The sequence below is a fragment of the Raphanus sativus genome, chromosome 8 (genome assembly GCF_000801105.2).
Source record: "Raphanus sativus cultivar WK10039 chromosome 8, ASM80110v3, whole genome shotgun sequence".
NCBI classification, from domain to species: Eukaryota; Viridiplantae; Streptophyta; class Magnoliopsida; order Brassicales; family Brassicaceae; genus Raphanus; species Raphanus sativus.
Genome location: NC_079518.1, coordinates 12,517,231 through 12,578,178, shown reverse-complemented (window position 1 = coordinate 12,578,178; position 60,948 = coordinate 12,517,231). Strand labels below are relative to the sequence as shown.

General features: G+C 33.2%; 5 protein-coding genes, 1 long non-coding RNA gene and 2 pseudogenes across 7 annotated transcripts; 3 read left to right on the top strand and 5 right to left on the bottom strand.

Moving 5' to 3' along the window:
* Positions 1 to 477: 477 nt before the first annotated feature.
* LOC108820013 (uncharacterized) lies at positions 478 to 1,733 on the bottom strand. Its single transcript, XM_018593009.2, has one exon. It carries the CDS (start codon positions 1,645 to 1,647, stop codon positions 478 to 480), a length of 1,170 nt encoding a protein of 389 aa, XP_018448511.1. The 5' UTR covers positions 1,648 to 1,733.
* Positions 1,734 to 4,135: 2,402 nt separating this feature from the next.
* LOC108821601 (uncharacterized) lies at positions 4,136 to 5,968 on the bottom strand. Of its 2 annotated transcripts, XR_008937427.1 has the most exons (5): positions 5,506 to 5,968; positions 5,203 to 5,287; positions 4,726 to 4,870; positions 4,628 to 4,645; positions 4,136 to 4,538 (listed from the first exon to the last, which is right to left on the bottom strand). It is a non-coding gene; the product is annotated as an uncharacterized LOC108821601 (long non-coding RNA). The 2 variants fall into 2 exon arrangements; XR_001944605.2 differs by lacking the exon at positions 4,628 to 4,645 and having other exon boundaries at positions 5,506 to 5,966.
* A 5,506-nt stretch (positions 5,969 to 11,474) lies between these two features.
* On the bottom strand, positions 11,475 to 14,437 carry LOC108820619 (cytochrome P450 71A27-like; annotated as a pseudogene).
* A 9,626-nt stretch (positions 14,438 to 24,063) lies between these two features.
* LOC108820011 (putative F-box/LRR-repeat protein At3g18150) lies at positions 24,064 to 26,018 on the top strand. Its single transcript, XM_056992273.1, has 3 exons — positions 24,064 to 25,260; positions 25,414 to 25,587; positions 25,689 to 26,018. The coding sequence occupies exons 1-3, from the start codon at positions 24,331 to 24,333 to the stop codon at positions 25,926 to 25,928; spliced, it is 1,344 nt and encodes a 447-aa protein (XP_056848253.1). The 5' UTR covers positions 24,064 to 24,330; the 3' UTR covers positions 25,929 to 26,018.
* A 594-nt stretch (positions 26,019 to 26,612) lies between these two features.
* On the bottom strand, positions 26,613 to 29,494 carry LOC108820009 (terpenoid synthase 26-like). The gene is made up of 7 exons (XM_056992427.1): positions 29,194 to 29,494; positions 28,823 to 29,099; positions 28,340 to 28,718; positions 28,017 to 28,238; positions 27,818 to 27,959; positions 27,178 to 27,426; positions 26,613 to 27,092 (listed from the first exon to the last, which is right to left on the bottom strand). Exons 1-7 carry the CDS (start codon positions 29,443 to 29,445, stop codon positions 26,799 to 26,801), a joined length of 1,815 nt encoding a protein of 604 aa, XP_056848407.1. The 5' UTR covers positions 29,446 to 29,494; the 3' UTR covers positions 26,613 to 26,798.
* A 4,334-nt stretch (positions 29,495 to 33,828) lies between these two features.
* Positions 33,829 to 34,824, top strand: LOC130498455 (replication protein A 70 kDa DNA-binding subunit E-like). The gene is made up of 2 exons (XM_056991828.1): positions 33,829 to 34,331; positions 34,563 to 34,824. Exons 1-2 carry the CDS (start codon positions 34,075 to 34,077, stop codon positions 34,684 to 34,686), a joined length of 381 nt encoding a protein of 126 aa, XP_056847808.1. The 5' UTR covers positions 33,829 to 34,074; the 3' UTR covers positions 34,687 to 34,824.
* An 11,288-nt stretch (positions 34,825 to 46,112) lies between these two features.
* Positions 46,113 to 50,017, bottom strand: LOC108819999 (terpenoid synthase 9-like; annotated as a pseudogene).
* A 6,754-nt stretch (positions 50,018 to 56,771) lies between these two features.
* On the top strand, positions 56,772 to 59,057 carry LOC108819998 (uncharacterized). The gene is made up of 4 exons (XM_056992850.1): positions 56,772 to 57,343; positions 57,389 to 57,611; positions 57,830 to 58,426; positions 58,665 to 59,057. The coding sequence occupies exons 1-4, from the start codon at positions 56,772 to 56,774 to the stop codon at positions 59,055 to 59,057; spliced, it is 1,785 nt and encodes a 594-aa protein (XP_056848830.1).
* Positions 59,058 to 60,948: the final 1,891 nt, after the last annotated feature.

Sequence of the window (60,948 nt, the reverse complement as noted above, 5' to 3'; positions counted from 1 at the left end):
AAACATGGTTTCCATTTTGATGAGATTGGAGTTGTTTTAGCCCTGATTCTTGTTTTAGCATAACTTTTGGCCTAAGTTACATACATTATACAAACTGAGTTTTTTACTTGAATAAATTTAACATTCATTCAAAAAAAAATCATTTATTTAAAATGTATGGAATATAGTTTACCAGTCTTAATTTTCAGTTCTAAAAATTCAGCAGATTATCATCATTAACCACATTGTTCATAGCTCAAATAATCACAAAACTATACTATAGAAATCTGAGTAAATAGTATTGGGAGTTACCCAATATATTATTGCATATGTCAAATTATCAATCCCACAGATTAAAAAGTAAAATACTAACAAATGATTCAATTTTATGGTTTATTCGTTTCTTTACAATAAAAATGTATAACATTAACTCGAAATGTTAATAATTTCAGTGATTTGTTAATATAAATAAATAAATTGTAAAAAAAAAACCTCCATTTACACGGTTTGAACTTCCATGAAACCACTAAAACCCCCGGTGGCTTGTAGCAACCGCGGCGTGATTGAATGTGTCGGTGACGTCGGATAAGAAACCGGCGACGAGGTCGAGAACCGAACGTGACGTGGCGACTCCATAGATCTTCTTGATTTCGATCCAGAAGTCTTCAACACCCCTTTGATCTCTTTCTCTAAGTTAGGTTCCTTGTCGAACACGAAAGCCGCGGAAACAGGATCATCTTGATCGTTGCCACCCGGACCACCTTTAATCAGTTCAGAAGGCAAGTCGAAAAAATGTCCACCGAGATCAGCATTGTCCTCGTATATCATAGCTGAAGACGTCCATGAACCGCACTCGAACCGCTCTAGTGAGGCTCGAGCGGACAGCACCGCAGTGTCTCTCATGGAAGCGGTTCTTGCCATTGATCGAGTAGAAGTCATCGTGGTGGTTCTAGTGTACGAGGAGTCACCTTTACGAGATGATCTGATGGGTTTTCCTTTGCTAAAACCTGGTAGGTAGAGACACAAAGCGCTGCATTTGAACCTGTCTTCCAACGTGTTGATGCTTTTCGCATTAGCGGTATTGATGTTGCTTTTGTTAGAGTCTGTTTTTGAGTAGAAAGAGTTGTTTGTACTGCTCGTCTGAGAGAGACTCTTGGCGTTAGAGGAAGAGAAGTCATGGTGATGATGATGATGATGTCTACTTCTTGATTTGTGCACCGTCATGTCGACATCGAGTGGTGGCTGGCAAGCACATCCTTCACCGCAAGATTTGCTTCTTCGAAACGCAGCGGCCGCGTCTTGAACAAGCATTAGGTCAAGAACTTGCTCTGTGGTTCTGTCCTTCCAGTTATGACTCGTGCTATGTCTAGGTGACATGGCTACTGAGTTTGGGAGGCTGCAGCTCATGAACTTAGTCTTATCTTGATGATCCAACGGCTGAGACAATGCCACGTCGTCGATGTCTTTAGGCCTTGAGGATATCATGTCCAAGCTCCCGTTTCTTGACAATAGAGATTTAGGATCAACAGAGATTCGTCTCTCGGAGTCAGAATGCATACTTGACTTCTTGATCAGAATCTTGGGCTCGTCTCCACGACCAAGAACCTCAAAGTCATGCCAATCCTCCTGACTACTATCGTCCCTGAAGCTGAGAACATCTGACGCCATTTTTTTAATTTTTCTTAACTTGGTCTGAAAATGAATGAGCACTGATTTGAAATAGACAACGAAAAGAGATTGATTGATACTTATATGCGGAGAAGGATGGATTGCACGTCTGGTGACTACTGTAGTTTGTAGTCGTGACTCGCACTTATAATAATATAATGTAACCTAAAAGCATCTCCAACCCATAGCTATTTTTACCTCTATATGCTATAATAAAGGAAAAAGTGTTTCATCTCATCTCTATTTCCACCTCTATAATAGATGAAGAGAAATTGCCAAAAATAGCACTTTCATGATACCACTTTTCAATTATACACTAACCAACTATACCACCAAAAATTTAATAGGCAAAATACTATTATATCCTTGAATAATTATACATATGCTACTTCCTTTATCCCCCAATTTGAAATCGATCATTCCATCTATACATGAACGATATCAACTCCGGTGTGATTTGACGGTGCTAACGAGTTCTCCGGCGGATTTGACAACTGCCTAGTTCTCCGACGAAGGTGACAATACGATCTTTCACACAAACTCACATGAACGCGTAATTTCTCTTCGGCATGAAACCAATCCCAGACACCGAGAAGATCTAGAGAAGGATGAAAAGCTCTGACGAAGAATGAAAAGCTTCGGTGATGAACGAAGAGATCCAGTGAAGAGATTTGTGGACCAAATTTGATGAAATCAACAACACTTTGGTGATCGAATCTGACAAAACCAACGACGCTCCGGTGACCATATTCAATTGCTCAGACCAAATCCGACACGGCCAACGATGCTCTGGTGAACACCGGCAAGCTCCAGTCATCATGACCGACGAACTCCGAGATAGTTTGAGTCACTGGATTTGAATCCCAAGTTCAATTGAGTAAATTAGTTCGATTGAATCAATGTAAAGCTTCAAATCTAATTGACGTGATTGAACTTTGAAATGCAATTTTTCTGAGTTAAATTACAGTGAATCGTGTTTTGGAAGTGAGTGCTTATGCATATGAATAACTAGGGGTGCCCCGCCCTACGGGCGGGATTTTATTTGAAAATATATTTAAATTTTATAAATCATTTTAGAAATATTTTAAAAATTGAATGACTATAAAATAAACAAATAAAAAGTATAGATCATATTGATTTTTAATAGAGATTTTCTGTCTGAGTTTAAAAGTGAGGTAACATTCACTATCTTCTATTTTATAGAGAATACAAAATTAGCAAAGAAAAATTCAGGAAAAAGTAATGATTTCTATTTCTTTTTATTGCTGTTTTTCATTTTAACATAAAAATTCAATAGAATCAGTTAAATTTTATAAAACTGATTTTTTAGAAATTTTTAGTAAGAATATTTGATATACTTTGTGTGTGTTGAATCCATATGATAAAATACAAAATATTATAAGTAATTCGATAAAATAACATAAAATATTGAAATGTAAAATAAAATTAGAAATTGAAAAGCATTTTATATTAAAATAAAAAATAAATTGCTTTGTTTCTGATTATATAAAATTTATATAGCCTTTTTAATTTATAATTTAATGAAACTATTTATTTACATGAATTTTGTTGAAATATTATTTTATTACTTATGAATTTTTATTATATTTTACACATACCTAACTTAGACCCATCTAATTTATTAATTTACCATGTTTCTTCGTATCGATTGAAGTAGTATGCTAATTATTTATTTTTCATTAATTTTCGTTGACATTTTTAATATCTATATTACGGTTGAATTGTTTGTAACCAAACATTATCGGCGAAGTTAATAACTTGATTGACGGTACCATCGAATTTGTTTAAGAAAAACACCTATCAAACTGAACCGATGTTATAATCGACTCTGAATCAATGCCAAATTGGTTTGGGTTAAGCTGGTTCGATTTGCGCATTGATCTCAAAGTTATGTGTGTGAATGAGACTCTGTTAAATGAATGAGCCCATCAGTTGTATGCTTTACGATTATTGTAGTAAATAAGAGGAAAATTGATGTATTTGTCTAAAGGAGGTTGGCCCTTAACTTGCAAAGATTTGTATTTGTCTTAGGGCTGAAATTGATTCAGACAGGCTCAATGAGAAAATAGTTGCATAAGTTGTCGAAGGTTATAACTTAAAAAAAGAAGCTATAGTTGAGGTAAAAACTGATGCAATTGTCTCATTTGCTTTCTTGATTTCCATCTAGATTCATTCTTACTGATTTATTGTGTTATTATTTCTTTGGACAAAAGAACTTCATAAAAAAAGTAAAGCAAAGCGATACCTGAGTTATTTTGACAATATATGTTTATACTTTATAGTAATAGCTTGCTTATAGATTGTCCATATCATTGATGTGGCACCTTCTATGTTAGATTTAAGATACCAATATATGTTCTGATATTTAGTATATGAATAAAATATTAGGATTTATAGTGCTGCTATAAACTATTTTAGACTTTTAGTGCTGCTGTATAAAGTCTCTTCAGTAGATCTATCTCAAAAATTTGTCGTGTAATATGTTTCATACAATGAAAATTAAATATACATTAAAGTATAACAGAGCATCAACATGATATTTTCACCGACTTAAACACCACAAGAATTTCACATACGCAGTTAAGAAAATACTGTGATGATTGGAAAACTCAATCAGCACACATATGGAGAGAATCTCAAGAGAGGAAGTTGAAACGGAAGCACAACTAATCGTAGGAGAAGAAGAGCGAGTGAGACTGGAAAGGATTTGGAAGCTGAGGCACTAAGAGTTAGAAGAAACCTCTGATCTAAGTCTGTATTCTCACATGAGTTGGTTGGTCAAGATGCCCTCAATACCTTTCACTGGAGACCTAAATATAGGTGGGTGAGTTTCCCCTGAACACGGAGTCAAGTAGCCGTTCGTTACATCACTGCAAGTAGTCCCAAGAACATCATGAAACAATTAGGAAAATATTAAAAGTTGCAAAAATCAAACTTATCATTGTCCTGTAGAGCTTACCTCCCTCTCTCTCTCTCTCTGATAATACACAGAGACAACAAAGTAAGGCTCAGAAGGACAAAAGTAATCAAACAGTACTGTCTGAGGCAAATGCAGACCTTATTAGTCTCAATTTGAGAAGGATTGTGCCAAAATTTAATAGCGAAGCTTCCAAACAAATTGATGAAATCTCCGATGACATACTCTCTCATCCCATGTTTAAAGACCACCCGCTTCATCCTCCACTATACTCCATCCCAAGACCTGAAACGTTTTACATAATAGCCATATAAGATAATTAAGACCTAACCATGTAATTAGCTATATACGATAGAATATACTTTCTTTTGAAGTTCCATGATCATGACAATGATAAATAGGCCTTCGTGTAGACTATATATTACAGATAACTAAGCTTTTAATGAGTGGCAAAGGTTTATGTTTTTTTATTTGAGAAAAGCAAAGGTCATGTTTAGTCATAAATCAATTGAATATTCACAACATATTTGACCAAACGATGAACTTATTAAAAAATCAAAACTACACCAAAGAGAATTACAGTAGTTATGATGTTATATATATATGAGAAAATAAACCTTATGGAGAAAACGATCATCTAAAGCTGCAAACTTGGTGCAATAACAACCCCAGGCTCTCATGTGATCTTAAAGACTTCGGAATCTGCAAGAGAAGAATCCATCTAAGCGTATAACTTAAGAGGGGATGCATGATGGTAACTCCAAGAGATACAAACAAAAACAGAAGCTTTCAGGTTTGGGTTTTGTAATAAAAAGAAAACTGTCCATAAAAATTTCATCAGAGGGTTTCTTTAATCGTTAAATCTATCGAAACATAAACGAATCTGAAGATTAGCATATAATGAAGAGACCAAAAAAAACCTGCTAGGTGGAGAGGTTTGAATCTGGATTTATTTTAAACAGCAAGCAGAGTCGATGGTCTCCTCTACCACCAAACAAATCAGCGTTGAGTAAAAATACAAATAAAAAGTCATAAATCTGACAGTTTCAGAGACTGGGAGGAACCTCAGGCGTCACCCCGCCGCCTTAAAACAAAGAGGAGAGCCGAAATCCATGGCTTGCAATGGTAGTCCGTTGGTGACGTTGATGAACAGAGACGTACGCGGCAGCTCTCCAAATCCACGGTTGAAAAACGACGAAAAATAAGAAGAAAGAATGGAACATCAGAAAAGGAGGAGGAGATTAATACTCAAGATGCATAACGATCTGGAAGGCAACGTTAAAGACTTCTTTCACTGCTTCATGTTGACGGCTAGGTTAGATTGAGGAAGAAGATGCATAATGATCTAAGCCCAGCATTTCTTGTTTGTGTAACTATCGAAACCCATGTAACACAAACTTAAATGAAACGTTGAGTTTTGACAAAGCGGGACACGTGTTGGATTCTCATCACCCTATTTGATGAGGTGGCAAGAGGAGAAGAGAGTTGAACTCTTCTTTATAGTATTAGATATGTGATTGGTTTGTGTTCAGATGTTGAAGATTGACAAGGATGTGAGCTGTTTGAAGAAGCAAGAGGGACTGTGAACAAGAACGTGGAGATTAAAGAATTACAGATTTACAAAGCTTTATAAAAGTTTCAGAGTTGGCTTCTTAACACCATCTACTCTTTTATCTTCTTCAGACATCTCTGATACTAAAAAATTGTATATATCTCCTAATACTTGTTTTTTTTTTGATCGAACCTCCTAATACTTGTTTATGTACCCTTATAAATGTTAAACCTTATAAATTGTTTTTTTATAGATCGTTATAAATTATTTACATACCCTAATAAATTATTATACAAACCATTATAAATTGTTTTATTAACCTTTCTAAATGGTTATAGACTCTTTTAATTGATTTTAAACCTATATACGTCTTATAATACCCTTTATAAATTGATTATATACTTTCATAACGGTTTTATAAACAATTATAAATGGTTTATAAATTGAATGTTATTCTTTCTAGCCAGTTTTACTACGCTTCCAAAGTGAGAATTCTCTATTTCACCAAATTCTTCATTCCTAAAATGCAAGCAACATTTTCAACATAATCCAACTTTGAACATTGGATGATCAGTTTTGGCTTGTCTGATGGCTCTGTTAAAGTATCACGATACCTCGCCGGTAACTTCATGGTTGTGCAAAATTTGTTGCTTTGACTGCAGAACACGACAGAATAAATTTCTTAAGCTAACGAATTTATAATAATTTATAAAACACTTATTTGAACATAAAATTATTGACTAGTTAGAGAAATGACATGTTGTAATGCAGTTAAGTAACCAATACCACTTTTTTTTACTACATTTTGTTTCTTGTAATAGATTATGAACATGCATTAAGACTTTTACATAATTTTCTCACATGGGATGATACAAAAGTATATGTTTGCAAAGCCTATTTGTGTTCATAGTCTTTTTGGGCGATTTTAGAAAAATCAGCTTATCAGCCATTATAAATCAATTTATAAACCTTTATAAATCACTTCATAAACACTTATCATTCAGTTAACAAAAAATCCCTAAAAATAATTTATAAACATTTACAAATGACTTCTTAAACTTATGAATAATTTACAAATCCTTATAAACGATTTAATAAGCCTTTATAAAAGGTTATAAGACTTCATAAAATAATTACCTTTTGATATTCTAAAAAAATTTATAAATGATTTTATAAATCCTTATAAATAACTTTAAATATTCTTATAAATCTAAAGAACACGTGCAAGTTTTGAAAAGAGATGATGATATTTGGCAGATCCTGAGGCACATGCGGATATCAAGTAAGGTTCCACCGCTTCAGAAATTTTACGTACCCTTATAAATTGTTTAATAATCCTTTATAAGGGTGTATAAACTTTATAAATTATGTTTATAAATTATTATAAAAAACCATTATAAATTGTTTTATAAGGCTTTCTAAATGGTTATAGACTCTTTTAGTTGATTTATAAATCTATAAAACTCTTAAAATACACCTTACAAATTGAATATAAGCTTTCATAAAGTTTTTATAAATCCCAACTAATAGTATACATACCCCTTATATATTATTTATAAATTTTCATAACTTTTTCATAAAAATTTATAAATGGTTTATATATTTTATAACTTGTTTTATATGCCTTTATTAATGGTTTATATACTCTTACATATAATTTTACATACCCTTATAAAGCTTTATAAAGAGATGATGATACGTGGCAGATTCTGAGGCACATGCGGACAGCAAGTAAGGCTCCACCGCTTCAGAAAATTTACATAGCCTTATAAATTGTTTAATAATATTTTATAATGGTGTATAAACTTTATAAATTGTTTTTATAAATTATTAATAAATAATTATACAAACCATTATAAATTGTTTTATAAGGCTTTCTAAATGGTTATAGATTCTTTCAGTTGATTTATAAACCAAAATACCCCTTATAAATTTAATATAAGGTTTCATAAAGTTTTTATAAACCCCTATTAATAGTATACATACCCCTCATAAATTATTTATAAACTTTCATAACGTTTTTATAAATATTTATAAATGGTTTATAGATTTTATAACTTGTTTTATATGCCTTTATTAAGTGTTATATACTCTTAAAAATAATTTTACATACCCTTATAAGGTTTTGTAAAGAGATGATGATACATTGATGTGTTGGGGTCACAAAATTTTTATATTTATGAGGAAATCAAAACACTGAGTTAATCACAAGATGCAAAGAATAAACAACGTTTTATAAGTTTCTACAAATCTCTAATTTATAAATTTATAAACCCTTATAAAACTACATTTATAATCTTTTATAAAACACATCAACCTGTCTTTCGGGATTTTAGAACTCAGATTTTCTCCCATAATTACCGCTTTGTGATTGTTGCTATTACAAGAGATAATCTTTCTAGTGTTGGCATGCTTTTTGCTTTCTCTTGAAACATATCATACAATGTTCTCACCGTAAACTTATCACCATTGCCCAACATCCAAAGGTATGGTTCTTCCTTATTTTGAATTACGGCTCTGTTTTTGTTTGATCTTCCTCACAACGTAAGCCTGCTATCAGATAAAATTCCATTCGTACAAACCTCATAGGCTGGTCCGAGAAAGTAAACCAGAGATCCTCTCCTTTTTTCAATACTCTTCGCTGCATGAGAAAATAGAACAACTCTTCTGAAAATTGAACCCTACTCCTTCTAACCAGCTTCGCAATGCTTCCAATGAGAGAGTTCTCTATCAAATAAAATTCTTATTTTCCTAATATATCTGATACATTCTCGACATAAACCATCTTTGAGTGATGGATTATCACTTTGGGATTATCTGGTGGTTCTCCAGCTTCATAAACCCTCAAAGACAATTTCAAAGTTCAGCAAAACCCGTTGCTATCTAACTACTATATAAGACAACACAGTTCACGCTTTTTAAAATTACTCAAAACCCACATTCATAAAGGATTATAATTTTTCAAAACTTAATGTTCACTATCTATACTCTTTCTCTTAAATCTAACTGTAATACAAGAAAACACTTCTCGAGTTCACGCATCTTAAATCTACTTGAAACCCACATTTATAAAGGTTTATAATTTTTCAAAAACTCATTGTTCACCATCGATACTCTTTCTCTTAGATTTAACTAGGGAATTGAAAATACTCAACCAATCTTCTTTGATTTTTTTATAACAGAAATAACATGATCAAAAATGACTTGAAACAAACAAAAAGGTATCCAAATTTATAAACATACGTGAAGAAGAGAATCGTGAAGAGGAGACGGCATTATTGAGATGAGATTCGAGTAGTGTGATTGCTCTTGTCATCTGAGAGAAATTGTATCTTGAATTCGTCGTCATCGGATGCTCTTACCAGAGAGGCATCGTGACTCGTGAGAGAGAAGACCTTTTCTCGTTGTCGTCGTGAGAGTGGCCGTCGTGCGAATCCGTCGTGAGAATCGCCGTCGTCGTGAGAATCGCCGTCGTGAGAGTCATTTCGCCGTCTCAATTTTGTCTTGGAAAAGAAAATTGTATCTCTTTCTAATCCCTTGAGATATAGGGATATTTAGGTCATTTACTTATTAACTGAAGTGGTATTTATAAAAATGTTCATAGAGTGGTGGTATAGTTGAATAATGGTATCATGAAAAGTGTATAAGTAAAATTTCCCCATAGATGAATGCTATTTCCACCTCTATAAATAGAGGAAAAACTAGCATTCCTCTATTATAGAGTTATACTTTTTTATTTTCAAAATAGTCCTTTAATTTTTAAATTTTTATATTTATAACAAAAATAATTATTTTATAGAGAAATATAATGTTTATAAAAATAAAATCATGTTTTTTATTTACATAATATTCTTTTAATACAGATTTAGTTTAAACAAATTCATAATTTTATGAAAATCTTTTAAAAATTAAAAGTAAATAAGGTTAATTATCAAATTTTATAAATAGAAGGTGTTTCTTGTAAAATTAAAATAGAATCTTTTGAGAATATTCCTTTACGGAGGCAAAAATAGAGGAATACACTGGAGAGAAACTCATCTCTATTTTAGAGTTCCTCTATTTTAGCGATAAAAATAGAGAAATACATTGGAGATGGTATAAGTGTTGTTGACTTCATTTTGTAAAAGAAATGAAAATGTCCCAATATAGTTACGTGGGGACATATCCAAGATCAAGAAGATAGATCTGCCTGCACGAACTACATAATTATAATATAATCAAAATGTCTGGAGGTGCATCATCAGTTAAAGACCTTAAGTCATTAATTGAGATAAGGAACAAAGACACTGATTATGAAGAAAATCGTCTTCAGCTTTTATGAAAAGTGATTCTATATACACATCCTTTGATGGGTCATTCGAGGGAAACAAGACTGATACGACATATATTTAAACATAAATCTTATTGAACAAACTTTATTGAGTTGTGTTGTTTCTGAAGCAGTGCGTAGCTCATGAATCACTGGTGGGCGTTCAGATACTCGTTCAGCTTCGGATCGGATATTTCAGATTTTTGGGTATTTCGATATATGGATATAGAATTCGTTCGGGTATTTCTATACTTCGAATTGGATTCAGGTATTTTTAGTTCGGGTTTGACTATTTCGGATCGGGTTTAGATATTTAGATTTTGAAAAAAAAAATCAAAATTTTCGTTGTTCAAACTTTTTTGTATTTAAAATACACATTTAACTTAATTATTTTTTAAATTTTTAATAGATTAAATGATTAATTGGATTTGGAGATAAAATTTAAAACTAAAAAAACACTATTTAGTTATTGTTTTGAAATTTTGAATACAATTTTTGCTAAACCACGAAACAAGAAACTTAACATATATGATATGTATATACTATTTAATCTTAAATTATATGTAGTATCAATATAAATATTTTGAATAAAATGAGACAAGTAAACTAGAAATATAAAGTAAATTAGAAATATAAACTTAAGCATACATATTTTTGATTATCTTCGGATATCCGTTCGGATTTGGATATTATCCGTTCGGGTTCGGATAATTAATTTCTCCTAATTTAATATTCATTCGGATATTTTGGTATTTCGATTCAGATTTCGGTTCAAATTTTTTGGGTGGGTTCAGATGCGGCTTCGAATATCGGATAAAATGCGCATGCTGAGACTGATTGCTAAATAAAAACGACCGCAATTTAACATTTTCTAAATATTATAAGATTATGCAATCTATCGCTAAATTTATCCCTAAATTTGCAATATGTTACCAATGTGCAAATCCGGTTTGATCAAATTGCATCACTAACCAGTTGGCTAGATATTTGTTTTTTACGCTCAAAAAAACATTGGACTTTTTTTTTGAAACACACTGGACTTTTTTTATTATTTAGGGTTTATAAAGTTTTACATGAAAAATAAAGGAGGAGATGGAAATGCAAATAGAGGGAACTTGCGACAAACATCCATACCGGATGCTTCAACTAGATTATGCTTATCATCCCCAAGTGGTCCTACTTCGATTCTCCAGTCGAACCGGTTCACAAGGTTGGCCAATGTGACCTGGACCAAGGCTAATGCAAGCCCTATTCCAGGACATTTCCTTCTCCCAGATCCAAAAGGAATGTACTTAAAATCATTTCCTTGAAAATCCAATAGTGAGTCTAAATGCCTCTCTGGCCTAAATTCATCTGCATCTGGGCCCCAAGTTGCAATATTCCGGTGGATTGCCCATACATTTATTAGCACCTGTTTTGATAAAAAAATTCATCTTCAAAATAAAAATCTCTGGTAATTTAGAATCTTAGATTTATCTCTATATGTAAAGATGAAATGACTTACATGTGTTCCTTCAGCTACATCATATTCGTTTAGTTTGACATCTTCGCTTAATTTTCGGGGTACTAATGTACCGGAGGGATGTAACCTAAGCACCTCTTTGATCACAACATTTAAATAATTCATCTTTACAGCTTCTTTCTCCAATACATATGAATCATGAGTCCGTAACAGAACGAATCTCATCTTGGAGTTTCTTCATACACTTTGGATGTCTCATAAGCTCTGTCATTGTCCATTCTAGTAGTGTGAAAGTTGATGCTGATCCCCCGAACAACATATCCTTGATTAACCAGGAAGCAAGTTTTTTAGTTATAACCCTTCTAGTTATCATGAGTTGATGATGACTTATAAGTTATAACTAATTCATATATCTTACAAAATCATTTTTTTCTAGAAATATGTAAAAGAAGGAGAATGACTTTGTTTTACCAAGAGAAGGTTTTTCAAACTGGTTCGGTCAAGCTCGAATGGTGTCGTCTTTTCTCTTTGAGTAGATAACAATAAACCAACAAAATTTGACCTGCCTTCATCTGCATCTACATGCTCTTGGACCACTTTTTCCAGAAACCTATCAATCTCGTTATTAAGTTTGTCGACTTTTCTATCAAAACCTCGTACCTTATCTACCCATGCCAAACTAGGAATGTATTGACCGAAAGGGAAAGCACCCACGATCTCCATGTATCTCCTCACTAGAGTATTGGAATCGTTTCCACCTTCCTCGCTGGTATATTTTCTTCCCAATACAATTCGAGCTATCACATCATTCGTAAGAGCCGTTAGGAGTTTGCTTAGATTTACCCGTGATTGAAGAGGATGAACTGGCTTTCTCAAGTTTATCCATCATCACATTGATCTCCTCTTCTCTTATATTCTCAAAGGACCGAACCGTTTTGTTGCTAAGGAGATTTTGGACGCAGATACTCTGCATGCATCCCAAAAAACATTTGAAGATAAATGGTCTACATGAACACTTTTACCTTGTATCAATTTGATTTCAAGCTAGAAGTCTCGATCATCTATATCATTATAAATAAGGTCAATGAATATAAGTGACAAAAGATACAGGATTAGTCCGAGATTAACGAGGAAAAATATTATTATCTCAAATAGGACATTAGAAACACATATTGACGAATGAATGTACTGTTCTCAGAATGGAAAAAAAAATTGGACATTACAAAGATTAAAGAAAAGACCACATACCAGTAGACTATATACGGCTATTTTGAGATACTTCACACGAAAAAAACTTAGTAGAAACCGCGACTTTTCTAGTTATTCCTCATAATCCAAATCATTTTAGATTCCTGTCAACAATTAACACATCACTATTTTATGAATTCATATATTATGTTGGATATGGCCGGGAATCCTGTCCTAACCCAAGAGACGAACCAGCCCAAAACGGATAAAGATATTAGGAAGAAGAAAGGCCTGAACGAGACCCAACTAGAGAAATTTTTACCATCCCACCTGCTCGTTACAGACCTGACACACCTAACCCGGTGTCAGACGAAGCAGGACCCCAAGCCCTACTACAACGCGGAACTTAGCTGTCAACAACCCGCCGGTCACTGTACTGTTACCGACACATCAATGCAATGACTGAAGAAAGAAGAGCTAAGAGCGAAGGATCTACAAAAGGAACGAAAGAGAGAAGGAGGACGAAAGACTTCAAGTGAGAAAGAGAGAGATAGTTATATACAATGAGTTTATTATCTTTTGTATTTTCTCTTAGGAAAAACACTTCAATAAATGAAACCTTTGACCCTTAAACCTCTTCATGATTGTTTGATTAGATCTTTAAATTAGATTACTGATTTTAGGATTCAACATATTAGGTTATATATATAATGAGATCTAGCCATGTGGTCTGGATATCAACATGTGGACACCGAACTTGAGAGAAACCACACCACACAGAACTCATTGCAGAGGTATATAAGTATATTAACAGAAAAAAACTACAAAAATGTATATTAAGCGAAGATCAAAGACAACACGAAAAATTTCAATAAACGGAGCAAAAAAGATAAATTATATACCTTAACTTGCTTCCAATATTCTCCGTAGGGGGAAACGGCTAAATTTTTCCCACCATTAAGAAATTTTTCGAAAACTTTTGTTATTGGGCGGTTGGCAAACTTAACATCCTGTGTTTTCATGACGTCGTGAGCTGTGTCAGCACTGGAGACGACGAGGACGGGGACACGACCAAAGTGCAGGAGCATGAGTGGCCCATAGCGAAGGCTGAGGGAACCAAGGGAGCGGTGAGGGTTTCGACTTAGCTGGTGGAGGTTTCCGATCACCGGAAGTCGCCATGGAGATGGTGGTAGCTTAAGATTGGTGGTGGTGACTCTTTTCAAGACTCTTTTTAGGAAGAGAAAGGCCAAAAGGCTTGTTAAGCAGAGCGAGATCAATATCATCATATTCATTCCGACCTTGTTGGAATGAAAAACGGGGAATGTGTGTGTTTTAAAGGCAAACAAATTTATGAAAAATAAAGTTTTTTTTTGTAAAAAGGCTTTTGAAAAAGAAAAAGAAAGTTTTTCTTACTTAGATATTTTTTAAAAAAAAGAAAAACATTTTTTACTTAGATTTTTCTAAGAACAACTTGGTTATAAGTTGGTGTTATTCGATTAGTGATTTGCAGTCTATCATATTTTAAAACTTTAAGTTCAAAATTCTAAAATCTATGTAATATCTTTGAATTTTGAGTTCAGTTATTTATTCATGAGACTCCATTAAAAATAATTTGAAATTAATTGAAAATACAAAAAAAAAATTTAAAAGTTGAATAACACTAGTTTTTAAAAACTGATTTTAAATCATTCATTGAATAACACTAGATTTAAAAATAGAATTTAAAATTATCATTCGAATAACGATATATTATGTTTAGATTTAAACTCTATTAAAATACATAAACGAATAATACCTAAGGGAAAGATGTCGAGATTTATAGCCTCTATACTATCTAGAATATTCTAATCTAAAATATATATTATTTTGGTATAAATATCTAAATTTTTATTTTCTAAACATATCTCTTATGTGGTTAGTGGGTTGTGGTTTAGCTTCGGATATTTACATATTTCAATAGTATTCTAAACCTTTCTTGATTTTTATATGATCAATCGCATCAATCTCCAATAACGTATATCTACTATATAAAATTAGAAATAAAACATAAAGCCCCATCTACTCCCATCTGCAATGGATTATGGATTAGTAAATTACAACGTGATTCATCTAAACATGGTACAAATCAACCTTTTGGACGATAATGATAATATATTTTAATGTAAACTGAAAAATGGACATAACGTGTTAGTACTATATTCCTTGATTATTAGATAACCACTACAAACAGAAACAAATGAATATGTTGTTAGTATGGAATACATATTTTGATGAATTCTTCATTTGGATTATGGTTGCATGTGTCAGTGTGGGAATGATCATTTTCATTGGATAACTTTTATTCATCTCTTTAGATGCATATTACTTGTTTGAAATTTATAGATTTGAATTTCTTTTATTTTAATTTGATTATTTGCTATATTATATGTATGTTAGATATGCATGCTAGAATAAAAATGCATTTTATATGTAATTAGATACACCAAAATATTGAAATTAAAAATAAAATTGGAGATGAAATTTCATTTTGAACACAAATAAACAATCAAATGCCTTATGTTTATATAAAATGTGTGTGTATATATATATATATGGTAATTTTGATTTATAATTTTAATAGGACGATAAATTTATTTAAGAGTTTTTATATATTATTATCTTATTATCTGATAGAAATATGTTCTATTTTATTAATTTATAAAAAAATTTACGGTATTAGATAGCTTAAGGTTGGTGGTGACTATTTTCACTGGAAATCGCCATGGGAATTGTAGGAGCTTAAGGTTAGTGATGGTGACTCTTTTCAAGACTCGTTTTAGAAAGAAAAAGGGCAAAGGGCTTGTTAAGCAGAGAGAGATCAATATCACTTTTATTTCAGTTTTATTGAAATGAAAAACTTAGTAGAAATTTAGAAGGTATGGGACTTTACCTAGGATTATCCGAGATTTTTGGAGGATCCAAGATACAAGTGTTTGGGTTTATATATGATCGCTTGAATAAAAGGATAAATGGGTAAATCTTTAAGTTTTTACCAAAGGAAGAAAGAAAATCACCATTAAGTCAGTAGTTACGGTGTTATCAAATCATGTGATGTCTTATTATAGTCTTCCAAAAGTAACGACAAAGAAGTTGACCAGGTCAGTAGCACAGTTCTGTGGAGTTTTGAGGGAAGTACAAAGGACGTGCACTGTAAATCATGGGACAAAATGTGTTTACATAAAGAGAAAAAAAGTCTGAGTTTCAAAGAACTTACTGATTTTAATACGGCAATATTTGGAAATCAATTATAACGTCTAATAGAAAAGCCAAATTTTTATTTTCTCGAATTTTTAAAGGACGGTATTATAGGAATGCATCATCTCTGGAATAGATCCGTTCGTGCTCTCCATCATATGGCTGGAAGATTATTGTATCTGTTAGATCTCTGGTTAGCAAAAGACTAATCAAAAGGATGGGAAGAGGTTCATCTATATTTGTATGCAATGATCAATGGCTCCCAACCACCCGAGACCAGCAAATAAAAATCAACCTAATCTTTTACTGGAACTTACAGTGGACTCTCTTATTAATCCAGTTTCGAGAATTTGGAATTCGCAAGCAATTCGGGCGCTAGTGGATCCCCAAGATGTGAAAATCATAGAAAGCATACCACTAATCAGGATTTATATGGTGGATAGGTATGGATGACACTTTACAAACAATGTGGGAAATAAACAGTTTGATCAGGGTATCAAGCAAAAAGAGTTTACCCGGATAAAGAAAAACCACAAGAGATTTTCGGACCCTTAGTGGATGTACAGAAAACATTCTGCTGAAAAGTGCGGAAGGCACCCGAAGATGAAGCACTTCTTATGGCAGAATTATATCAGGGTGTATAACTGTAAAGAAAAAATTGAAAGCAAGAAGGATACAAGAAGACATGTTGTGACAGATGTAGAGCCACATAAGAATCAATAAATCATGTGTTTTTTGAATGTCCTCCAGCGTGTCAAGTGTGGGTTCTCTCAAGGATAACATCAAATCCAGATAGTTTTCCGACCAGTTCTCTTTTCACAAACATGTATCATCTCTTTTGGAGAGTCATTCCGAAGATGGATGATCATCAATTTGCATGGATTTTATGGTACATCTTTAAAGGAAGGAATAACAAAGTTTTTAGTAATTTGGACATTGATCCAGAGATACGCTCAAACTAGTAGAGACAAAATCAACACTTTGGGCTGAGGCACAAGAAATGAGCTTACAAAGAACATTACAACAAATAGAGGTAAGGACCCTCCCGATTGTTCAAGGAAAATGGTGTTTCACAGATGATTCATGGAAAGACAAGGATTCTTATTCAGGGTAAAGGTGGTTTACACTCTATGGGGTTCTGATGGACTGATGGGAACAAGGAATGTTAATGCAAGCATAGCACCTCTTCATTCAGAGGTGGAATCATTAATATGAGCAATAGAGTCTATGAGGAATTTACATCAGTTTCAAGTCACGTTTGCAACGTATTGTTCTTAATAGGTGAAGATGGTTTCGGAACCAGAAGAATAATTAGCATTTGCAAGTTATTTAGAAGACATCAATACTTTGAAAGAAAGTTTTCTCAATTCAGAAATCATTCATGTACCTCGGACAAAGAACTCGTGGACAATCTAGCACGAAATATCAGACAACAACCGTCTTTCGTCATTCACATAGATGCAGAATTACCGGTTTGGTTCACAAAATCAGTATGAATTTATATTTTGCTGACAAAATAAAACTTAGTAGAAATATAAAAGGTGTTGAATTGTTTAGAAGACAAAACAAATTTAGGAAAAATAGTAATTATTTAATTCTTTTCTTTGGAACAACTTGATTACAAGTGAGAGAGAATGAAACTATTTATCAGTAATTTGTAGCGTCCATATTACAAGATATGAATATTTTAGTCTAAGATATAGATTAGTTTACTACATACAGCGAAACTTTTATAAATTAATAATGTTGAAATTATATCAAAATTATAATTTTTATTAATTTATAAAAATTATTAATTTATATATTAATTGAATCAAAAATTCAATTTGAGACTATAAAATTATATCAATTTATAGAGATTTTTTGTGTATATTAATTTATCAAATATTAATTTAAAAAGGTTATCCTGTATCTGGAATTTTTGTGCCAATACCTAGTTTTAAGGAAATTTTTAAATATCAATCATATTCAAAAAATCCATTTCCATAAATATAATATATTCAATCTTATCTGTCTTCCAATACATATTCTTATATTGTTTAGTGGGTTGTGGTTTAACTTCGGCTATTTACAGATTTCAATAATATTCTAAACCGTTCTTGATTTTCATATGATCAATCTAATCAATCTCTCAATACATATCTCCTACATTGTTAGTGGGTTGTGATTTAGCAAACAATAAAAAAAGTAGAAATAAAGCATAAAACCTCATTTACTTCCCCTGTACAATGGATTAGTAAATTACAACGTGATTCATCTAAAAATGGTAGCCATCAACCTTTTGTAGGATAATGATAACATAAGATAATTTAATGTGACAAATAAAAATGATTATCTTCAGATAGATATTTTATTAGTTTTTCTTACAAATATGTAGTCATCGTCGATTCATGTGGTCAAACATCTCCTCTATATAAAAAACTATCTATTGATAAATAAAGTTACAAAAAAAAAAGATCTATTGATAAATAACAATCCAAACTAATATCAAAGATTGTATATTTCATCTTAAAATTCATATTCATCGAAGTTTTATTAAATGAAAAGAAATTGTCAAATTATATATGTGTCTTTCAGTATCATTTCTAAAATATATTTTCTTGAAAAATTGTGTCTTGTTAATTAGTTTAAAAATAATTAAAATATCTTTAAAAACTAGTTTAACCTTAATTCATTAGTAAATTACTAAAATAACTCTAATTTTATTTTAGTTACTAATTTAATTTTTGTACATGTTGTACCCCCTGACTCTTTTGATATCAAAAACAATATAAAACACGTTTGCGTCATTCCGAACCGTCCTATGAAATCCATGTTTAATAAATTTTGTCACTTTTGGTCACATATTTATAATTTCTATATAGATTTAATTAAATTTAGTTTCTTTGCTGACAAATTTACTTAATATTGACATATTTTATAAGATTTTATAAATTTAGTTTTATTTTTGTTATCGATTTATCTTCTTTTGACAAACTTATGTGGATTTCAACAGATTTATTATTCTTTGACCACATATTTACGTAATTTAGACAGATTTAGTATGGCTTTGATAAATTTGTTATCTTTTGACCATAAGTTTATGTAATTTTGACATATTTAATATAAATTTGATAGATTTATTATTCTATGACCACATATTTAATACAATTTTACAAAAAATCATTTTGGCGATAGATTTATGTATTCTTTGGCCACATATTTAAATTTGACTTATCCAAACTGGTTATTAAAAATCAGATTTAACCATTAAATTCTAAAGATTTTAGTATACCGATATTTAAATTAAATAAACCAAAATTAAATTAAACCAAATTTTTTCTAACCAACAAATAAAATAAAATAAACCAAAATAAATAAATTAAACCAAATCATAACCAAAACTTAATCTAAACCAAGGAAAAAAACCTAACTCTACCGAGGAATATTACGTACGTTTTCTTCTTCAGCGAGAGGTTACATTTTCTTTGTTATTAGAAAAATTGTAATGTTTTCTTTAAATAACAACCACTATATTTTGATAAATTTTAATGGTAAATTTTAAAATTTTATTTCTATTTATTTTACTTTTTCAAAATAATATATTGATTATTAAAAAAAAACTAAGAATACATCAAAAGTAAAATCTAAAAACAAAAAAAAATCAAAAGCTGAAAACCAAAAACAAAAAGTTAAAAGTTAAAACTAAAAAAAATAATCTAAAACCAAAATCTAAAAACCAAAAACTAAAACTAAAAACTAATGAAAATAATCACCACCGTAATGTCTTTAACCTCGTTTATGATTAAGTATAAATAAAAGTCAATCTGAGTAATTTCTCATAACTTTATTTTAAAATCTATTAATAATATGAATCCTAATAATGTGAAAGGTTGTGTCTATTCGCCTTAAAAACTAAGTTTTTAAAAATGTGTAGGGTGCATCATTTTATAATGATGTATCTTTTGATCATGAAAAATACATTTTCTTATAATGAGATGTTTTTTCATCCTAAAACTTCAATGATTTAAAATACGTTTTTAAAAGTGTAAATATATATTTTATCATCATAAAAATGCATATTTTCATGCAAAAAAGTGAAATAGTTTTTAAGTAATTGTGAAAATGTGTAATAAAATTATGTATCGTTTTAAAAATGTCTCTTATTATTTCATTGGAATCCCAACACATTTGACAGGTTGTTTTTTCGTCTTAAAATTTTCATTAGTTTTTTTTTAAAATGTCTAGAGGTACATCTTTATATATTGACGTGTCTTTTTATCATAAAATAAGTTTTCTCATAATGAAATGTTTTTTTCATCCTAAAAATGAAATGATTTATAATATGTTGTAAGAATGTGTATATATATATATATATATATATATATATATATATATATATATATTATCATCATAAGAATGTATATTTTCATGCTACAAAGTGAAATAAATTTTAGAAGATTGTGAAAATGTGTAAAGATGCTTCTTATCGGTTTTAAGAATTTGTGTGTTTTAATAGAAATCTCAATAAATGTAAAAATTGTGTCTTTTCATCTTAATAATTTTTTTTTGCAAAAAGAACGAGTTAAATTCCGATCTATTAAAGACACATACATAACTCCGAGTGAGAGGTGCAGTTCATAGATAGATTATCTCCCGGATATTCAAATGAGCCAAAAAACAGGAGCATATATCCCTGTAGGATGACCAGAAAAATGTGACTTAGTATGGCATGGTAAAGAAATAAAACCTAAATGTGGTGACATTCCAAACTCTTCCCCTTACCGCTTAACCACATCCCAAGCCCCTTTATCTTAAAAATTTCAATAGTTCAAAATTTTTTACCGCTTAACCACATCCCAAGCCCCTTTATCTTAAAAATTTCAATACTTCAAAAATTGTACCGGGTGCATCTTTTTATAATGATGAGCCTTTTCATTTTAAAAAATTTATCTTCTTGTAATAAATGTTTTTCATCCTAAAGATGCAATGCTTTATAATAGATTGTAATAGGTATGTATTTTTATTTCTAGACATTTAATATGTAAAACTTGTCTTTTAATCTTAAAATTTTCATTAGTTTTAAGAGATTGTTAAAATGTATAAGAATGTGTCTTTTCATAAACATTTGTCTTTTCTTGTTAAATTTTTCATTTAGTTTTAAGAGATTGTTAAAAAGTGTTCAACAATTGTACTTTTATCATAAGAATTATATTTATTTTGTCTAAGGATGTGTTTATTTCATTTTGAAAATATCATAGATTTTTACAGGATTCTCAAAATATTTATGATATATCCTTTTATCTTAAAATTTGCATACATTTTAATGTGTTATTTTTAGTTCACGTTGATATCTATTATATGTAAATTTAGTGAATATTAAATTGTCTAAAAATATTCAGGTGAATTTATTTTTTGGATAATATAATTATTTTATAATATTTTATGTTTTTAAACTATTGCAACTATTGTTGATGGTAGTCTTTGTTGAAGAACTATTGCAACTATGTAAACTCTTGCAATTATTGGTCTTAACAATTATAACTTTTATCTAACCAAAGTAATATTTGGTTGTTAACCATTGTAACTTTTGGCATTTTTCTTTTTATAAAACTGAATTTGTAAACAGACATTCATCTCTCGGAGTCGGAGTGCATACTTGACTTCTTGACCAGGATCTTGGGCTCAGCTCCACGGCCCAGAACCTCAAAGTCATGCCAATCCCCCTGACTACTATCGTCCCTGAAGCTGAGAACATCTGTCGCCATTTTTCAACTTGGTCTGAAAACTGATTTGAAATAGACAACCAAAAAGATAGGTATTGGCATGGATTGGATATTTGAGTTTTTGAAAGTATCTGTTATTTGCTTCGTACGTTACGGATATCTAGTTTTTTTATTTATTTGGTTCAAAAAATACATGTATCTGTAAAATAATAGTTATTTGCGGATATTTTAAAATACTTACAAATATCTCATTTGTTTTGTTTAATACAAATAATTTTAAAATTCGATACAAATTGGTTTTGTAAAATACTCTTTTTGCATGATATATAAAACAAAAATTAAAAGAAGTAGTGAATCTACATGTTTTGTAAATTTTTTTAACTTAATTAACAATTATAATAACACAAAACTTAAAAAAATTATATTTTTCATAAAACTTTTATCTTCTTTTTATGTAACTTTTATATAAGCATTAATATGAATATAATTTGTCAAATCATATGTTAGAACAAAATTATACATTTAAAACTTTGCATATAACGAAGATATACATGTATTTATATATTGCTGGATCGAAGTGAATATCTGCTTTTTAATATTTGAATATTTGTGATTTTATTTGATTTAACGGACATTGATTTTTACTATTTGATTTTTTCGAAAATTTATGATATCCGAAATCTTCAGATCGAATTGCAACAAATAATAAATCGAATTAAATCTAACGGATAAAATACATAGTTAGAAGGACGGGTTGCACAATGACTACTTTAGTCTGTAATCATGACTCGCACGTATAATAATATAATGTAACCTAAAGTGTTGGTGACTTCATTTTCTACAAAATGAAAATGGCCAAATATAATTGACGTGGGGACATATCCAACATCAATAAGAATATAAGGGCAATCTCATCAGTGAGTATGCTAGTTTGGAGTTTTTAGTGATAAGTAAACAATATTCTAATGCTTTTTGTTAAACATTTAAAGTTTAATTTCTTTTGAAAAAGATTAATGAATAACAGTTTTTTTTCAAAATAAAAAGTATGAAATGTACTGTTCATCTTTTCCTCCTTCTCTTGAAGTTTCCTGCGTTTTCATGGAGGACCGGCGCGGGGTGGCTTCTTCAGCACTAGCGTCGGTCCTATGCTCTTGTTTTATTTCATGCTTGCTTCTCCGTTACTCGGTGTGTAACTATGCTTCCATTTTTGAAGGAGATACGCATCTACCAAGTCGACTTATACTTTCAGATCTGGTGTGGATTCTTTCATAAAGGTACCGGATCTGTTGATTTACGGTGTAGCCTAGCTACAATAGCTTTTATCCTTGAATCTCATTCTAGATTTGATTGGTTCTGTTGATTTTGCGTTTCTCCTTGGCTACTGTGTGGTTTCCTCTTGCAGATGTTGTCTTCATCCATTGGTCTTGTATCTTTCTTTCTTTCGTAATAATAAACTTTGAGGGGGGAAAAAAGTATGAAATGTATGCCCTTTTGTATCTTAATTTTTTTTTTCTCTTATATATTTAGTTTTAATTTATATCTGATTATTTAAACCTTATTAAATTTTGTTTGTTTATAACTGCTTTAAATATCACTTTTGATAAAGAAAAAGTTTAAATTTAATTTATATTTATAAACAAAATGTTGAAACTGATATTTTTTATAAAATTCACATGTATTAAAGAAAATAGAAAGTGACAATAAAATATATTTTTTTAAATTCCTAAAAACTCGTAGAACTCTGTAGTTTTATGAAAACCTAATGTTGAAATTTAAACACAAAATATTTCTGGGCCGGATGAAACTTTTATACAACATATGACCCAAAAGCTACTCGATATAACAGTATCTCCAATGGGGTTATCAATTTATTGGAATTCTAAACACCATATATAGGCCTGTTCTTTTGGTTGACGTTGTCGCAACGTCCGGCGGTTAAAATTATAAAAGGAAAACAAAAAATCAAAGGTTCATCCTTCTAATTGTCTGCCGCAGCGTCAGCCGAATCACCCGCTTCCTCCAGTTTTTGTGACGCTAGATTTTATAGCGTCATCAAAGTCTTTGAATTTCCAGACGCCGTGTGTTTAGCGTCATCAATCGGCGGCAGTTTTGACCTTCCATTCTGTTTTTTCTTGTCTCCGTTGCCGTATTTTTTTTGACGCAGCCGGCGGAAGCAGAGATAATACATATCTCTTTTGGGCCGAGTAATTGTCGGTAACAGCCAATAGGATGCGTGCTTTAAAAGCTGTTTTGTAAAAGAGTAAAACCCTAAGAGAATGGCAAGTTATTGTTGAAATGGCGGAAGAGAACCCCACCACCGCTAGAAGAGTCCGTAGCCGCCGCTCCCACGGTGGTGATCGCCGGCTTAAAGTGAAAGGAGATATAATCAGCGGTCTACCGGATGTTATCCTTCAACATATCCTCACCTTTGTTCCAACCAAATACGCCATCAGAACTTCTCTCTTGTCAAAACAATGGAGACATGTATGGTGTGACACACCTTCCCTCTCCTTCAACAGCTCTACACTTAACGACGCTTGGATTAACCAAACCCGAACTGGGTACACCGTTCCCAAGATGATGCACTTTCACCTCAAAAGCGATGAGACTCACGATGTTCCCCACATCGACAAGTGGCTAGAGTTCGTCATGTCCAGGCACGTTGAGAATATGTCCCTGTTTTTCTGTTTTTACGCGTATCGTTTTCCTGACTTCTTCTACGTCAACTCCTCTCTTAAGCAACTCACCTTAAAGTACTGTATTATGTCTCCCAAATTCTCCGTGTCTTGGACATCTCTCAAGAACCTGTCCTTGGTTAGATGTAGTGTCTCTGATGAATCTATGGCTAAGATTCTATCTGGCTGTCCCGTTCTCGAGAGCTTAACATTGCATCATTGCTTCGAAATAAGTTATCTTGATCTTACCAGATCACCGCGTCTGAGAACATTAGTAGTAGAGCGGAGAAGTTCGGCTACGGGGCCAAGAGGCAGTTCGGCTACGGGGCCAAAAGTCATTGACGCATCACATATCCATTATCTCTATTTGAGATACTCCATCCAGTTCCCATGTTCTTTAGTTGATGTCTCGTCTTTAACCGAAGCTAATGTCAACTTTGGCACGAATGAACTATCCAGCAATGCTGATGATCTTCAACCCACGGTTATGAATATGCTAGAAAAGCTACAGCATGTTAAAAAACTTACTTTTGGAGGAAACTTTCTTGAGGTATATATACGCTTTTGGCCATATTCTTGCATTTTTTCTCTAATGCCTCTTGGATCAGTTTCTTTCGTAAACTTTTTGTCGATGGGATTCATTAGTTTGCATTAGGCTTTTAGTTTTCTTACAAGTTTCTCATCCGAGATTATTTTGTGTTAGGTTTTATCTTTTGCCGAGCTTGGTGGTATTCCTTTTCCAATCTTAAAGGTCAAAGCATTGACACTTAAGACAAGGATCTTCCATGATGTTATTCATGGTATAAAAAGTGTGTTACAAAACTCACATGATTTAAAGAAGCTAACAGTACACATAATCCATTGCAAAACCGAACCGGTATATACCTATCTTACCATAAACCTCTTTATGTATCATTTGATGTTCTGACTATCATCGGAATCCAAAAACCCATATGTTTTTTTTTTCTTGCTTTACAGGCAAAACAGCTTGACCCTTACTTGGCATTGCAAGGCTTCAATACGGCTCAGTTGTCCCGGAGATTAAAAGATGCGGTTCATTGTGATATGAAGGCAAAGCACTTGACTTCATTCGTCGTACTTGTGCTTAAAAACACAAAGACATTAGAGAAAATGTCCCTAGTCTTGGACAAGCAATACCATAAGTTCAAAAAGATGATTCAAAAACTTTTTCGTTACAACAAAGTCTCCATTGCCTAGGCAAATTAGACTCATGGTGAATCATAGGGTTTAGTTCAAGATGAACTTTTATTTATGTTTTGGATCAATGATGATTATCTACTCATGGCTTTTTTTTTGTAACACTCTCTCCTCTTTTCGAGAAAAATAGTTATTCAAAAACGAATAAAATATCAAAATATTAATTTAATAAAATAAGATGGGATAAATCATTTTAAAATTTAATAACCGAAATAACCATATGGAAAAGTCATATAAACCTGAAATAAAATCATGATCATCCATCCATGTGCCAGCCCGTGGCTAGCTGTTATGTTAAATGTTTAAAAAAAAAAAAATTTACCTTCTGATGATTGAAGAAGTATGGATGCTAGAATATGTATTTGATCAAATCTTTATTTTATAATTGTCGGTAGCAGCCAACAGGATGCGTGTTTTAAAAGCTGTTTTATAAAATTATAAGAAAAAAAAAGGAAACCCTAAGGATGCCATCAAAAAGAGTAGAAAACCCTAAGAGAATCAAAAGTTATTGCTGATATGGCGGAAGAGAGCGCCAACGCCGCTAGAAGAGTCCGTAACCGCTCCCACGGTGGTGATCGTCTGCCTAAAGTGAAAGGAGATACATATATATGGGTTTAGAACTCCAATAGAACCCATTGGAGGTGCTCTACCATCTTTTTTTTTTTTTTTTGGTGACAGGTGCTCTACCATCTTACTTCAATGATTTAAATAGACTCGCCAACATTATGACAGCGTACAGAAACAGTATGCGTTGCGAAAAACGACACCCGATCATATTTTAACCAGTAGAAGCCAAGCACATGACGTTGTACAAGAAGAACAAATGCCCCAAGTGTTAATTAACACACATAACAATACTTATCAGTGATTTCAGAGACGGATCTCGTCGAGGAGCATTGAAGTCATATACTCCTTGATTTTTCCTTCGGGATGGGTAAACCCTTCGTCTACATTATAGGTGACGGCTATCATGCGTCCGAAATCCATGGCTGCCTTAAGAACACCACGTCCCACGTCAACTGTCGTCAAGAACTCCTCATTTAGTGTCTTATCGGCATCTGCAACAATTTTATTAAGCTCCCTTATAGCTTCCTCTACGGGAACTCCATATTGCTTCATATAACAGTTGATCGCATTTGTGACATATCCTCTACTCATGTCATCCTAATCAATACGTTTGTGAGTTGGATAGATCGAACAAAGAAGCAAACATACGAGAGATGTGAATAAATTATTTACACATTTGTACCTCATAACCGGTTATATCATTCCTAAGACGCCCTTTGATACATAAAGCTTGGACGAGCTTCGGTCTGGACTTTAGCCACTCGTAAGCTTCCTTAGTAGCTGTCTTGCCCATAGACATAAAAATACCTGCCAAAGTCAGACACGCTACTATCTCTTCCTCACCAACCTCCATGTACTCCTTAAAGCTAGGTACGTGAGCCACAAGTGCCCATTTTGCGAGGTCAAAGTTGGCTTTCACACCTATCTTGAACTGTGCACGCGCAAAAGTTAGCAAATATGCCGTCTTCAAAATAATTTGAAATGAATGCCCATAACCTTTATTCCTTAATATTCTAATCCTGTGAGTTCAATGAATAACAAAATCCAAAGCTTGGTAGAATATATTCTCTGATTACTGCATACTGTTATTTACATATTTACCCTCACTGCTCACAACTTAATCATATCAAAAGGAAAATTCTATATTAAATACAAGAAGCAATTATGGGTCTCCAACACAATCTATTTATTAGTGATGAATATCTCCACTTTCAATTGTTATTTTAATGTACAATAACAATTAACAATGATTAGTGAGGAATCCACGCTATTTATGGGCTTCTAACATCTCCCTTTCGGATGTGAGATGTGCTAAAAGTTACCTCATCTTTAGTGGCATCCAAGCTGTACAATCTTCCTTCTGTCTTAAGTTCTCTTTCCAAATCTTCAAAAATCTTGAATATGGAGTTCAACACGAATTTCAAATAATCAGGTTGTTTATCCATGTCATGATCAGGCGCCCACCTATATATCGAATACATCAGTACCATCATAATAATTGTTTATCTGAAATTTTGATACCTTTTCAAGCTGTTGGCAAGACTTTCAGCCTCAGGAAGGGACGCATATCTGTCGAATGTGTCATCTAGAATCTCTAAAGCGGTGAAGAACTGAGTCAACATCATCCTTGCACGTGAGAGTTCTGGCTCAATAAAAATCGGTAGCACAAAGAAATAATTTTCGACAATTCTGTCTCTGAAGTAGGGTGGGAGGTTAGATGCAAACCCTAGCTCATTGTACCATCTTGCATCCACATATATACATGTGTCGTTAGAATAACATATTTAAAATGATCTTAAGTGAAGCCATATGTAGAAGTGATAGTAGATGAGTAGATTACATACTTTGTAATGATTTTGAGTTCTTGAAGGTATTGGAGCTGTAGGAACTTCAAATTGAGCTTAGCCAGCTTGAGCAGCATCTCATCATGATCCTTTTCTTGTTCATAGAATGGGATATACTCCAGTGGAACTAAAATCTCCATGTTCCAATGCTGAGATAGAATGAGAGCACTTTGTATACGCACTGAGAGAAGAGACGGACACGTCCCACATGCAGCTATTGAATTCAAATGGCTCGATGTAAACACCAATGCCTCGTCCAATATCACATCTTCCCTCGTCCTCAAATGCGCAGCTTCATACAAACTCAACATACCCTTGGCATCTCCGGTTAGAGAGTCTTTGAAACTTCCATTGTTCATTTTGAATCTTCTGAAAACATCTGTTGATCAAGAGATGGATTAAGATGTCAAACATGATAACTAGAGACAACAAAAACTTGTATGAATATGACCAAAAACCTATTTAGAGACTTCTTTAATTTACCGGAAGATAAGTTGTGACCATATCTCCTAAGAACCCAAAAGATGATGGACACTGTGTACAAATCATCTTCACCATCCATCATCTCCTCTATCTTTCCGAAGCCCTCTTGTAGAGTTTCATTGATCTCGTCCTTAAAGTGATGTGCAAGGCCAAGGCTCACCAACAAGTATATCATAAGGATTCTCTTTTTTGTCGAGTCGATCCCCTGAGAAGACATGAGTTTGTTCTTCACTTTCGGACTCAGTACATCCATTTCTTTCCTAAGCGCATCCATTTCCTAAAAGTAAAACATGTATGTACGCATGCGTTGACCTCCTCTAATCATAGATATATGTGCATACATGTCAGTTTGTGTACATATATAGACTTACCGAGACAGCGATAGAAACAGAGTGGAACCGATCAGTCCATGGAGAAGGGAGCAATTTCTTGAACTTGCGATTGCATGTTTGCTCATCACGAGTCGGAGAAGTCATTGCTTTCAAACGAACATACTTTGAAGGCTTAGTGGGAAGTGACTTCAGAGGAAAGCATGAGAGTTTCCTTACGGGAAACAAGTTGTTAGGAGAAAGAAGAAATAATTGAGATCCATATTTCTGTCCCAGAACTGCTATGGTTTCCATGTTCTAGCACGTTTGATACCGAATCCCATCTTCATCATCAAATTTATAGGCACGGAACACTTGTTTTTACCCGACTACAATTCTAGTGGCTGATTAGGTTTTTTTTTTTGTTTAACTCTAGATATATTATAATAATTTTAAAAGAACACAGTGGTAATGGAACTGTAAACAGAGCACGAACACGATGGTATCGGATACTCTCCTCCATCTAACACGTATTACACATGCCTGATATTTAACCTATCTCTCTTAGCTGTGGATTAAATCTGGGCTTTGTTAACTATGATGTTGAATGTTGTGACAGATCAGATACTCTTTTAAACCAGATATTTTATTAGTACAAGATTGGATGTCTGTATAGGAGGATCATATCAGACGTTCAATTATAATAGGAGAAATTATTGAGTTCACCCCTAGAGTGAACCTTTGTTCACTCAACCAATAGGATTTCGTTATTTCATATTCAGTATCTTTTAAAAAAAGGAAGCAAAATATTGTCAAGTTTTATTATATTTTTAAAATAAAAATATAAATAAATAAAAAATAATAATAATTGCAAACAAAAACATATTTAAAAAATATATTTTTAATACCTTCAACCAACACTAAACCCTAAATCCTAAACCCTTGGGTAAATCCTAAACTCCAAAATACTTGGATAATTCTAAATCCTAAAGTTTAGGATTTATCCAAGGGTTTAGGGTTTACCCAAGGGTTTAGGATTTAGTATTTAGGGTTTAGTATTTAGGGTTTAGAATTTAGTGTTTTGATGATTGTGTTAAAAGTATATTTTTTAAAAAATCAAAAGATTTAGGATTTATCCAAGGGTTTACCATGGCTTTAGGGTTTATGATTTAGGATTTAAGGTTTAGTATTTTGTTGACGGTATTTTAAATATAATTTTTTTTGCTACTACTATTATTTTTTATTTTTTTTTTATTTTAAAAACATAATAAAACTTGATAATATTTTGTTTCCTTTTTTAAAAGATACTGAATATGAAATAACGAAATCCTACAATTGTAGTGGCTGATTAGGTTTTTTTTTTGTTAACTCTAGATATATTATAATAAATGTAAAAAGAAGATTTAAAATGACACAGTGGTGATGTAATCAGAGCACGAACACGTCCCCATCTGACACGAACACATGCCTGATATTTAACCTGTCTGTATTAAATTTGTGGATTAAATTTGGGCTTTTTTATTAATGATGTTGAGTGTCGTACCAGATAAGATGCTATCTTAAACCAGACTAGATCTTGATCCGTCCGACCGGACATGTATTTATTTTCTGTTTTTTTATTTATATTAAATGATAAATTTGTAATATTTATACATAAATCCAGATTTAAAATTAATTTCTGCAGTTAAAATAAAAATAAAAATTAAAAGCTTAATAAAATATTCTGATATAAAATTTAAATTTCTTAAGTAAAATAATATATAGATGGGTCATAATTTTTTCCAATTCTAAAATCTTAGTATCTCAAATAAAATAAATTTATAAATACATAAAATATATAAACATATTTAGAACTATACTTTCTATTAAAATAAGTTATAAAATAATTTAGCGATGTTGTTGTTTATTTCTAGAACTTGATCTGTGACCGTATAAATATTTTTTCATCTTTTTTTTGTACTAATGGTATGTTATATATATATATGTGTGAGATTAGTACATGATTGTTATATTAGTATACGGGTCAAAAACAAAATGTTATATTACTAAACGATTGAAAATTATGTATAATATTTATAGCATGTAATTGCAGGATCACATGTAATTAAGTGATGGTACAATAACTTGTCTACTATACCATATGCAATTTTTATTATCATTAAATGTGGTAAATTTAGAAGTAGGAAATGTCTTTATTAAACTAAAAAGACAGCATTAATAAAACTATAAATAATCTCGAAATTGATTTAATAGAGAAGGAAAATTATTTATATTAGGACAATTTATCAACTCAACTAAAAAAGACTAACATTAAAATATGTAATTTAATTTATATTAGAACAACACATTAACTCAACTGAAAAAAATAAGTATTAAAATAAGAAACTTACTTTAATTTCCAGTGGCATAGAAATGTAAATAACTACAAAAAGTTAGAGACATTTTCTAAGTGTACTTCTGTTTTAATAATATACTAGATTTTGACCCGCGGTTTCAAACCGCGGGATAGTATTTCGAACCAAACTAAATTTATTTGATATAAATTTGTATTTTATATTGTATATACATTTGGATGTTATAAATGAAACATTGTATTGAGTATTTTAAAATCCATCCCGACCCGCTGTTAAATTGTCAAATTTTGTGGTCGCATATATAATCCGGTTTAGTTTTTAATAAAAAAATATTTAAAGTTCCTATAAAACCCATAATAACAGCTAATACCCATGATCTGGCTATCGGTTGAACTAATAGATGACCCAATATGCAATCTGGTTTGACTTAAATTATTATAGTTAGAGTATTCTAATATATATTCATGAATGTTTAGATGAATGATGGATATATAATGAAAGTGATGTTCCAATTTTAATACTATTTTTAGTCAAACTAAATTTTCATCTTGTTGTAAACGTAATGAATCAATATTTGAGAGGATGCATATTAAAAAGGAAATATATTTGAGCATCAACAATTTATATACGTCTATTACAATTTACTGATTTATGTTGTAAATATAATTTTCATTTATTTAGTAAGTTTACTTTTGTTAGTCACATGTTATTAGATTTTTTTGATGTTTTGTTTATGACTTATGTTAAATTTAAAAGTTAATTTCATTAATCGAATTAATTTTGATTTATGTTTGTATTATATATTAATTTTTATTTATATTTTTCTTATATATATAATTATATTTTACAACTAATTAAACTATTGACACATACTCTCTTGCATCAATTTGTGTTTTAATGTAGTGTTTTGTGATATAATTGTGTTAATATATTTGTTGAATTAGTTAATATTTGATAAATATATTGCATGTGTTTGAATAACCCGTAAAACTATGTTCGTAAAAATATCAATAATAACATGTTTCATCGTATACTAAATATTAATAGTATCAAACTATTACTATATATATATGTATATGTATATCTAATTTTAATACTCTAAATATATGAATTATATTTTTATATATTTAGTGAGGGTTTTGAAGAAATTGTTTTTTTTTGCATTTGGATTAATATATAGCTGTATATATACAAATTAATAGATATATATCATTATTTATCACATTAATAATTAAAATATAATTAATTTATTATTAAATTTCGTATTAATTAAATTATATTCATTAGTTTAAAAATAATAAATTAGTTAGTTAGCTCCTTAGTTTTAGGCATGATGTATATTTAATATTAATTAAGTTAAATATAACTAATTCAAAGTTACAAATAATTATTTTTCAAAAATAAAAAGATCAAATGATCATGTGGATTATAAATCTATTAACAAAATTAGTTGATGTGATTTAACATTATTTTATTTTGTTATAATTTATTACAATTTATATATTACTTTGGTTTATTTTGAATAAATTTTATCTTTAGTATTCACATTATACATTTAAATACACATATATTTTAAGTCTTGATATGTTTTTATTTTATATCAGAACTCTTAACTTGTTTAAAATTGTTTAAAAAACTTGTTTTTAATATATTCTGTATGTGGAATGATAATAAAAACAAAAAAAACAAAGTTAAGTATTTTTTTCAAATGTTTTTAAACATAAAACGTTTCTTATATAAATATTTAATCAAACCGGTTTTCTTTTACACGTATGTAGGAATCGGTTACATATCAAATAATATCTCATTATTAATAAATACTTGTTAGATTTAAAATATTATGTGATAATAATTAATTTATTTATTTTAGTTGGACTGTTATAACTTTTTTTATATAGTCCAAAACATAGTCGATAAATATTGTTCATATTTTAATAGTATTGATATATATATATTAATATGAATCGGAGAGTTTTTAATTTATTTATAAAATTGTGAAGTATTTTATCAATTTTCCCAAAAAGGATCAAGAATCTTTTGGAATTATAACGTTAGCCAATAGTGTCAGCAATGTGGGTTGTGTGTCATCGTTTACTGTTCCCATTGCGTGTCATCGTTTGCTGTTCCCGGCTTAGTTTAATGAACAATATTTTATGTACGTATCCGTAGAAATTAGGCCACCTATCTTTTTTTCTTTTTTTTTTTTGGTCAAAAAATTAGGCCACCTATCTATGACCGGATTCTTAGAGCATGATTATCGGGGTGTCTTAACCCATCTCTTAGTATATTTGGATTAAAAGAAAAAAGAAAAAATAGCAATTACCTTAGGACTTCTAAAGACGTCTGTTAATTAAGAGACAAAGGAGAAGGGTTCTTCTGAACACACGTCGCTCTCTCCTTCCGGTCTAATATTCTTCTCCACATATCTTTTTTTTCTCGATGGATTCTCCCACGGCAATTACTCCGGCCACCACCGCTTCCCTCTCTTTTCCAGTTCCTACTCTTTCGTCTTCTCTACCACAGATTTCAAAATCCGAATTTTTCTACAGTGAGTGCGGCGGCCAATCTGACGGCGGGAGTGATCGCGAAGATGCTGAACGGAGAAGTGAAGGGGGGAGGAGGAGATGACGTGATCCTGCAAGTCATAGAGATTAAGATGCTTCAGCAAGCGCAGAGGAACCAAGAGCAGAGCGTTGAGAGGTACAAGGTCGCCGTATCAGACGGGATCCAGTCTCAAGAAGATATGCTGAGCGCCGCTTCTAACGTCCTCGTCAAACAAGGGAGTATTAAAATCGGATCGATCCTTAGACTCACTCGATTCAACTGCAGCCCCGTTAGGAATCGAAGGTAATGATTCTGATGATAAGTTGTGTAGATGATTGATTGTAGAACGAATCAATGTAAATGTTAAACTCTGATTGATTATTGCTTCTATTACTCTATGAAATACTTTTCTCAAGTTTTCAACTTGTATTCTTGTACATTGATCAAAGTTATGATTGATTCAGTTTAAGGTTCATATTTTTATGATTGATTCAGTTCAATGGTTTACTGAATCTCTTGACTGCCTTAATACAGCTTTGGAATATTGATGACTGCTACATTACAGTGGAAAGGGATACCTACATACATCATTGGTATAGGCAGAGGAATAAGTGCCACGGTTGGACTAGCGGCTACGGTCGTCTATCCTCTAATGTAAAGCCACGGTTGGACTAGCGTATATATGTATCTTAGCTTTGTCTCTTAATCTATCCTCTCTTGTTACTTGTTCTCATTCTATGGTTGTTTTCATGTTCTTGTCTTAATCTATCATTTAATCTACATGTGATTGTTTCAAGTTCCATCTCAAACTCTTTCTTCCATCTCATGTTTTATTATTTAAGAGACACCAAAAATCTTTAGCAATAATCTACACATTTAATAATGCATCTTAAGTTTGTTTCTTAATCTAAAAAAACTAATAAAATATACTAAGATACATCATTTTGGTCTTAGCAATAAGGATGCTCTTAGTTAATTATTCTGGAAACCAATAATAAGTAGTGTGAAGGATACACTAAATCACCTTATCAATTTTTTAAATCACAATTTCATCAAAACCCTAAAAGCCCCTAAACCTAACAATGAATCTACTCATACATGATAGACGAAGACATAATCATAAACTGAATAAAAATCATATAAATCAATATTTTAATCCTAATCTAAGAAAAATCTAAAAGAAACAATAGAATAAAATTTAGTCGTCAATTATAGCTTTAAAAACTATAAAAACTAGGTATCAAATCATCTACTGGCATTCTAGAAATTTGTGGTGATTTCTGGATTTAAGTCGGTCATAAAATAGACTCAGCCTCTCTTTTCACATCTATATCGAGCAACACCAATGTTCTAGTGTCGATAGACAATTCTTCATATCTTCGACAGTTTCCTCTCGCAAGTCGGCATACTACTCTTTTCAGTAAAATGGACATAACTTTAGATTTAATCGTCAGATGGACCTCAAACCGGTGGCATGAGAAAGGTAACTCAAATATATATATATATATATATATATATATATATATATATATATATATATATATATATCTTATGACAAAATATGAAATCAATCGCACCATGGTAATTCCTCCATTCATAGCTAACCTTATGACGCATTTGTGCAGTTCTACACTTCAAATAGTTCCAAAATCACTAAAGCATCCCGAACATACATGAACCTTAAAATAATCTAAAAAACTCCAAATACATATAAAATAGACTCTATAAAATACTTATATCATGGCCTAAATGTGATAAAATTCATGGTATATCATTCAACTCTATTGATGAAGTAGTTGAAGATTCGAAGGAGGAGTATACTACACCTGAAACTGTAGTTCCTACACTTAGAAGAAGTGGATTCGAACTTAGTCCAGAGAACTAAAAGAATACAAGATTCTACTACAACAACCAAGTTGTAGCTCACCTAGTTCAAGCCTATTGTTCGATAGCTCATCTTCACCCTGAACATCAATCTTTCCTTAGCAAAATTGACAAAGAATCAGTGCAACTTCTTATGAAGAAGCATGCAGAAGCGGGGTTTGGGTGAAGGCTATGAATGAAGAAATAAAGTCGATGAGTAAAAATGGAACTTAGGATATGGTTTATATGCCTGATGACGAAAATTTGTTTTTGGTTGTAGATGAATGTGTAGAATTAAGTATACAAGCAATGGGAGATATGGGGATACAAAGTTCGCTTGGTTGCCAAAAGATATTCTCAAGTTTATGGAGAAGACTATATTGGAATTTTTGTACCAGTAGCCAATCTTTATTTTGTTCGTGTTCTTCTCTCAATATCCACCTACCTCTCTTAGAATATATTTACGGGTGGATGTCAGAATTTTTTCTTTCAAAGTAATTTAGAATAGGAAGTATACATGGTACCTCTTTATAAATTTCATGATCCAGTCAAAAGTAGCAGAGTGTACCAGCTCAAGAAGAGAATCTATGGTCTAAAAAAATCTCTTCAAGTGTGGTATCAAAGGCTAAGCAACTGTCTTTTTGAAGATAGATTTCGTAAATCAGAATCTGATAATTCCATATTTACAATTCATATGGGTAATGGTATTGTTGCTATCCTTATATATGTTGGTGACATTATTATTACAGGCAATAATATGTTTGAAGTGGAGGAGACAAAACATCTTTTTAATCAACTTTGGACATCAAAGATTTAAGAGAATTGAAATACCTATTGGGTATTGAGATAAGATTTAAAGAATGAAGATTCATTCTCCAAAAGAAGAATACTTTAGATTTATTAGCTGAGACAAGGAAGATGGGCTCAAGGCCAGCCTAGACATCTATTGTAGAGAGTTACCAAAACTGTCAAAAAAGAAAACTGTTAGTGGATGTTAAACAATCTCAGAGACTAGTAAGAAAAGCTCATCTATCTTACTATAACTAGACCTATATTTGTTTTGTAGTAAATCAGGCAAACCAACATATGCATACTCCGCCCAATATAGTGCGTCTTCTTACGATCCCACACAATGATAATAATTTATATATAAGTTGGTACTGGTATTTTGATTCCGCACAACAGATCTAGACCATCTGGTCGGAAGTCCATTAACCATCGAAGAAGATGTAATAGTTTAAAAAGTGGTAATTGGTTAGATTTTACCAATAATTCGGCGTTTAACTGTAAAATAAGCAGGAACAGTAAACGATGACACAACCCACATAATTCCAAAAGATTCCTGATCAAGTATGAAACCTCGCAAGTCCACCTCTTCCTTTTGGGGAAGTTAACAAAATAAATCATGAATTTTTGAAAATAATAAGTAAAATATTATAGTCTTTTCATCGATTATTATGGTTTATTCGGGCTGTTTTAAATAAGCTAAAAATAATACTTTAAAAGTGAATCAAAAACTAAATTTTTTTTTTGCTAAAAGATTAAAAAACTAAAAATAATGTAAATTCATAAAAATTTGTTTGACAATATACGTAACTTAAGGTACAAAAATAATGTAGATTCATACATAACATGAAATAACAAAGTTTTCATCAAAACAATTTTAAACATAAGGACTATGAAAGAGTTCTAAGAAGACTATGAAGGAGTTCTTCTTTCGTCAAAAAAGATTTTTTTTAACATAAACATATAAATGATTGTAACTGTTATAAACTGAACAAAAATCATATAAATCAATAAATAAATCAAATGAGTTCCAAAAGAACTATGAAGGAGTTCTTCTTTCGTAAAAAAAAACAATTTTAAACATAAACATATAAACATGGAACTGATTTAAAAAAAAACTGTTATAAACATGGGGTGTTCTATCTCTGACTTCGGCTTGAGAAGATACAGAGTACCGGAGTAACATATGTGTATGGCCATTTGGGCTTTTGCGCTTTGGCTTCTTCGTTCTTCATTCTTTTCACTCGATTTTTTTTTTTTTATAACATCTATTTTATTTATCTTGAATGAATGTGATCATCATGTAGCAGACCAGACAAATAATTTGGTACATAAAAATGAAACAGAAAGTCTACATCATCTACTACTCGTTTTGCAAGACAGTCAGCTACCTTGTTCGCATTTCTAGTAATCCATCTGAACTTGACATCTTGAAACTTACTAGCCCATTGCAGAATTTCCCTTTTCTAATTATAATAAGCAAAATGGAGTCTGTTATTGTTGTATCCATTGCTTTTTGACTATCATTCTCTAAAATGATTCTTTGATGACCAGAAACCCAACAGTGTTGTAAAGCCATTAAAATAGCTTAAAATTCACTCTCCAAAGCATCATGTCGCCATCTACCTTTAGCCTGTACTGAACCTTTATAAACTCCATTTTCATCACGCAAAACCCAACCAGCCGTAGTCAGATGATTTTGGTAATTGAAACCTCCACCAGTGTTACATTTGATCCATCCACTTGCTGGCCTTTGCCAATATGACTGAGAGGTTGTTGTCTGAGACTGTCTTCTTAGAGGATCACTAATTAGATTGCCTTCCATTTGCCTCCATTCTTGTGCATCCTCTTTTGCAAACCGTAATAATATCCTCCAATGTATTTCTTTTTGCTGAAATATCAAAGTATTACGGCTTTTCCATAGCCTCCATAGTAACCAAAATGGCAGGTCTTCCATGTGTTTCAGACGAGTTGAACTGGAGACTTGTAAACATGCTTCTATCTTCTGTTCAATAGTTGAAACTGAACTATTGATGGTAATGTTGGATACTCCAGAGGCTCTCCATATCTGCTTAGCATAAGGACATTCAAAGAAGATGTGGTCCTCTGTTTCTATTGCAGAATAACACCGTCTACATTGATCATCATTAATTATGTGTCTTCTCTTCAAATTGCTTCCAGTCGCAAGACTCTTCGATAAAAGCCTCCATATGAAGTGTTTTAGCTTTGATGGTGCTTTAGATCTCCATACCTTGTGCTTTAACTGAGCTGATCCATGAGTTGGGATTGTCGTAGGAACCGTTTGTACATGAGTGCCTAACCAATAACCAGACTTCACAGTATAAATTCCATCTTCATTATAGTACCAGCCTAATAAATCTTGACGTGCAGATGGGCTAATCTTCAAGCTAAAATCTTATTCACATCTTCGTCTATAACCATTGCCCTTAGTTTCTGTTCATCCCATTGACCTGAGACTATATCAAAGTAGTCATTAACTTTTTCTCCCATTTGTATTGCTCCTCTAGCCCGTGGTGGTCTTGGAGGATGATCTGGAATCCATGGGTCTGTCCACATATTCACCATTGAACCATCACCAATAATATACCTCATTCCTTGAGTGAGAAGATCTCTACCATGTAAAATGGACTTCCAAGCATACGATGCTTTCTTTCTTAATTTTGCAGTCAAGATATCACCATCAACAAAATATCTAGCTTTAAGAATTCGAGCCATTAGACATTGAGGATGCTGCAATATTCTCCATACTTGGTTGCCAAGCAAGGCTTGATTGAAAACTTCCAAATCCTTAAACCCAAGGCGGCCTTCTCTCTTCGGTATACTGATACGATCCCAAGAGTACCAGTGTAAGCCATTTCTATCTCCGGAGCCCCACCAGAACTTAGCAAATATTGTATTTATCTGAGCACACACATCTTTTGGCAAACGAAAAATATTCATTGAGAATATTGGCATTGCCACAACAATAGCTTTAAGTAGACCTCCTTTCCCCCATTAGATAAATGTCTCTGCTTCCAACTCTGTGTAACCGATTTAACCTTATCAATGATGTAGTTAAACATCTCACTTTTCTTGGTCCCTACTTGTTCAGGCAAGCCCAAATACTTCCCTATTCCTCCATCATTGAAAATACCCAGAAAATGCCGCATCTTTGTTTTAACAGTTGGATTCACCTTGGCTCCAAACGTGATAGAATATTTAGTGAGATTAATAGCTTGCCCGGAAACTGCTTCATAGACTCTGAATATTGACTTGAGTTTCTTAGCTGCCTTCTCATTAGCCAAGGAGAAGAAGAGGGAATCATCTGCAAATAACAGATGATTAACTACCGGTGCATTATTTGAAATGCGTACTCCCAACAAAGCTCTGTTTCTCATTGCTCTCGTCATAAGATGTGATAGCACCTCCGCACACAAGATAAACAAGTATGGTGACAAAGGATCACCCTGTCTTAATCCACGAGCAGGTGTGATCAGACCTTCTGGAGTTCCATTAATAAGCACAGAGTATTTAACTGCAGTGACACAGCTCATGATCCAGTCAATCCACCTACTATCAAAACCCATCATCTTCATTGTCTCTGCCAAAAAATTCCACTCAAGACGATCATAAGCTTTTGTAATATCCGTTTTCACAGCCATATAAGATGATGCTTGTCTCTTCCGTGCTTTAAGACTGTGAAAGACCTCATGAGCTATCACAATATTATCAGAGATCATTCTCCCCGGAACGAAAGCATTCTGATTTTCAGAGATAATACTGCTCAGATGCTCTTTAAGTCGATTAACTAGGACCTTAGTAATGATCCTGTAAGATACATTACAAAGAGCTATGGGTCTAAATTCCTTCATGCCAGTGGGAGGATATACCTTTGGGATAAGGCATATATTAGTATGACTTATCTGATCATCCATTCTTCCTGTTTCAAAGAAATCAGTAATCTCCTTCATCACGTCATCTTTGATTTCATCCCAATAGTTATGATAGAATACTGCAGTAAAGCCATCCGGTCCTGGTGCTTTGTGTGCTCCAATATCAAACACAGCTCGATGAATCTCTTCCTCAGTAACTTGTCTCGTAAGATTCTGATTCATAGTTGGTGTCACTCTTCTCTGGAAGTCATGAAAGACCTCTGTATACAGAGCATGATTAATACCTTCAGAGGTATACAAATCTTGGAAATACTTCACTGCCACCGTAGCTATTTCCTTATGTCCTCTGTATACAATCCCCTGATCATCTTGAATCACTCTTATAGTATTCTTAATTCTCTTTCCTCTTGTTACTGCATGAAAGTAGCTTGTATTTCGATCTCCAGATCGTAGCCAATTAATTATACTTTTCTGTTTCCAGTAGATCTCTTCATCCTTGTAGGCTTGGTTTAGTTCTTCTCTAATCTCTGTTTTCCTTTCTTGACTGACTGTTGCCGAAGTTACAGCTTGATCCAGACGTGCTCGTAGTATTCTGATCTTATCCTCTGAGTTGCTTCTGTTTTGTCTCTTCCATCTAGATATATGTTGTCTACATCGATTTAACCTTTGAGCCAAAGAAGTTGTGATTAGTTGCATTTGGCCTGATCCTTTCCAACCTCGACAAACAGTCTCTGTGAAGCCATCTTTAGGCATCATTCGGCTATCAAACCGAAAACATTTTCGAGGTTCTTCCCTTTCAGTAGCTATAAACGTTACCAATGGTCTGTGGTCCGATTCACCAATCTCCAAAAACTCTGTTTGTGAGGCCGGAAACATATCAAACCACTTAGAGTTAGCCATTGTTCTATCTAGACAACACTTAACAAGATGATCACCTCGTTGTCCAACCCAAGAGAATCTATCTCCAACTGATTGAAGATCAACAAAATCACAGTTTCTCATCATCTGTCTGAAATCTTGGAATGAGCTTTCAGGTCGTCTTCTTCCCCCATCCTTCTCATGATTGCCTAGAATCTCATTAAAGTCCCCTGGAGCCAGCCATGCTTCATTTCTTCTATTGATTGCAAGTCTCTCAAGTTTCTCCCAAGTATGATGACGAGAGCTTTGGTTTGGGTTGCCATATACAAACGACAAGTAAGAAGATATTCCATTAATTTGAACTTGGCAATCAATTACATTAGGGGACTGAAACAACACTTGCAACTGAACATGAGACTTCCAAAAGATAACTAAGCCACCACTTAAACCTAAAGGGGGTACAGAAACATAAGACAAACATTCTAACTGAGCTCCAACATCACGGATGAGATCATCTTGCTGCTTGGTTTTGGAAAGGCATATTATGTCCACGAGATACTTCCGATTTATCTCCTTAAGGCGTCGAACTGTCGAGTCATTGCCTAGACCTCGACAGTTCCAACAGGCTGTCCTCATGGTGGGAGTGGTGGTTCAGGGCCCACCGCGCCTCTCCCTGTGTTAGACTCATCAGTTGCCTCATCAGCATCATCTTGACTCATCTCCTTCTGCTCCATAATGCTTCCTTTCTGACGCTTTGCTGCATTAGTTCCACTAGTTTCACCTTTGTAGAACTTTGCAGAGTATTGAGTTGCAGACGAGAGCCAGGCCTTTCTCTTAAGAACTGACTCACTAGCAGTCTCTCTTGGCATGTGTTGACCAAAAGGATGTATCGGATTGTACATCTCTTCAGACTCCATCTCAGAGGAGAACATTGTTTGTTTTGCTTCTCCACTCCAGAGATAGTCATCATCATTTTCTCCTTCCCACGCTCTGATGTTTCTGTCATACTCGTCTTGAACTGGATTCACAGGTTCATCTTCAGCCTCAACGTTCTGCCCTTCTGCTCTAACATCAGCAACCCCTGCCTCTTGATCCTCATCTTCATTGATCTCTTTGATGATGATCCCTCTGTTTGGAGCCATGTCAACCTCCGGTTCATCCCCACCACTATCATCATCATCATTGTTGCCAGCACCTCCATTTTGGACTAAACAAGCACCTGAGTCGTGAGTAAGCATCCCACATATCTCACAGAAACCTCGAAGCCGCTCATACTGGATTTTGAGAAGCGTGTTGACTCCAAGGACAAACTGAAAGTTTCTTTGGAACTTGAGAGGGTTGTTGATGTTCCAATTGAGTCGAACTCTAACAAACTCCATCCTGTTTCCCACTTCCTCATTGTAATCCATTTGGATGTACTCCCCCAATTCTCGAGCAATACTGACAATCACTTGACGGTTCATGTATTGAAGAGGAATACCTCTAATCTGAACCCAGAAAGGAATGAAGTTGAGCATTGCCATATCCATCATTGGCGTCCACCTCTGAAGAACCAGCATTCTTTCAGCGTACGCCCAAGGACCTCTCAGAGTAACCATATCCATCGCTTCCTCTGATGGAAACACAAACTGAAACCGGCGATGTTCAATGATACGTCCACGAGCCACACCCTCAAGACCCCAATTACGAGGCATGGTTGCAACAATTGCATGCAGATTCTGCTTCCTTGGCATCACCGGTCTACCGATTAGAATGAACCGGTTCTCCTCTTCTGCTTGACGCACCACTTCAGTTGGTAAGACAAAAGGTTCATCATCAGCACCAAGATTAATATCTTGCAAAGAATGACGAATGTTATCCGCCATGAAGAGTGTATTTGGTCTCCACAAACAAGAAGTGATCTTTATAAAACAGAGTAAAATAGGTTGCAGGACAACAGAGACTCCCAACTTTCCTTTATAAACCCATTTCCAACATAACCGTCGCAGAAACACTTCATCACGATGTCCTGTCAGAGAAATCGTGGGGATAACCAACATCGTGGTTGCTTTCTCATGAGAAACCACCCCAACATTGAGATAATTAACATCAACCACGCAAATCGTGGCGAGAATTGAAGAAAAAAGTAACCGTTGGCAAACCTCCTTTTCCATCGCCATTTACACCAATTTTTTTTTTCGATTTATTTTCTTTTTGCGGTTTCTAACAACAATGTTCTCATGGTTTTAATTAGAGTTAAATATTATGTCTATGTTCAAATTATTTTTAGTTAAGTACTTGGTTATTTTTATATTATGTCTGAGTTTACATTTTAATTGTGTTTTGAGTTTTCTCTTTGTTAAATAATTTTTCAGTTCTTAATTCCTTTTTAATATTATTTTTAAGTTTATTTAAAAAATATCTGCCTAAGTAAACCAATCTAATCGAGATGAAAAACTACAGTTTTAAGTAAACCACTAGATTCTGACCCGTCCTTTAAAGGGCGGGTATATTTTTTGTTTTAATTTAATTCTCATATTTGTGTTTTCTTTGTGATTATATTCGTATTTTTTTTTGTAATCATATTTGTGTATAAATTTTAATCAAAATATATTTTATTAAATAATAGCAATTTAAAAATTGATCTGGTATATTACCTGTCGAACCCACCAACCCGCAGGTTTCATTTTTTTTTTGTCAAAAATATGACCCGCACAACCCGCAAACAAATAATTTGTACCGGCATCCGCTTCATTTATTTTTGCGGTTTACCGCAGGTTATAAAGTTTTTAAATTTAATTATTATAAAAATATAATTTTAATAAAAATTCTATATTTTTAAAATTTAAAATTGTTTTTTTTAAATTAACATATTTTTAAAAAGTGTTTACTTTTCTTTTTATTTTTATTTCTTAAATACTTTTTGGATTGGCGGATACCCGCAATCTAAAATTTACCACCCCACCCCAAATAAAATACTCATAACCTGCATCCGCAAATCGATTTTTTCAAATTGTTGAACAAAATTTATGATCCACCCAGTAAAAAGAAAGATATATTATTTGTTTTATAGTTTTTAAGAAATATAATTTTTATAAAATCCAAGCTGTAACCAATTATATCTCTGAATATCTAATTTTCTCTAGGATATATTTAATTGTTCTCTCACATCTCTAAACCTATAAATATAGCTGCAAAAAATATAAAAAAATTGAAATTGAGATTAGTATAATAAGGGGTTCGATATAAATAGGCCTTTAAAATAGGGGTTTAAGTTCCATAATAAAGAGTTCGATATACAAAAAAAAATATGATATTCCTAAAAAAATATGAATGTATCATTGTGGAACTTCTTTGTTGTTGTTCCAGTTATATCTCGGCATATAAACAGTTATATATAGGTTGTTGCAGTTATATTTATAGGTTCCATGTATTTTTAAAATTTGACTCAAGTATTATCAATTGGTCATAATATAATTAATCAAGAATATTTGTATCCAAAAAACTTGACTTGGAATCAACCCAAAAGTCAAAGTTTCATACTCTATTAGACATTGTCTATATACTCGAACGGTTTTTAAAGTATTATATCCAAAAACCAATATCAAATACAATCCATCGAAAACCGAACAAAATTATTGAAAATGTTAAAATTTTCATTTTTAATATATTTTGTTATATATATATATATGGTTAATATGGTCTTAATAACTTTAAGTAAAATAATATTTAATATAAAAAAATCGAATAACCTATTTATACTAAATGAGTTTATATAAATATTTATTTCTATTAAAAGTTCACTTAACCCTGCTAAACTCTATTTTAACATCATGTGCGTTTTAAATTGATAAACATAATGTTTGTGTAAAATATTTAAAATTTGAATAAATTAATGTCTACTTGAATAACTCTCGGTTTCTTGGATTGAGATATAAGTTATGTTGGTGTAGTGTGATAATGGTTTTGAAAAAATATATCAAAGTTTATTATAGTTAGATACTATATTGTGATAATCAGTAAAAATAATATACGTTTTCTTTTATATGTTTTCTTTTGTAATATTAGGGGTGAAAATAAAAAGTGAAACTACTATAAGTGTTTTATTTTGTATTTCTTAACAAATATAAAGTGTCTATAATTTAATATTACATTTTATACTTCTTAACTGAGATTATGAGGAATAATTAATATATAGTTATAGTAGATATGTCAATGATGTAACTGTAAGGATACTCTTAACTTAGGAAGCGTACAAAAAAATCATGCAGTTAATGAGTTGGATGCAGTTATAAAAATATTGATCGATGCAGTTATTGACATATCACTACAATTAAAAATATGCTCTATTTAATCAGTTCAATGCACTTATAAAATATGGATTGATGCAGTTATTAACATATCACAACAAATAAAAATATAATGGGCAGTAATTTTATCGATTAGTAATGGGATTAGTAATAGGTAGTTATAGAATTTAAATGAATTGTATTAAAAGGGAGTTATAAAATTTAAAAGATGGATACAGCTTTTATCAATAGGGTACACTGCAGAATTAATAGAATAGATTTTAAGCAATCATTATGGATTGCGAAAAAAACACCATATCATATTTTAACTAGTAGAAACCAAGCAGATGACGCTGTACAAAAAGAACAAATGCCGCAAGTGTTAATTAAACACACAACAATACTTGTCAGCGATTTCAGAGATGGATCACATCGAGGAGCATTGACGTCATATACTCCTTGATTTTTCCTTCGGGATGGGTAAACCCTTCGTCTAGATTATAGGTGACGGCTATCATGCGTCCAAAATCCATGGCTGCCTTAAGAACTCCATGTCCCACGTCAACTGTCGTCAAGAACTCCTCATTTAGTGTCTTATCGGCATCTGCAACAATTTTATTAAGCTCCCTTATAGCTTCCTCTACGGGAACTCCATATTGCTTCATATTACAGTTGATCGCATTTGTGACATATCCTCTACTCATGTCATCCTAATTAATACATGTGTGAGTTGGATAGATCGAACAAACATACGAGAGATGTGAATAAATTATTTACACATTCGTACTCATAACCGGTTATATCATTCCTAAGACGGCTTTTGATACATAAAGCTTGGACGAGCTTGTTAATGTAGTGAGGGCAGAGAAACTAGTGCAGAAAGTAAAATAGACACAAAGTTTGTTAACGGGGTTCGTTTCCTACATCCCCGGGACCTCGTCCAGATTTCATTGACTTAGAACAAGGAGCAACCTACAATTGCTATATGGTACAACACACACGAGTGTCTACCACTCTTTTCTAAGGAGCAATCTACAAAGATTAGGAATAAAGCACGCATGCATGAATCCCATCCGGCTCACCGGAGCACACTGTCTTCTACAGCTGCAATCTTCAGAGACCTCTTCAATGAAACCTCCTTTGTTAAACTCCCCCTGAGTCTAGGCTTCAATCTTCCACTTCACGGAAGTACTTCACCAAGTACGTCAGTACCCAACGCACACCAGTGACACCAAGCTTGATCACCCAAGCACACACACAGCTCACCACGAGCTACACACGATGGCTAACTCCACCACACAAAGCGTCAACACCAAGGACACCAAACTAAGTCCACATCAGACTCCATCGACAACTACTACAAACACTGCTTCGACACCAAGCAGATACACCAATATACAATGAAACCCCTCTCTCTATTATGTGAGGTCTTGCTTTCTCATAAGGCACGTCCCTCCTTATATAGCAGACCAGAACTTGTTCTCCACGTCTTTAGCTTAATCTCCAAGTCTTCCACTTGCTCTCCAAGTCTTTCCAATACACATAAGGTAACTTTCCATTATCTTTATTGGAAAACTTCACCTTCAAGCAAACTCCTTTTGCTTTATGGAAAACGTCCATATGTCTTCAAGCACATATCATCTTTCCTTTTCTAACTCAGGAAGCCCACGATCATCAATAAACCCGAACTCCCATTCAGCTCCATCTTCATGCCACACGCTTGTAGTACCTCATGTAGTACTTCACGAACTAATACAGAACATCTGAGGAATCTGCATCTTCAATCTCCCCCTTTTTGACTATGCATGTGCACTCATCATAACTGGTTTGAAAACCACGTCTTCAATCTCCCCTATGAGTCACATCATGGTCAAAAACCAATTCGAAGATCAGCACCTTCCAAATCTATGAAGAAATCCCATTACGCCATCTTCATCAATCTTCAATCAAACTTTGTTCTACTTCCTGAACAAGTTTCTGTCCTCACCTTGATCTACTCGAAACTAAGTCGTTAACTTTATCGAGCCCCGCTCTGATACCACTTGTTAATGTAGTGAGGGCAGAGAAACTAGTGCAGAAAGTAAAATAGACACAAAGTTTGTTAACGGGGTTCGTTTCCTACATCCCCGGGACCTCGTCCAGATTTCATTGACTTAGAACAAGGAGCAACCTACAATTGCTATATGGTACAACACACACGAGTGTCTACCACTCTTTTCTAAGGAGCAATCTACAAAGATTAGGAATAAAGCACGCATGCATGAATCCCATCCGGCTCACCGGAGCACACTGTCTTCTACAGCTGCAATCTTCAGAGACCTCTTCAATGAAACCTCCTTTGTTAAACTCCCCCTGAGTCTAGGCTTCAATCTTCCACTTCACGGAAGTACTTCACCAAGTACGTCAGTACCCAACGCACACCAGTGACACCAAGCTTGATCACCCAAGCACACACACAGCTCACCACGAGCTACACACGATGGCTAACTCCACCACACAAAGCGTCAACACCAAGGACACCAAACTAAGTCCACATCAGACTCCATCGACAACTACTACAAACACTGCTTCGACACCAAGCAGATACACCAATATACAATGAAACCCCTCTCTCTATTATGTGAGGTCTTGCTTTCTCATAAGGTACGTCCCTCCTTATATAGCAGACCAGAACTTGTTCTCCACGTCTTTAGCTTAATCTCCAAGTCTTCCACTTGCTCTCCAAGTCTTTCCAATACACATAAGGTAACTTTCCATTATCTTTATTGGAAAACTTCACCTTCAAGCAAACTCCTTTTGCTTTATGGAAAACGTCCATATGTCTTCAAGCACATATCATCTTTCCTTTTCTAACTCAGGAAGCCCACGATCATCAATAAACCCGAACTCCCATTCAGCTCCATCTTCATGCCACACGCTTGTAGTACCTCATGTAGTACTTCACGAACTAATACAGAACATCTGAGGAATCTGCATCTTCAGAGCTTCGGTCTGGCCTTGAGCCACTCGTAAGCTTCCTTAGTAGCTATCTTTCCCACAGACATAAAAATACCTACCAGAGACAGACACACTACGATCTCTTCCTCACCAACCTCCATGTACTCCGTAAAGCTAGGTACGTGTGCCGTTAGAATAACATATTTAAAATATTCTTAAGTGAAGCCATATGTAGAAGTGGTAGACTGGTAGTAGATGAGTAGATTACGTACTTTGTAATGATTTCGAGTTCTTGAAGGTATTGGAGCTTTAGGAATTTCAAATTGAGCTTAGCAAACTTGAGCAGCTTCTCATCATGGTCCTTTTCTTGTTCATAGAATGGGATATACTCCAGTGGAACTAAAATATCCATGTTCACATGCTTAGATAGAATGAGAGCACTTTGTATACGAACTGACAGATGAGGCGGACACTTCCCACATGCAGCTATTGAATTCAAATGGCTCGATGTAAACATCAATGCCTCGTCCAATATATCATCTTTATTCGTCCTCATATGCGCAGCTTCATATAAGCCCAACAGACCCTTGGCATCTCCGGTTAGAGAGTCTTTGAAACTTCCATTGTTCGTTTTGAATCTTCTGAAAACATCTATTGACCAAGAGAATAATCAAGATGTCAAACATAATAACTAGAGACAACAAACACTTGTATGAATATGACCAAAAGCCTATTTAGAGACTTCTTTACCGGAAGATAAATTGTGACCGTATCTCCTGAGAACCCAAAAGATGATGGACACTGTGTACAAATCATCTTCACCATCCATAATCTCCTCTATCTTTTCGAAGCCCTCTTGTAAATTTTCATTGATCTCGTCCTTAAAGTGATGTGCAAGGCCAAGGCTCACCAACAAATATATCATAAGGATTCTCCGTTTTGTCGAGTTGATCCCCTGAGAAGACATGAGTTTGTTCTTCACTTTCGGACTCAGTACATCCATTTCTTTCTTAAGTAGTATCCATTTCCTAAAAGTAAAACATGTATGTATAATGTACGCATGCGTTGACCTTCCCTCATCATAGATATATGTACATGCATGCATGTCTGTGTGTATATATATAGAGACTTACCGAGACATCGATAGAAAAAGAGTGGAACCGATCAGTCCATGGAGAAGGGAGCAATTTCTTGAACTTGCGATTGCATGTTTGCTCATCACGAGTCGGAGAGGTCATTGCTTTCAAACGAACATACTTTGAAGGCTTAGTGGAAGTGACTTCAGTGGAAAGCAAGAGAGTTTCCTTACTGGAAACAAGTTGTTAGGAGAAAGAAGAAATAATTGAGATCCATGTTTCGGTCCCAGAACTGCTATGGTTTCCATGTTCTAGCACGTTTGATACCGAATCCCATCTTCATCATCAAATTTATAGGCACGGAACACTTGTTTTTACCCGACTACAATTCTAGTGGCTGATTAGTTTTTTTTTTGTTTAACTGTAGATATATTATAATAATTTTAAAAGAACACAGTGGTAATGTAACTGTAAACAGAGCACGAACACGATGGTATCGGATACTCTCCTCCATCTAACACGTATTACACATGCCTGATATTTAACCTATCTCTCTTAGCTGTGGATTAAATCTGGGCTTTGTTAACTATGATGTTGAATGTTGTGACAGATCAGATACTCTTTTAAACCAGATATTTTATTAGTACAAGATTGGATGTCTGTATAGGAGGATCAGATCAGACGTTCAATTATAATAGGAGAAATTATTGAGTTCACTCCTAGAGTGAACATTTGTTCACTCAACCAATAGGATTTCGTTATTTCATATTCAGTATCTTTTAAAAAAAAGGAAGCAAAATATTGTCAAGTTTTATTATATTTTTAAAATAAAAATATAAATAAATAAAAAATAATAATAATTGCAAACAAAAACACATTTAAAAAATATATTTTTAATGCCTTCAACCAACACTAAACCCTAAATTCTAAACCGTTGGGTAAATCCTAAACTCCAAAATACTTGGATAATTCTAAATCCTAGAGTTTAGGATTTATCCAAGGGTTTAGAGTTTACCCAAGGGTTTAGGATTTAGTATTTAGGGTTTAGTATTTAGGGTTTAGAGTTTAGTGTTTTGATGATTGTGTTAAAAGTATATTTTAAAAAAAAATCAAAAGATTTAGGATTTATCCAAGGGTTTACCATAGCTTTAGGGTTTATGATTTAGGGTTTAGAGTTTAGTATTTTGTTGACGGTATTTTAAATATAATTTTTTTTTTGTTACTACTATTATTTTTTATTTATTTTTTATTTTAAAAATATAATAAAACTTGTTAATATTTTGTTTCCTTTTTTAAAAGATACTAAATATGAAATAACGAAATCCTATTTGCTGGGTGAACCTAAAGGTTCACTCTAGGGTGGGTGAACCTAAAGGTTCACTCTAGGGTGAACCTAAAGGTTCACTCTAGGGTGAACCCAAGTATTTCTCTTATAATAGAGCTAGATCGAATATCGTTTGGTTTAAATATAAACCTTCTCAAATTTTTAGCTTAATATAATATTGTTTGGTTTAAATATAAACCTTCTCAACTAGAATCAACTTGTCACAGCCAGGTGTATAATTTTTAGCTTAATATATAATATTGTTTGGTTTAAATATAAACCTTCTCAAATTCATAAAATTTTGAAGTTTCTTTAAGTGATAAAAACTGTATAATTATAAATAATAGAAATAAATAATATTTCAAAATTGTAGATCATCATTACTTCTATTTCTATTCTATTATTATATTATTTAAAGTTACATTTAAATATATGTACTTTAAATATGTTGTATGAGTTATTATCATATTCAATAATTTACTAAAATATAAATGTCATGTATAATTACTTTTAAACCATGTCATATTACACTACATATTTCTTCTTTTTTCTTTGCATGATTCATGTAGAAATGGTTACCATCAACCTTTGTATGATAATAGTCAATATTATATGTTTATGTGATGAAGAAAAGGGATAATTAGTTATTAGCCAGAGAAAGAAACATAAACAACCATCTCCTCCCTCTAAATTGTTTCATGGATCAGTTAAGTTCACAAAACGACTATAAACCACCGGTGCAGACACAAAGAAATCCTATTCTTTTTATTTGAAGGCTGCAAAACCTGGCGTGTACGGTATATTTAGGGATGTCAAATAAATGGGTTGTTCATGGAGTTATGTGTCCAAATTGTTATAGATTGATGTAGATATATTCATATTGGATCAAATTCAAATTTTCCCAAAAGTGGGCGAAATCCAGTTGCGATCACGAGCAAAACCAAGCTAGGTCGTCTAAACATCGGACGGCCCAAATTTGCTAATATGTTTAGATTTTAAAAAATTAGGTAAAATTACAGTTTCACTTTATCTTGGTAAAACCATTAATCTACCTTTTCGTTAAACTGCAAAATCGTGTTGTTCTACAAAAATCGTAAAATTGCAGTCTTCAGCAAGAACTATAAAATTACATTTTCCCATAAATTGAGTTTTTTTGTAAATATATGAAAATCACGTTTTCACAGAAGTAATAAAATTGTTTTTTTTTCTCACCATAACTGAAAATTATGTTTTTAACCAAAATTTGAAATTGTGTTTTCTGTCAAATCCGCAAATAACATTTTCCTAGTAGAAAAAAATCATATTTTTCACTAAAACTATAAAATCACGATTTTTCGCTAAAACCGCAAAGTCAGTTTTCCCACTGAAACCGTGAAACTATGTTTCCTTCAAAACCACAAAATATTGTTTTTCCGCAAAACTGTAAAATTACATTTTTTCCAATATCGAAATCACATTTTCCATCCAAAATCGCAAAATCAAGTTTTTCTGTTAGTACTAAAAAAAAGAAACAAGTTTTCTCAACAAACTGCATAATCAAAATTTTCGCCAAAACGAAAAAATATTGTTTCCACCAAAATCACAAAATCAAGTTTTCTCGTCAAAACTGAAAATTATAAAATAATAAAGCTTAAGTCTATCTTATATATGAAACTTAGAATGTTTAGATCTTTCATAAAAAATTAGGTTATTTACACTTATTCGGAGCCAAAACCATAAAATTTGTTTTCCCGCCAAACTAGTGAAACTACGTTTTCCAGCTAAATACAGAAAATCACATTTTCCCATCAAAAGTGAGAAATTATGATTTCTACCAAAACCATAAATTTACATTTTCGCCACAATTGTGAAATTACGTTTTCCCGCCAAAATCGTAAAATTACATCTCCCCAAGTAATCGTAAAATTATATTTTACCGCCAAAACTTTAAAATTATGTTTTCTCTACAAAATCGTAAAATTATATTTTCTGGCCGAAGACGTAAATTACTTTTTCCCACAAAAACCGTAAAATATGTTTTCCCGCTAAAATTTTGAAATATGTTTTCCAGCCAAAACTTTAATATTATGTTTTTTGCTAAAATCATAAAACTATATTTTCCGTTAATACCATGAAATTAAATTTTCCTGCCAAATTTTCAAAATTACAATTTCCCTCAAAACCATAATATTTTGATTTTTTTGCTAAAACCTTGTTTTCTCGCTAAAATTGTAAAACTATGTTTTTTTATCAAAATCATGGACATATGTTTTTGTGAGGCTTATGGACACCTTTTGTCCATTTGAGGATGATTCTTTGCAGTTTTTGTGATTAGCTTTTGGTTTTTGTTCTTTTCAAAAACTATTTTGCATCCCATCATGATTTACAAAAAATTGACTCCCTAAAATGTAGATAAATTATTTTGTTTTGCAAATAGCTGTTTTTGTAACATAAAAATCAAAAGTCAAGTTTGCATGGTTTCTTCTTCACTTACAATGATTTTTCATATTTCGTTTTAAAAATTTGATTTTATTATATTTATGTATTAAAATGTAATAAAAATAAAAATGATAATTAATATAAACAAATAAGGTTTAATAGGAATAAGATGCTTACTATTGGTACCGTTTATGAAAATTCGTGATAATTTTTTTTAATAGTACTTATTTTGTTTAAATTACAAGAAATTAACTTCTACATCAAAATTGTATAAAATACCAGACCAAAAAAATCAATAATCAAATTTTCAAAAAACTAGAAAGATAAAAAGAAATTAAGAACTAAAAATATATTTAAATAATTATATACAGCTTACCAAACTTTAAAAATATATTTAAATTTTATTTAATATTTTTAAAAAATAAAATAACTATCAATTCTATATATTTTTAAATGTGGGGAAGTGAATAGCATTTATAAATCTAACTACTGATATTTTCGCTTATAATATTTTAATTATAGAAAGTTTTTAAAACGTAACTTATTAATTTTTATTTTATTAAAATTTTAATCATGTATTGTCCTTTTTACTGCATCAATTATGCATTGTCATATATGTATGGATTGTGATTTATCTGTTTAGTTTGCATTATTTTCTCTTTTGAAATAATTTTACTAAATAAATAAATGTGTTTGAAGTTTTTAATTTTTTATTATTTGTTTTTCATATTAAATAATATTTTATTATTTATTTTATTTCATCTTGAATAGGTAAAATTAAAAACAAAAAATCACCATTCAAGTTTCTTCAAAACTAAAACTACAGCAATCTTTTTTTAAATCTAAAATAAATATTTTATTATTTTTAAAACAAAAACCAAAAGTTAAAAACCAAAATCACCATTCATGTTATTTCAAAAACTAAAATCTTTTGCAAAATCGAAAATCAAAAGTTAAAACTAAAATCTAAAAACTACAAATCAATAGCCAAAAATAAAAAAACGACAAATCAAAAGCCTAAAATCTTTTTGAAATTTAACATTCATACTGTTTTTATTATTTTATTTGGTGTATGCAAAATATGTTTCATAGAGTTTAATGTGGTTTTAGATATAGTTTTACTAAATTTCATCAAAATATATTAAGTATTTAGAAAATATAAAAAAATATTTCATTACGAATGTAAAAGAAACAATATAATAGTTTTTATACATATATAAACTGCATAGACAAATAAATTATTAATTTATAATTTTAGTGAAACCATATATTTACCATAAGATTTTCTAAAAAGTTATTATTTTATTGATTTATGTAATATTTTGAATCAGTCCAATTTAGAGCCAAAAATTATTAATTTATAATATTTATTAATTTATTGAATATTAATTTATAAAAAAGTTATTGTAGTATTGTTTTGATAAGTTCCATCCCCTCCACTCTCGCATATCATAAACTATTCGAAACCTTAACCGAGTCTACAAAGCAACAACGATTTGGTTTACATACTTTATCGGTTTAGTAATGAGATAGTGATTGGTCAAGTGAGCGATCTCGGACCAAGCTAAAAGGAAAGTCTCTCATTAGAACTTTAGAATCTTGCTGACAATACTCAGCAAGAAATTAACATTTTTTCAATGTACTTAATTAAAGATATATAACCGTGAAAAAGATATATTATTGTGCTATATCTATAATTTCAGAAGTGTTTTTACTGTAAAGAAAAAGATGGTAAACTCATTTAAATGTTTCTAAATTTATTTTTATAAACCTCTTTTTCTAAGAAAGCGTAAATGCACGCCAACGGAAGCTTCAGACATTACAAAATAACAGAATACAGAAAAAAAAGTAAGGGAAAATTGCCAAATATGACTCACAACTTGATTACAAATGCAAAAGTAAACTCAAACATGAATCAAATGAAAAAGTGACTTTAGGGAATATTGAAATTACAACATGCCCCTTGTGTAGAAACAAAAAAAACGAAATGCTTTTTACGTTTCTAACCCCCGTAAGTCTTCCGTCCAGACGACTAACTTGTAAGTCGTCTGGTATTGTTTTAAAAAAAAAATTTAAAAAAATTGTAAAAAATATTTTGATAAGTGAAAAATAAAAATCATATAACTAACATATGTTTTAAGTGATATAAATTAAGATATAAAAAAAGTAAATTATTTTCGACATAGATGAGTGAAAGTAGTGAGTCATGATATTCTTTGATTTAGGTTTTGCCAACATATGTTGTAGTATTGTATGTGTTCTTAGGGTTAGATTTTGGAAAGCATAAAAGTATTTTTGAAAAATATGAAATTTACCCAAATGTGTTTATTTCTGTGTATAGTAATCACAAAGCAAGTTTAATTTGATTTTATAACGTGTTTAGTTAGTTAATTTTAGTCAATTTAGTTTAGGGGTTAAATTTAGGGTCTGGACGACTTACTAGTAAGTCGTCTGGTGAATATATTTACGGTAGACGACTTACTAGTAAGTCGTCTGATGTATAGTATTCCACAAACGACTTACCAGTAAGTCTTGCAAACCGGACCCCTAACCGGATATTTACCGGACATACATAAGATGGTTTTTTTTTATTCACTGTTTCGCGAAATTCAGAAAAAAACCCTAACGGCGTTTCTCTCAAAACCCTAAAGGCGATTTAAAAGGCGATTTCCGTCGATTCTCTCTAATCCATCGTTCTCACCGCCGATTATATCTCCGCCGTTATCACCGACGTTCTAAGCACCGTTCTCACCGCCGCTTCCTCTATTTCAGATTTGAGAGGAAACCCTAACGCCGCTTCCTCTATTTCAGATTTGAGAGGAAACCCTAACGCCGTTTCTCCCTAAACCCTAACACCGTTTCTCTGTAAACCTAGCGCCGTTTCGTGTCTCGTTCTCTCTGCCGGTACTCTGTAAACCCTAGCGCCGAGACTCCCAGAGGTGTCTCGTTGAACTCCGCCGCCGGTAACTCCGTCGCCGGTAAGTTATTGAGAACATAAAACGTTGTCTCTATCTATAGTCGTTCTGACCGCGCTTCTTAATTTGTCGTCTATTTTGGCAGATCTATAACCGCTGTGTCGAAGGCGACTATATCTTCTCCGAATTTCCAGGTGGGCTTTGAACTGTTCTATTGGATGTCTTGGAAGACTTTGCGGAAGACTTAAATATAAGTCAGACGACTTAACACAAGTCGTCTGGAAAGTCTTCCAAACTTATAACTTGAACTTCAATACTGGATGGTTGTCTGTTTGTGATGATTGTTGTCTTTGATTGTTTTTGTCTTTGATTGTTTCTGTCTTTGATTGTTTTGCAGACAAAAACATGGATATTCCAAAACCCCCCCGGAGGAAATATACATTAGGGAAAGAGCCCAACCCAATTAAGAGCATTTCGTATCACACGGATTGTACGACGTTGCATCATGCTTTAGAGGAGGCTCTTGATCATCGAGAATATGAAGCGCTGAAAGAGTCGAAGTTGGGAGTTTTCATCAAGTTCCAAGAGCTGGGATTTGGTTGGGCTTCAAGGCTGGTTCACTTCATGCTCGGTTTTCAGCTCGACATAAAGAAGAAGTATGAGCTGTGGTGTCTCGTTGGTCCAGAATCGCTGAGGTTTTCACTGATAGAGTTTGAAAAGCTCACTGGTCTAAACTGTGAGTACATCGAGGACCTTGAGAGTCCGTACTGTCCTGTTACGCCGGAGATGTCTTCTTTCTGGGCGAAGTTGGGAGTTAATATCAATGCTGGGCCATCTACTGGCCAGATAATAGCAGCACTCAAGAGATGCAAAGAGTGGTCTCGGGATGATCGCAAGCGGCTCGCGTACCTTGCCATCTTCGCTGGATACATTGAAGGGAAAAAGGTCACAACTTCTACACAGGCTAGTCTGGCGAGGTTAGTGATGGATTTAGAACGGTTTGAGAATTATCCATGGGGGAGAGTCGCTTTTAAGATGCTGATTGAGTCTCAGGAGGCCAAAAATATCACGGGTTGTTACACGATTGATGGGTTTGTACAAGCTTTCCAGTCATGGGTGTACACAGCTCTGCCGGAACTTGGTGCTGGTTATGGTAATCCCGTAGGAGGCAAACCGGCTGTACCGTTACTGGCTTACTCGGGTGGCAAAGGACGCAGATGGTTTCAACAGGCTATCTGCAGTCAGGTATTTAAACTTGTATCCAACAGGCTATCTGCAGAAGACTTATAATTAAGTCGTCTGGAAAGTCTTCTAGCTGGAAGACTTTGCGGACGACTCATATTTAAGTCGTCCGCAAAGTCTTCCAGCTAGAAGACTTTCCAGACGACTTAATTATAAGTCTTCTGCGAAGTCTTTTCTTTCCAGACGACTTTATCTAAGTTCATATCTTTTATTTACTGCAGATTAGAGTGGAAAATTTTGTTGAGAAGGAGGAGATCGGTGAACTGTTTCCACAATGGGACTCTGATGTTGAGGACCCGGACGCGGAGAACATAATTAAAGTCATGTATAAGAGACCGTGGAAGTGGACCATGGATTGCTGGGAAGTCACCGGTACTTGTGATGCGAGTCCAACGAAGGAAGATGAAGAACGTCCAAGACATCGGAAGAAAGCTAAAGAACGTCCAAGACGTCGGAAGAAAGCTGAAGAACGTCCAACTCCAAGACCTCGGAAGAAAGCCCGTTTAGAGGCAACTGCAGAGGCAACTGCAGAGGCAACTGCAGAGGCTAGTGAAGAGGCTAGTGAAGAGGCTCGTGAACGTGAAGAGGGTCGTGAAGAGGCTCGTGAACGTGAAGAGGGTCGTTCCGATGTTCGTACAGAGGTGATTGGGATGACCAAAGAGGAATTGGACAGAAACTTCAAGGACCTAGCTGATGCCTTGAGGCAAGGGTTTGGGACGTGCCTTGCGGAGATCAAGCATCTGTCGGATAGGATTGGTGTTGTGGAAAAGAAGCTTGGTATCACACCTGCTCCGCCTAAACAGACGCAAGAACCAGGGGTTAGTACTAAATCCTTTCCCAAAACCTATCAGAGGACTTCGCAGACGACTTAACTATAAGTCGTCTTGAAGGTCTTCCAGCTAGAAGACTGAACAGACGACTTATAGTTAAGTCGTCTGGAATGTCTTCTAGCTGGAAGACCTTCCAGACGACTTATAATTCAGTCGTCTGGGACGTTTTCTAGCTAGACGACTTCGCAGAAGACTTATAATTGATCTTTGAAAATGATCTATGCAGAGTGAAATAGAAAGTGTTAATGGGGCGAAAGAGAAATCCGGAAAGATGAGAAAGGAGAGAAAGGAGGATCCTAAGAAGAGAATTGAGAGGAAGGGAGATCCAAAGGAGGATCCTAAGAAGAGAATGGAGAGGAAGGAGGATCCAAAGGAGGATCCTAAGAAGAGAAAGGAGGATCAAAAGGAGGATCCTAAGGAGAATCAAAAGGAGTATCCTAAGGAGGATGCTAGTGAGATTGCTAAGGACGATCCTAAGGAGGATGCCAGTGAGGTTGGTAATGAGGGTGCTAGTTCCTCGAAAGTGCCGAGTCTAGTGGTTGCCGAAGAAGTCGAAGAACCGAGCGTTCTTCTATTGGAGAAAGAAAATTCTACTCTTTCAGATAAAGTAAAGGAGTAAGCTAGATATGAGTGAAAAACCATTCCCAAGAAGGTCCATCTTCAGCATCTACGATCCCAAAAGCCAACGGAAATATCTGAAAATTCTCATCTTGTGCCGCTGCAACTAACATAACACCTCCATACTTCCCACTTAGGTGAGTCCCATCCACCACAATGACCCTTCTCTGATACTTAAAAACTTTGATAGAAGCTCCAAAGGATATAAATAGATACTTAAATCGGTTCAGAGAATCGAGTTCTATAGCTGTGATAGAATCTGGATTTGCTAAGGAGACTTGCTCGAGATATGATGGCAGTCGCGAATACCCATCTTCTGCTGATCCTCTCACCAACATTTGTGCATATAGCAGTGCTTTGTATGAAGTGGTGTAATTAAGCGTCATACCAAACATGTTCTTCATAGCATCAGTGATATGCTGCGGATTTAACCCATCAATGATTCCAACACGATCAATGAAAAGCCGAGCAACATACTTCGGAGTACAATGTTTCCGCTGAGCGATTCTATCTCCCACTGAGCATGTATGAGCTTGCACATACTTTGTTACCCAAAACGTGTTTGTCCCATGTTTCACACTCGCTCTGAGCCTCCATCCACAACCACTAACCCGACATATTGCCACAATGAGAGTTTTCGATGACTTGTATATTCTGAAGGTGAATCCACGCCTCACTGCTGTCAACCGCACCTCCGAAACCAATGCATCCTTGCTAACGAAACTCTGGTTGACATATAGCTTGTCTCTTTGAAATCTTTCTCCTTCAATAGCATATGTTTCTTTGAAATCTTCAAAACACATATCATCTTCTTCTGAGTCTTCATCTTTGACCTTTCCATAAACACTGTAATTCTCACTATCCTCGACCGCTTCAGCAACATCACAGATATCAGCATCCTCCTCTCCATCATCCTCCTCCCCATCATCCACCTCCTCATCCTGCTCCTCCCCATCATCCTTCTCCCCATCATCCTCCTCGCCATCATCCTCCTCGCCATCCTCCTCCTCCCCACCAGCTTCATTAACTTCTTCCCTTTCCTCTGAAACCGTTCTCATCTTGCTACGACTTCTCATCTTGCTACGGCTTGATACACAAAGCCGTATTCCGTGCGTTTTGGTTATCTCGAGCAAGTATCCAACTTGTCTATCACTTGTAACATGAATAGGAGGGGTATCTGAAACCATATCTTGCATCAATGCTTCTGGTACTGAGTAACTTATCTCCACAGACTCTATGCTCATATCCAAATTAAAATCTTCTTCAGCCATTGCAACAAGTTCAGCATGTGTCGAACCTTCACTCAAAAAAAAACATTCTCGCTCCTTTGGAATCATTAACCACAAAATCCCACCAGCCATCTTTCCACAACCATTCTCCATACACTGCAGGTAACCGACGTATCATCTGCAAAAAATCAAAAATAAAAACACATTAGCTAGAAACTTTGATTAACATGAAGTGATGTTGGTAAACTCTTAAATATCACCAATTATGTTATAAATTTAATTCAGTAGTTCTAATATTGATTAATATACATGAATTAATAAGAAAATGTAAAAAAGTCTTTATAGTTTTGGAGAAAATGAAAGTTTACTAAACATTGACGCAGACGACTTACTGGTAAGTCGTCTGGAATACTTAAACGACTTACAAGTAAGTCGTCCGAAGAGATCATTTTGGCAATTGACTTTAAGCTGGACGACTTACAAGTAAGTCGTCCAGTTTTGTTTGTTAAAAAAAAAAACACCAGACGACTTACTTGTAAGTAAGTCGTCTCGGATAAACGGGTTACTTTTGCATTTGACCGAATTGTGTCAGAAAAAATTGACTTTTCTTAGACGACTTACTAGTAAGTCGTCCCTGGGAAAACAAAAAAACTCAATATTTTA

Excerpts from the sequence above, each read along its gene's own strand:
- LOC108820013 (XM_018593009.2), bottom strand. The coding sequence starts at position 1,647 with ATGGCGTCAGATGTTCTCAGCTTCAGGGACGATAGTAGTCAGGAGGAT.
- LOC108820011 (XM_056992273.1), top strand. The coding sequence starts at position 24,331 with ATGGCGGAAGAGAACCCCACCACCGCTAGAAGAGTCCGTAGCCGCCGC. Across the intron at positions 25,261-25,413 it reads TTGGAGGAAACTTTCTTGAG|GTTTTATCTTTTGCCGAGCT; the intron begins GTATATATACGC and ends ATTTTGTGTTAG. Across the intron at positions 25,588-25,688 it reads TCCATTGCAAAACCGAACCG|GCAAAACAGCTTGACCCTTA; the intron begins GTATATACCTAT and ends CTTGCTTTACAG.
- LOC108820009 (XM_056992427.1), bottom strand. The coding sequence starts at position 29,445 with ATGGAAACCATAGCAGTTCTGGGACAGAAATATGGATCTCAATTATTT. Across the intron at positions 27,960-28,016 it reads CTTGCCAACAGCTTGAAAAG|GTGGGCGCCTGATCATGACA; the intron begins GTATCAAAATTT and ends TTCGATATATAG. Across the intron at positions 27,427-27,817 it reads TGGATGCCACTAAAGATGAG|TTCAAGATAGGTGTGAAAGC; the intron begins GTAACTTTTAGC and ends GCGCGTGCACAG.
- LOC130498455 (XM_056991828.1), top strand. The coding sequence starts at position 34,075 with ATGCTGAACGGAGAAGTGAAGGGGGGAGGAGGAGATGACGTGATCCTG. Across the intron at positions 34,332-34,562 it reads AGCCCCGTTAGGAATCGAAG|CTTTGGAATATTGATGACTG; the intron begins GTAATGATTCTG and ends GCCTTAATACAG.
- LOC108819998 (XM_056992850.1), top strand. The coding sequence starts at position 56,772 with ATGGATATTCCAAAACCCCCCCGGAGGAAATATACATTAGGGAAAGAG. Across the intron at positions 57,612-57,829 it reads AACAGGCTATCTGCAGTCAG|ATTAGAGTGGAAAATTTTGT; the intron begins GTATTTAAACTT and ends TATTTACTGCAG. Across the intron at positions 58,427-58,664 it reads AACAGACGCAAGAACCAGGG|AGTGAAATAGAAAGTGTTAA; the intron begins GTTAGTACTAAA and ends TGATCTATGCAG.